This window comes from Amblyomma mixtum, chromosome 3 (assembly GCF_055824585.1).
Source record: "Amblyomma mixtum isolate Tamu chromosome 3, ASM5582458v1, whole genome shotgun sequence".
Classification (NCBI taxonomy): Eukaryota; Metazoa; Arthropoda; class Arachnida; order Ixodida; family Ixodidae; genus Amblyomma; species Amblyomma mixtum.
The window spans coordinates 56,304,845-56,376,933 of NC_143014.1; the positions used below are offsets into that span (position 1 = coordinate 56,304,845).

At 45.8% G+C, this 72,089-nt stretch overlaps 1 protein-coding gene across 1 annotated transcript; it reads right to left on the reverse strand.

Annotated features, from left to right (window-relative positions):
• Window positions 1-20,731: 20,731 nt before the first annotated feature.
• Window positions 20,732-49,616, reverse strand: LOC149350269 (CD63 antigen-like). Its single transcript, XM_089579265.1, has 7 exons — window positions 49,442-49,616; window positions 46,430-46,615; window positions 42,205-42,279; window positions 39,420-39,515; window positions 35,718-35,822; window positions 30,837-30,920; window positions 20,732-21,716 (listed from the first exon to the last, which is right to left on the reverse strand). Exons 1-7 carry the CDS (start codon window positions 49,505-49,507, stop codon window positions 21,654-21,656), a joined length of 675 nt encoding a protein of 224 aa, XP_089435391.1. The 5' UTR covers window positions 49,508-49,616; the 3' UTR covers window positions 20,732-21,653.
• Between the last annotated feature and the right edge of the window lie 22,473 nt (window positions 49,617-72,089).

The window sequence follows — 72,089 nt, forward strand, 5'->3', positions numbered from 1 at the left end:
AAACTTTACTACGCACACTATCTAGCGATTTTCTCAGAGAACCTGACTGCAAAAACAAGAGTCGAGCAATCCTGCTCCGACGATATGTGAATGCATGCAACATGGCATGCAAGCCAGCTATGGAGAACAAGGTGACAAAAATATTAAGGCGAAAGCCTTTAATGGCTCATACTGTCGTCCGTTAACAAAGCGTGTCACACGCGTTTAACTCGGGAACTAAAAACGATAGAAATAACCAATGGTTGCTTCAGATAGAGGAGGTAAAAATGAACCTATAAGCCAAGTTTGATGACGGTAGATTAATTATTTAATTAATTATAGGCAAAAATGTTCAAATTGCGTCGAAATAGCGTGGACGTCGGTATAGCCATGGGAACGATGTGACGTCACACCCACCAGAAGTCGTCACGGCATAGTGAAAATTATCACAGAATGGTAGGAAAAACGTCAGATTTCTGTCAGATTAGATGGAAAAATGTGTAATTAAACGTAATTAACACTTAAGATCCCCGAAAGATGTATAATTTGGGTATCAATATAACCACGGCAACGGTGTGACGTCACATCCACCGGAAGTCGTCACGGCATAGTGTCCTCGGGTTTCGCCTCTCAACACTTTAAAGGCCAAAGTGTCCTCGCAGTTTTTTCAAGAAGTGTTCACGTAATGTGATGCGATTATAATCGTCAACTGTTAATGGAATCATGCTGCGTGAGGACGTCATGGGGTAGTTTATGTGTAAGGGGCTCAGGGTAATGTGTGAGGGGTTTGACGAGTCACGTGTCGTGTTAATCAGTAGATCACGCGACAATTATTGGGTTACATCGCCCACTGCTGACGCTGTGAAGAAAAGTACGAGGTCTGTTAGAAAAGTATCCGACTTTATTTTTTTTGCGAACACCTGTTGGATATGAAACAAGCGCGCTTACAGCAGCCGACCTTGAACCCTCGTACGCATGCACGAATTTTTTCCCGCCTGCCGATAGCGTCAGTCGCTGGGAAGCAGCGTTTGAGTGAGGCAGTGCGCAGTGCTCTCGTCGGTTTTTTGTTGCAAGGAAAATGGCGGAGCGAGAGGAGCAGCGCTACTACCTCAAATTTTGCCAGAAACTTGGCGATAGCCAAGTGTAAACCATTCGAAATGTTCACACGGCTTTCGGTGATGATGCTGTGAGCAGCACACAGATTAAGCAGTGGTGCAACTGGTTTAAAGACGGCCGCACATCTGTGGAGAGAGAGCCACGCTCCGGTCGGCCATCAACATGCCGAAATGACGAGGTAATTGCCGAAGTGAACGCTGTGGTGATGCGGGACTGCTGTGTGACGATCCGAGAAATTGCGGAAGAGGTGGACATCAGCAATTTTTCTGCACATTCCATTATCACCAAAGATTTGGCCATGGAGAGAGTTGCGGCGAAATTCGTGCCGAAGCTGCTGACGGTGGAGAAAAAGCAGCTTCATGTTGAAGTCTCACAGGAGATGCTGGATTCCACAAACAGTTACCCTGACTTCACCGACGCCGTAATCACTAGTGACGAGTCTTGGGTGTACGGGTACGACCCGGAAACCAAATTCCAGTCGTCACAGAGGACGCATTCCACGTCATCAAGACCAAAGAAGGCCCGCCAAGTGCGCAGCAATGTCAAAGTGATGCTGACTGCTTTTTTGACTCCCTCTGTGTGGCACACCACGAGTACGTACCCCACAGGATCAAAGAATAACTAAAGAGTACTACAGGGATGTCCTCCATCGCCTACGTGGTGCTGTGCGGCGCAAGAGACCGGAATTGAGGTCAACAAGAAATTGGCGCATCCCTCGCGGCATTGCTCCTGCACATTCCTCGCATTTGATTCAGACTTTTCTGGCGAAAAACCAGACTACTGTAGTTCAACAGGCTCCTTACTCTCCTGATATGGCCCCCTGCGACTTCTGGCTGTTTCCTAAAATCAAGAGGCCATTGAAAGGAGCGCGATTTCAGAAAAGAGAGGACATTATGGCTGCAACGACAGCAGAGCTAAATTCCATTCCGAAAAGGGCCTTTTCGGAATACTTCCAACAATGGCAGCACCGCTGGGAGATGTATATGGAGTCCCAAGGAGACCACTTTGAAGATTATTAGGTTTCCAACGCTCCAGTTGTGCCAGTTTTGTTTCTTCGCCCAAAGGTCGGATACTTTTCTAACAGACCTCGTATATCTCGACGCGTTCGCCTACGCATTCCCTCGATTGGACGAACAACACAATCGCCTGGAAAAAAAAAGGGGGAGTCATTGAGAGCATACTCTGACCCCTTGCGCGACCGCTAGAACGAGTGTGACTGTCACGAGGCGGATTTCCGACGCGACCTCCAAAATTTGTTATTACTTCAAAAGTGGGCCTTTTTTTTATTTAGTGAAAAGGGTATGATAGGTCGCACGCTGTTCGCAACCCTGCAGTTAGCTAAAGTTTATGTACCCGACTGAAAGAATTGAAGTTTCCTTCAAATTATGTTGTTGTTTTTTCATCACTAAGGTTTGGGTCGGGGCTGATTGGTAAGCCATGTTTTTTCATAATGCGAGCAGAAAGACATGGACGAGTGAAAGCGACAAACAAGCGCTTGTATGTAGCGTTCATTCGTCCGTGTCTTTCTGCGCGCATTATTTAAAACGTTTTTTTTTTGTTTTGTTTTTTTTCACGCAGCCAGATATACTTCGCTCGCATGCTTTACGTTTCTGATGCTCTGTATCCAACCAGATGCTGTTTAGCAATGATATAAGCACTTCCTTTAAAAAAAAAAAATCTGGATTAAAAAAGAATAAGCGCGCACACGAGCTCAGCAAAATAAATAAAATTCAAAGCGAGGCTAAGTAGCGCTCGTTTTTGTAACTCCCCGTTTCGTATTTCTTTTTCAGCTTCAACGCAGGAGAGAGTTTTTTATTTTGTAACTCAAAAGCCGGTGAAAACCAATAAAGGATGAAACTGCTGACCCTCGCCGGTGCAACTTGAAGATCCATAAATTATTGAACGAGTAAGGATAACTTCAGCGGCAGCTAAAATGGAATTGTCGAACAGTCAACGAGCGCCGAAGGATATCACCGATTCGAGCAGTCAGCGTTCACCGGTCGATAAGGAACTTATGACGAATTATCCATCTTGAAGAGATCGTATTAGACCAAGAAAGCGAACAATACGCGTCAAGGCCGAAAAACTTCTTTTGAATGCAGAAGCTGCGCTGCGTCTTCCCGGGCATGCTTTCGATTCATGCTGATGCCTTTGACGTTCAAAGTGGCGCCACTGCAGGAAGTAAACCACCAAGCACCGCACGACAACGCTGCAAACGTTTTTGTTTGTTCTGTTTGCTCTTTTGTTGTTTGTGTTTAGTTGTGATGAAACGAAAACGTTCATTACTCGCACCATAATCGTCTACCAAAAACAACTGACAGCTGAACTGTCGGGCAACGCGATGGAAGCGAAGTGGGGAAGAAAGTAAATGAAGGGAAGGAATATGCAGAGGTAGAGGCCGATTTTCCCCTACTGGCTAAGCCCGCTTTACGAGGTGCAGCTAAGCTACGTACAGCCTTGGTCAAAAGTCCTAAGGCCACAGCGTTCCCCTGCAGCGAAATGTATGTCCCTAGAATGCTCCGTGTAGCTGATCATGTAAAACACAAGTCAAGCAGGAGGATTCTCTACCGCAAGAAGAAACCTTCTGCAAGCATTTCAAGGTCATTCGGTCTTTAACGGTGCCGTAATGGCTCTGTTATGCGGCTGAAGCGAAAGCCTTTATCTTAAGACTTCTGACCACGACTGTACATGTACGGCAAGAAGCAACGATGGGTCCAATTCGCTCATGCTCGGAGCCGTGGTGTCGCGACACACCATAGTCGCCTGCAGACTGCACACATCCGTGGGAGCAGTATACGCTGCAAGTTTGCCGACGCCGATATAGGGTGCCATTGCGTCACCTGACGCTCGGTCCGCCAGTAAAATGTGCACTTCGGTCCGTCCGTCGTGAGATTCACCGTAATTAAAGGACGGATGCCTTTATTAAGGCGACAGCCTTTATTGCCTCATCGTTGTCGACAGAAGGCTGTCAGCAGAGGTGTCACACTTTTGACGGGTGTCCACCGAGATATGTGAGACAGTTGCTGCGTAATTTCCTTTCCTCAAATACAATGTTCATTTTCTTCATTACGGCCCCTCTTTCTTCTTTCACTCCCATTTCCTCCCTTCCTGTACGGTGCGGTTCAGGTGTCCACCGAGATGACAGAGAATTACTGCGCCATTTCCTTTCCTCAAAAAGCGTTGCGTTCAAAGGGCAAGGCATCGCGCCGAACGGGTGGTAGCGTTCCGTGGACTCCTTGGCAGCACTTCAACACGCTGTCGCTTTCCACTCCTAAAGGCGAAGCTTAAGCGCCATTAATTAGCAGTTAACTAGAATTTCGTCACTAATCAGTAATTATTCATTAATTATTAATTCGTTATTACTTAGTAATTAGTACTTGATTATGTGTGACGTCATCCAGTGGTGACGTCACCAGTGCCACAGAGGCAGTCAAAGTGGTACGGAAAACGCTTTCGCCTCTACCCACTTAAGACAGCCAAAGTGCCCCCTGAATTTTTTGCTGCCCTTGCCTGTTTTCGTGCGCACCGTTCAATTTAGTATCAGGCCACATTTTCAACGATATGGTTCAGCAACTTGTCAACTTTAGCAAACCGCATTACTGCGGCCATCACCCCCACGAGCCGCAGATTCCCAGCTTGAGGTGACAAATACTAGCACATTTCACCGTGGACGGAAAGTAGGTCACGTTCAATGTATAGTTACGGTGGTCAGCCAACATCTGCACAGCGCCGATTTTATTTAAAATACGCTTTGCTCTCGCTTATTTCCATAACACGAACACTTTAAATATAAGGAGCGAAAACAGTGAAACCACCACATGTAGCCAACAATAACCTCAGCCTCTCTCTTCAACCTCGCATTTTGGCGCCAAGAATCGGCACCACTGCATCTCCAGCAACTGGCAAAAAAGTAATAAATTCAACACGGTCGACCTTATCACTCCTGTTCTCTTTCTATGTAACCATAAGGGCTCACCCATCTCCCTTTCTTAGTTTTAAATGCTACGTCCACACACGTCGCCGCTCACGACCTCCCCTCCTGCACTACAGCACTGACATCGCTGTTTTTCGAATTCATACATGTGGACTCCGTCAGAGATTTCACCGGGGTTATATGAACGACGTAAAAGTAAACGAAAACAATGAAAAGACAAACTCGAAAGCTCTCTGCTCCCTTGTTTGCTCAGCGAAAGCGCGAAACGATGGCTTCATCATAGCACCGCGAGAGCTGGGCCTGTACATCACACAGGCAACGCGCTGTACACTTTACTGACGACCACGAAACAAATGGCACGACCCACAAAGCTCTGTGTTTGTATAGCGCGTTGCTTGTGTGATATTATGGGGTCCACCTTATTCCATAGTTTCTTCGGCGACACTGACCCGACGAACATGTCCAAGCTGCTATTTTGGAGCTCAGGACTATGGCGTTCCAACTGCAACTTGAAAAGCGGAGAAACAGGCAATCTTTGCAGCTGTCGATACCCATGTCAGTTTTTTTTTTGTTATTTTTTTTCGATTTCCACCTCGTGTTTTCCAATCTCCTCCATAAGTTGGTTACACCACGCCGGGTGCTTGGCTGTGTGTTCAGGGATCAGACCTTCCAGGTACCGATCCACTCTGCGTTCTTCCACCCCAAACTGCGGACAGCAGGTTTGACCGGGTTCGATCACTCTTGTCGCAGACAAACGGAGTTTTTGAGAATCCTTTTCATGTTGGCTAACAACGCAATCCCAGCGAGTCCGGCTCAGTGCAGCCTCATAAAGTAGGGAAACATTTCTTTTGTGCTGTCGGTCATTCAAGACCGTTAACTTCAAATTCCTAAAACCGAGTGAGAATGAACGAAAACAAATGTTGCATATATTTCGCCATGTCTGCGCGTCGCCAGAAGTAGGGATGACCCACTGGGAAAGACCACAGCGGTTTCTCCCATCAAGATTACTTTGAGAAGTATACAGCGAGCGCAGTCGCTGTAGGGCGTCTGTTACGACGGATATGGACATACACCTAATGACCTTTCCTTGAGGTCTTCTATCATTTAGCATGCATACTTCCCGCAGATGACAGGCACAGCATAGAAAGGAATTATGCTTCGTTGCTTTTGAGAAAAAAACGGCGACTGTACAGCTGATATTTGCTTCAGTAAGGACGCGCCCTTTAGCGCTCAACATCCGCGCATAACAGGCGCAGTGGCAAAGACAGCTCTGCAACACTGTAGTGATCGCAGTTGAAGCCAATGGCGCGAATTATCGGTAAGAGAGGTGCATGGAAAACGAGCGCCGTGATCTGCGATAAGTGATAAGCAGGCCACCGACCACCAGTTCAGACGGAACTTCTATTGAGCCAAAACAAAAAAAAAGGAAGAAAAAGCAGAGAAGTCACGTATTTCAAGGCAGCCCTGTTTTTGCTTTTTTTTAATCATTTTGCAGTCCGTCGAACTGGGCGGTGCGGTGGCCGCTCAGCGCGCACGTTTCGTGCCTTCAAAACTCTGTTGGGAGCGCTGGAATTTGGTAGCGCATGAGCACAGTCACGAGGGTTTTTTTCATATTTCGCGGGCTATCTTTAAATGCCGAAAAAAAAGGACCACGTAGGAGGTACGTTGCCACAAAAAACTGGATCGGTTCTTTCTGAACCCCTTCTGCAACTCAAAGAAACGCACGTTGCCGTAAAGTTAATAACGGAAAATTTACATAATTAATATGAGCTCATTAATTGATGATGTGGAATAAAAAAAACGCGATACACGACGAGAAGCAATATGTAATCGCTTACGTCCACCTCCGATGAGTCACTTTTATAAAATCCTTGGTTCATGCTACGTGAACTATGTGAAACACCCTGTATATACATATACAGGGTGTTTCACCTAAGACTACACAGTTTTCAAAAATAAGCTTTTTGAGTTAGAAGAATGCTTTTTCCGGCGTAGTGTTGTCAGAGGTATAGAACATCAGAATACAGATAAGACGTGCTAACTAGCAGGCTGATTAATGTTGAATAGTTAATTTTTTAACTATTACTATTAGGCTTCTTAAAGGCGTGTAGCCCACCGCAAGTAATATCCATATCAGTTTTTAGAATCTCGAAAACGCGGTTACCCTGGGCGCTGTGGCCTAACAAATTTTGATTATTTCGACGAGTTACGTGCACTGGAGAGGTTGCTTTGCCTGCACGCTTCTCGAAGGCGCATGTATTGCTGCGAAAACATCACTACGCGAGTCGCCGAGCCATTTGGCGGAGCTGACGAAAGGCCATACTGCGCATGCGCGAGGAGCAGTGACGTCACAAAGCTCACAGCTGGCGCGCCGCCGCCGTCGCTGCACAGGTGGCTCAAAGGTGCCACCGCCGCGCTCGCCAGTTGCGCATGCGCAGTAGCGGTGCATAGATAGCGTGCCGGGGCCGCCGCCGCTGCCGCGCGCTCTCCACTGCCTCTCTCTCTCATCGTTGCTTTCGCAATCCTCCAGGTCCAACCAGAGCTAAACCACTGCCAATTTTTTTTTTTTGGCGTTGTGCAGCCAAGATTTGTTCAGCCACAGCACCGAGGGTAACTGCGTTTTCGAAATTCTAGTAACTGATATGGATGTTACTTACCGTGGGCTACACGCCTGTCAATAATTAAGGAGCGTAACAGTAATAGTTAAAAAGGTAACAACTGTTCAATATTAGTTAACCAACCTTCTGGTTAGACGCCTTAGCTGTATTCTGAAGTACTACACCGCTAACAATGCTCTGCCGAAAAAGCGCCATTCTAACTCAAAAAGCCGATTTTAAAAAAACTGAGTAAAGTCTTAGGCGAAACACCCTGTATATAGCGAGTATACGCTTCGTTAAAGGGCAACTGCAGCACTTTCTTAGGAATTTCGCGATATTCAAGGATTCAAATCTATATAGGCTGTAGGTAAAGCATGCCAAGTGTTTTTCACTGGCATTTAAAATAGTGACGTGATCGACGATTGAATTTTGCGTTTCTCCTCAGTGCACCAAAGGAGTGCAAGAAACCTCAGCGTGACGTCACGGAAGGTACGATTTCAAATTACCGCTGTCGTCAGCCACACCCTGCCCTAACTCGTTAGATGCTTCCAAACAACTTTCGGCAGGGTTTGCCTTCGGTGGCGTTGGTTTTTTTCTTCAAAGCAGGCGTTTGTGCGCTGGAAATGTACCGATACCTTCGATGACGTCATCATGCCCCCCCCCCCCCCACTTGGCGTTGTGCACTGCGGAGAAGCTCAAAGGGCGTCCAGATTTTAATCGGCGATTACTTCACTATTTCCAGTGATAGCCCAAAAAGACTTCCCATGCTTTACCTTCAAGTTTCACACATTCTACCCTCGCTCGTTGATTTCTAAAACCTATGCAGTTTCCCTTTAAAGGAAGCATTTTTATTTGACTCGACGTTTCGATCGTAGAATCGATCTTCGAAGCGTATACGAGGGGGTACCCAAAAGAAACCGGACTTATTTTTGTTTGAACTTATTTGTTTACATTTTAAGCACAGACCTTCAATATCCTTCAAAGTATTCCCCACTTGCAATGATACGCTTGTTGAATCTTTCATTACATTTTTCAAAACATTGTTTAAATTCATCTTTTGTGATGCTTGGCAGTGCCTCCGTCGTTTTTTTCTTTACCTCAGCAACATCAGCGAAACGCTTTCCATTCACCTATTTTTTCATTCTAGGAAACAAAGAAAGTAGCACGGGGCAAGGTCGGGAGAGTATGAGGGTTGAGGAATAGGGGTCATGCCATTTTTGGTCCAAAATTGTCGTAGAGACAGGGCTGTGTGAGCAGGGGCATTGCCATGATGGAAAAACCAGTCACCCGACAGCCACAAATCTGGCCGCTTCCACCGCACACTGTTGCCCAATCTTTTCAAAACATCCAAGTAGAAAGCCTGGCTAACTGTCTGGCCATGCGGAACAAATTCTCAATGGACGACTCCTCTCACGTCGAAAAAACAAATCAGCATTGTTTTGAGGTTTGGTTTCACCTGACGAGCTTTCTTGAGGCGAGGTGAATTTGAAGTTTTCCATTGGCATGATTGTTGTTTTTATTCAGGTTTCGATTCAGGAACACTTCAGTTGTCCCCATAGCATCAACCTTGTACGTCTTTCTTAATATTTCAAGAGTTTCCATTCAACTTTTTCCGAGCAAAAATCAGAATTTCACCGGTGCACGCTGTTCACGAAAATCAGCCATTGCAAAAACGACATTCACACAAAACAGTCGTCACTCTAAAACTCTGCCTAAAGTAGTCTGACCTCCTTCAACGACGGCACTCGGCTTACTGACTCTGGAATGTTCGTTCTATGCGCTCCTAGTGGCAAAACGCGGTACCACAGAAGCTTTGCCGCCCAAAAAATTTAGTCCGGTTTCTTTTGGGTACCCCCTCGTACTTCGCTATATAGTTTTTTAAGCGGTTAAGCACTTCATGCTCTCGCGCATATATACGAGGTCTGTTAGAAAAGTATCCGACCTTTGGCCGTAGAAAAAGAAACTTGCATAACTGGAACGTTGCAAACCTAGTCACCTTCAAAGTAGTCTACTTGGGACTCCACACACTTCTCCCAGCGGTGCTGCCATTGTGCGAAGTATTCCGAAAAGGCCCCTTTCAGAATGGAGTTTAGCTCAGCTGTCGTTGCAGCCATAATGTTCTTCCTTGTCTGAAATCGCGCTCCTTTCAATGGCCTTTTAATTTTGGGAACCAGCCAGAAGTCGCAGGGGCCATATCAGGACAGTAAGGAGTCTGTTGAACTACAGGAGTCTGGTTTTTCGCCAAAAAATCTGAATTGAGTGCGAGGAATGTGCGGGAGCATTGTCGCGATGGGTGCGCCAATTTCCTGTTGACCTCAGCTCCGGGTTCTTGCGCCTCACAGCATCACGTAGGCAACGGAGGACATCCCTGTAGTACTCTTTGGTTATTGTTTGACCCTGTGAAGTGCGTACTCGTGGTCTGCCACACAGAGGGTGTCAAAGAAAGCACTCAGCATCACTTTCACATTGGTGCGCACTTGGCGGGCCTTCTTAAGTCTTGGTGACGTGGAATGTTTCCACATTGACGACTGGGATCTGGTTTCCGGGTCGTACCTGTACACCCAAGACTCGTCAGCAGTGATTATGATGTTGATGAAGTCGGGGTCACTGTTTGCGGAATCCAGCATGTCCTGTGAGACTTCAACACGAAGCTGATTTTGCTCCACCTTGAGCAGCTTCGGCACGAATTTCCCCGCAACTCTCTCCATGGCCACATCTTCGGTGATAATGGAATGTTCGGAAAAATTGCTCATGTCCACCTCTTCCTCAATTTCTCGGATAGTCACGCGACGGTCCCGTATCACCAGAGCATTCACTTCGGCAATGATCTGGCCATTTCGGCATGTTGATGGCCGACCGGAGCGTGGCTCGCTCTCCACCGATGTGCGGCCATCTTTAAATCACTTGTACCACTGCTTAATCTGTGTCCTGCTCTAAGCATCGTCACCGAAACCCGTCTGAATATTTCCAATGGTATATATATATATATATATATATATATATATATATATATATACACGAGGTCCGTTAGAAAAGTATCCGACTTTTTTTTTTTTTGCGAACACCTGATGGATATGAAACAAGCGCGCTTGCATCAGGCGACCTTGAACCTTCATGCGCATGCACGAATTTTTTCCCGCCTGCCGATAGCGTCAGTCGCTGGGACGCAGCATCTGAGTGAGGTAGGGCGCAGTGCTCTCGTCGGTTTTTTATTGCAAGGAAAATGGCGGAGTGAAACAAGCAGCGCTACTGCATCAAATTTTGCCATAAACTGGGCGACAGCCAAGTGGAAACCATTCGAAATATTCAGACGGCTTTCGGTGACGATGCTATGAGCAGCACACAGATTAAGCAATAGTACAACTGGTTTAAAGATGGCCGCACACCGGTGGAGAGCGAGCCACGCTCCGGTCGGCCATCAACATGCCGAAATGGCCAGATCATTGCCGAAGTGAACGCTCTGGTGATACGGGACCGTCGTGTGACTATCCGAGAAATTGCGGAAGAGGTGGACATCAGTCGGTTTTCTGCACATTCCATTATCACCGAAGATTTGGCCATGAAGAGAGTTGCGGCGAAATTCGCGCCGAAGCTGCTCACGGTGGAGCAAAAGCAGCTTCGTGTTGAAGTCTCACAGGACACGCTGGATTCCACAAACAGTGGCCCCGACTTCATCAACACCATAATCACTGGTGATGAGTCTTGGGTGTGCGGGTACAACCCGGAAACCAAATCCCAGTCGTCACAGTAGAAGCATTCCACGTCCCCACGACCAATGAAGGCCTGCCAAATGGTCAGCAACGTCAAGGTGATGCTGACTGCTTTCTTGGACTCTCGCTGTGTGGCCCACAACGAGTACGCACGCCCCAGGGTCAAACAATGATTAAAGAGTACAACAGGGATGTCCTCCGTCGCCTACATGATGCTGTGCGGCGCAAGAGACCGGAGTTGCGGTCAACAGGAAATTGGCGCATCCATCACGACAATGCTCCTGAACATTCTTCGCACTCGATTCAGACTTCTTTGGCAAAAAACCAGACTCTTGTAGTTAAACACACTCCTTACTCTCCCGGTAAGGCCCCGTGCGACTTCTGGCTGTTTCTCAAAATCATAAGGCCATGGAAAGGAGCGCGATTTCAGACAAGAGAGGACATTATGGCTGCAACGACAGCTGAGCTAAACTCCATTCCGAATAAGGCCTTTTCGGAATACTTCTAACAGTGGCAGCACATCTGGGAGAAGTGTGTGAAGTCCCAAGGAGACTACTTTGAAGGTAATTAGGTTTCCAACGCTCCAGTTATGCCATTTTTCTTTCTACGGCCAAAGGTCGGATACTTTTCTAACAGACCTCGTATATATATATATATATATATATATATATATATATATAAAGCGAAGTATACGCTTCGTTAAAGGAAACATATTTATTCGACTCGACGTTTCGATCGGAAGACCGATCTTCTTCTTCACTCCTGAAGAAGATCGGTCTTGCGATCGAAACGTCGAGTCGAATAAATATGTTTGCTTTAACGAAGCGTATACTTCGCTATAAACTCTTGTAAGCAGTCAGGTACTTTATGCTCTCTCTCTCTCTATATATATATATATATATAGAGAGAGAGAGAGAAAGGGGGAGAGAGTTTTTAATGCTCTGTATTCTAAACAACTAAGAGCAAAATTTCTGACCTACATACTCTATAAGTAATCCCTGCTGGTTTGCGCCATGGTAATCTATTTTGCCATATCGCCACGTACTTTCCTGGGACTACATACGCTTTTTTTTACTTTTTGTAACGTACTGCACATTTTGTAATGCGTCATCGAGTGATTGCCACCCTTGGGTTGACGCTCTTCTGAGATTGCACCCTCCATCAACTTTGATACAGACATCACTACCCGTATATATGACGTTGCTAGCCCTTTCGCGCCATTTTCTGACGAAATCCGGCCCCACGGCCGAAGCGGTAATTGAACTCTCTTCTCACGTCTGAACCATTATCATTGTGTCTGCGTGTGCGCGCGCGCGTGTGTGTGCGTGCATGTGTCGCTTTGAAATTCTTTACCTTAAAAATTGGAGGGGGCACTAATGGTCCGCAATAGCATTAATGGGTCAATGCTTATATATGCGGAATTGGTCATTCTCTACAATCATACATCCCTGTGAGCTTTCATACCACTCCTGCAGCAGTGGTACAGCGGTGCACCACTGTCCCTGCAGGTAGCTTTTTCAAACACAGCCACCGGTGGGGCTTGCGAGACCCACGTTGCTCTTCCCGAGCAACCTCTCGCAACCAGTCATTAACTTCCACCTGCCGCGGTGGGCAGGTTGCGATGACGTCACAAGATGAAGTGACATAGGTGGCATGTGGGCCACCTGCTTCTCTGCGGATTTTTCGCCCACGCCGCCGCCGACGACGACGCCGGGTTTCCAGCTGACCGGAACCCTTCATGCAATCGCGTTAATATAATGCGAAATGAAAGTACCTCGACAGCTGTCGCCAAATCTCGCGTCACGCACTGGGAACCGTGGCATGGGGCAGTGCTGAGGCCCTATTTAAAAAAAATGGGTATGTGTTATTTCCAAACTAACATGCACAGTTCACATGCTTAGATTAGCTGAGACACGCGCTGCCAGTAATGAAAACGACGAAATCCCCCCCCCCCCCCCTTTTTTATTCAGCGTTACGCTTGCCGACTCAACCATAAAATTCCCGGCTCATTAGCTTCGTGAACGATCTGAGTGTTAATACCTTACTTCCATTCATACATTGGCTCCTTCATCGGTTTCTTAACTGCCTGCTGTAAATGTACAAAGCTCATTGAAAAATGTTGCAACTAGACTGCTATTAGCCAACGCGCATCGTTAAACCGTCAAGGTGTTCCGAGGACCTCATGTATAACCAGCAAATTTATCTCAGACATTTTTTATTTATAATCGGGACGCTGAAACAATCAAGCTGTTCAGAAGTTAACACGTCGCGTGATGAAGCGGCGGAGCCCGACAACCGGAATCACACCTCCTCTTGGCCCCTAGCTCGTTGACGAGTTGCTTGACCTACTTCCGTTTTGAATACGAGATCAGCTTCGTTTTCAACCAAAAGGAAAGCGGAAGGTCAAGGCGAGGCCTGCTGCATTTTGGCGGCAGACTAGCTACTTTCTCAAGGACACCCTTCCCCATTCTCGGCTCTTTCCTGTAGGTGCCAATTTCTGCAATGTGTCGAAACCTTGGCGCACTTAGATGGCTCCACGCCTGCAGGATGCTGCGCTGTGTGCACGGCTGCCTTGATCGTGGCTCAGTAAGTCAGCGTCGATGAAGAGTAGATCGTCTGCACTCTACTCTCCAGTACACAGTAGTTCTATAAATGTTGCACGTATACGTTTTATTCGCTCTGCAGCCTTTGCAAGTTAGCAGTGAAAAATAATGACAAAAAGGGACGAACTGTGCAAGAGCCCTGGCCCGCTTTTGCGTAGGAACAGAGGAGTTTCATTCTATCCGGCACGAGCGGGTCGGTCAGCGGTCCCAATACTGCGAGGCCAGGATGTTTGAAATCGTGCCCGAGACACCGCAACGACGGGAGCCCTGGCATCTCGCACGAATTCGTTGAGGGATCTCAATTCCACCGATGCATTTACGGAGATTGCTGATGCTGAATACATGTAGTACTATAACGACTGATTCTGTGTTACTAAAGACCTTAATTCGAAAGCAGTGTCTCTCTTTGCTATGTCCTGTCCATTTTGCTCTGAAAAAATGCATTCGAATTACCAAGACCAACTAGCCCGTCTTTCTACTCTACCAAAGACCTTAACCACGCGATGGCTTCCGTGTAATTTCAGCTCCGAGAGCGATGCCGCTTCCCCACGCCCTTTATGTCACGAGCATCCGTTCTTGCAATTCTGCAGACCTCCATGCAGGTATATGAACGCTCCGTCGAAGTGAAAGGGGTACGTGTTAAACCCGTTCACGTTAAGGCACATAGAAGAAAATTCCCTACACCATTGTCGACAGAGGTCATGCCTGTCCAGCTACATTGTTCTCGCGGCAACTGCAGGGGCCCAGTTACGAAGGACCAGTAGCCCCTCTCCAGTAGGTCGACATGTCTGCCAGTTCGTGTTGACCAATTCCAAGGAGCGGGGCTTTGTGACAGTTTTAACGCGACAACGTTAAGGGCTCCGTGCCGTAGAAAAGCCGCCGTCGTCGTCGGCCGTGAGAGAAAAATCCAGGAAAAATCGTCAGAGGAGCAACCTATAGTCCTAGGAAGGTGGGTTAACAAGGTCATGCACCCTTAAGACATCATCGGGATTGTGAGAAAACTGCAAACTGCGCCAGCTAAATTAAAGATTGGTCACGAGAGGTTGCTCGGGAAGTGCAACCTGTATCTCACGAGCCCCAGCAGTGGCAGCACCTGTCATCGCGGGGTTGCGGCACATCGCTTAACCGCTGCGCCAGGAGTGGCATGTGGGCTCCCAGGGATCTATGAACGCTCATCGCGTCATACCCTTAAGGCCAAGCTTGAGTCCACTCCAGTTTTTGTGACTGTTTTGAGATTGTGATCGTTCCGTAATTCCGCCCCTGGAGTGCACAGTTAGGCACCTTATTAACCTACCCATCTAATGATGCTGAGAAAGTTCTCTGCATGACAGGTAACAACGTTCAGTACCAGGCCTCCGCTCTGCTTCATAATGCGCCATAAATACGCACTCAACCATGTTAAAGAAAACATTGTACCTCCATGGGCACACAAAAGTTCGTGAAAAACTACACGCCTACTGGACCGCTTCCGGAGCTTTAGGTGCATAGACATGTTGAATGCTCGTGCGCCCCGCATTTGGTAAGAGCTGTAAGACAGCCGCTGTATTCGTGTGCCATTTATTGGACCACATTTCACGAACCAATTACCTAAGCAGGGCTGGCAAAGAAAGGTGCGGAAACAACAGCAGCGCTCTCATTACGCCTGGCAGGCGCCTCGGGGTAACTGGAACGACTTTCGACTGCAAACTCCGACTGCAAACTCCGGCTGCGCCTCAAGGAGGCTGGAGTAGCCCAGGGATTCAAAGCCCGGTTAAAGGACTGCGCCCATAGCCCCAGTTCACACTCCTGCGGATTGTTCTGCTACCGCCAATGGCTGGGCGCAACAATGGCCACCCAGGGACTACAAAACCTCGATTTGTTAGCTACATCATTGGAGGCGCTCTTGCACAGTGCCGGCCCATTTTAATGCGAGTGGATTACTTGGCTCATAGTGCGAAAACCCCGCCGCCATCAGAAACTCGTGGCCAAAACGCGGCACGCAAATGACGCCATCACCCCTCCGGGAACAATAGGCCGCCGGCGTCCCCACCGCCACGTACCTCAAAGCGCGAGTGAGGTGTCCACTGAGCCAGTTACACTTTGCTTTCGCATTTACACATAAGAATTGTTTAGGTACCCCCATAATTTTTGAATAAGTAGGACCTAAACCACCCTTGTCAACTTCTCCCTGCGTTCCTACCATCCTTCGCGGCATTAACTAATCGACAGTACCTGTAAATCACGCTGAATAAAATTTTGTGCTGTCACTGTAGTGCTACTGTATTGTATTCGTGGCGTCATACACAATGAAATGTCACCATTGGGCGGCTCTCTCCTCGTACAAGAACAGAACATATTTCAACAAAATATACAAAAGAGGTAGTACGGGGCATCGGTAGCACTGCACGTGCCGCGCACGCAGCGTTGCAGGTGTTGCAACGGGTGTCCATTTGTAGCTTTCAGTAGTAAGAACACCGGGAAAGCCTCGAAAAGGAAGAAAGGGCATGCATTTTTTCTCGACTGTCACTCTGAGGCAGGTCAATATGTAATACAGGCAAGTCAGCCAGAACTTGGCTTTATTCCAATTACTAAAACGAGAAGCAACCAAAGGGCGCTAGGTTCAACGATAGGAAAGGGAAAGTATGAGGAGCGGGGGGGGGGGGGGGGGAGAAGGAAGGAAAAGCCTAAAGAGGGCGCTAGGTTCAACGATAGGAAAGGGAAAGTATGGGGAGGGGGTGGCGCTTGGCCTCGGCGGGAAAAGTTTGATGGTCAAGGGCAGGCGAAACACGGCGACTGCACGTCATTATGCCACAGCAAAACTGCGCGCCGGTTCCAACAGAGCCACATACTCGTGCAAAGGATCTGTTGTGGTTTTATTCATTTTATGAGGTTTAACGTCCCAAAGCGACTCAGGCTATGAGGGACGCCGTAGTGAAGGGCTCCGGAAATTTCGAATACCTGGTGTTCTTTAACGTGCACCGACATCGCACAGTAGACGGGCCTCTGGAATTTCGCCTCCATCGAAATGAGCCACCGCAATACCATCTGTGCCAAAATGCTTTCTGTGCCACTGCGGCGACCATTAGAAATGGTGAACTGCGAACAGACTAAATGTTTTTCTTTTTTTGTGTGTGTGTTTTTCGCATCTATCGAAATGGGGTCACCCAGCCCAACTCGAGACCAGCAGCCGAATGCATAGTTGCCGATCCACAGCGGCCAGCCCAAACGATGAGAAACGGGAAGACAAAAAGTGTGGGCCCGATGAAGCAGCTATCAAAATAATGGAACAGCACCTCCCGTTTCCAACTGCTAGCTTTTTTTTTTTTTTTAACGGTGACAAAGTATGAAATACCGGTTTCCCTTCCGTGGCCGTGCAACTGGCAGGTGGGCTCGCTGAAACCGCGAGGCGCTATGGACACCAAGAAAAAAAATGTTGATAACATACCGACTAATTAAATCAGGCGTAACGTACGGAGAAGGCCGCTCACCTCTAAATGCAGATCACGTTCAAAAAATAAAGGTACAGGTGAAATAGAAAAAAAAAAATCAGCGCTATGACTGAACTTAGGTTTTCCCAGCCTGCGACCTAATTTGGGACCAGATAGGGGGCATTGCCTAAACTCAGCAGTCAAGGAGTACCACGCTACAACGCAGCACATATACTGCCTTTTTCCCAGTGGCCGTCGAGACTGTACCGCAGCACCTCTCTCCGCATATGGCAGTCAGCTATACCTGCACCACTTAATTGCTTACTGGCTGTGCATATGACCTGAGATTCAACAATAGCGATGCAGTGGCGGAATCGGGAAAACAGCAGAAATGTGTCTGCAATGAAGATCCAATGCAGCCAGCCTTTCTTTGTCTGATGCCCACGACTATAGCCCCTTTCAAATTGAACATGCCAACCATTTCCCAAGAGTGCCGCAGTAGAGATCGAGTAAATTTACCCTCGTGCACGCTTCACCCCATGTTTAATTCACCGCATCAGAACCCATCAAAACATACGGATACAATTAAGAGGCAGACACGCATTTCCGCTAAATGTTACACGAGTTCATCAAGAGCCGCATGTGACGGGAGAAGCGTGAAATTTGCAATTCCACAACACGGCTGCCGAGCTCTGCGCATCCGTCGCCTTCTGGACGCTGCTGCTCTGCCCAGTGTCGAGCTGCGCCGCTCTCAAAGCGGCTGTCGCCGCGGATATCTCCCCCGGTGACCTTTTCGTGCAGCGTCGTGGCCATGGCGGCGCCTTCAAGCCGTTTCTCGGTGCTCGGGTTTGCATCGTCGCTAGGCTCGGCCGTCGGTGCCTGCCATGCGCGCACGGGAACGACGACGCGCGGTGACCTTTCAGCGCTGCGCTCAGAGCTTGCTTGACGCAACGAGAATCGATCAAGGCTCGCATCATCTGTCAAGCGCGTCTCTAGCCAGGAACCGGACTGAACATTCCACACCGCGAAGGCTCCCCGATCCACGGGAGAGACGGGGCTGCAATCGCGGCCCATGTGCTGATTTGACGGACACGAACACCTTCGAAGACATGCCGAGAGTAGCACAAAACATCGCCCCGACTCGCGGGACCCGAAGCGCATGGGCGCGCAGGCCGAGTTGGTACCTTCGCTTCGTGCTTTCATCGTTCGCGCCCAACACAAACTGCAAACACCTTGGCACGATGCTAGCGCCTGCGGGCTCTGGACACGCTCATACTTTCGTGACCAATGCAGTCCATCAGAAGTGGCTCATGGCGATTGTGATCAGTGCAAACTTTAAAGGGACACTGATGTCTAATTGAAGTTTACCTATATCGATAAGTATATACCTCATTCTAACTGCAGAGTTCTGATTAGAGGAGACCACTCATCAAAAGTAGAGTTTTGAGAAGCTAAAAAGAGACACGAAAACAAAGTACACGGGTCGTTTTCACCGGCCAATACCGCAAGTAAAATGAGTGCGTCGCTGGATTTTTTATTTTTTTGCGCATATCCCAGAGGTTCTGAGCATTAACCACAGGCTACGTTGCACCGCCATTCACTTCGAAACGGTGGCAACCAGCCCTTATAAGTAAAGCCGCCACGAGTTTGAATCCACTAGCGAGATTTTAAATTCCATGTTATCGGCAACAGATGGCATTTTATTGCCGGACAAACGTCAACGTAGCCAGAGAATCAGCAGAAAACAATAATTCGAAGTGCACAACTAATTAGGGATTGACGTTAAACTAACCGGGAATCCTAGGCACACTCTGTCGACGCCTGTCGAGACAGAAAATAATTGCAAGCAGCATTCTGACCACGCCTGTTGTATTTCTTTTTTCTTAGTATTCTCGCCCAAGGACGTGCGTACCCGTAATCGCCGACGTCAAACTACGGGACAGTAAAACACGGAGTCATATTTTTGTCGCCCCATCAGCGGAGAGCAGCTTCCGCGGCTCGCGTGAACATTGTCGCCAGCATTTCGGTCTGCGGGAGGGCAGCCACGACGCTCGTGGATTCCACCCCGTTGCTTTTTTCTTACAGCTATTTAACCAGTCGGCAGGCAGCTGGTCGAGTTTGCTAGCGCTGACGTCATACCGCCCGCTATGACAACTGCCTGCGCGCGTTTGTCGCCACCTGCTCAGCCGTGCACCGTGAAATAACGCGTTGTGCATCATCACGGCGCTTCTCACGCGACGTGCAAGCCGTCTATATACTAGAAGTGCGTGCGCTCAGAACGACGGTATCGGTGTACAGAGGTACACGCAATGCGGGAAGAGGCATTCATTCGTACTTCCCATTAAATAACAGCCAAGGTTTGAGACGTTATAGACCCCGAAAACAAATTAAAGGAATTGCACCTCTACAGGAAAAAAACTTCATACTGTTTGAACCTTTACCTCTGGCACATGGCAGAATCTGGATGCCGTTATTTACACGTCCGCCACAATCCGGACTGCGCGCAAGGGCTAACCAGTCAGGAAATGGATGTTCTCGACCACTACCATGGGACTACACAGTCACGAAACTGCGCGTATCGATGCGTTTGCAGATTCTCACGCGGACCGCAGGTATCGTGCGTACCCGACCGATCGTCTGCGCACCTGACGCCTGGCGAACGCACCGGGAAAATGAAAACTATTTCCTTTGCCGTCAAGCATGTTCCTCCGCATATGTCGCACAATGTTTCCGGACGCGATTCCAGCGTCCGAATTATCCGCAACCGGAAGCCAGCGACCACTCAACACGCGACCCAATTAAGCTCGTCTTTAGCAAGATAACGCTTGGGATCTGTCGCACTGTCCGGGCGGTAACCCCGGGCGGCAGCAAGATCATGGCTGCCGCCGTCACCGCCGCCGCGGTTATCTGCGCGCCGCGCCGGCCGGGCGTACAGCTGGCCACGGAGCGGATTCCCGCGCTCGCCGTCATCCATCACGTCGTCAGCCGGCGCGCATGCAACGGCCGCCGCCCGGGTGACCAGCGTGCCCTTGGCGCTGCGCGCACCTGCGACGCCCAGCCGCCGGGAATCGCGGAGACGACCCTTTGTTTCGCTACCCTATCCTCAGTTGTCGACCGCTTCGGAGAACGACCACAATCCGGCATTGTTGTCCGAGGGGCAACGCACGTCACTCGCTGCCAGCGGCCCACGCGAAAGCCCACATGATTTATGGAAATCCGCAGAAGCGCACAATGTTGATCGATGCATCGCGAACGACGCCCGCACGACTACCCGACATGCAGGAACCATGTAGATGTGAGTAAGGAGCCGCACAGAGCAGTGTGCACTTGGCACAGTGCTTCCATCATTTGGTGCAGCCTCAACCAAGAACACATGAACAAAATGTCACAAACATTCAATGGCTTTACTCCACTTGAACAGCGCAAACATCATTCAATACAATGTTTTATTAGACACAGTTAAATAACGTATAGTATAGCAACAATACATACTACTTTCAACTACTAGTGGGTTTATGTAAAATGAAAGGTGATCACACAGATCAAACCTGTCAAAGCGTTGCAAAATATTGCAAAAAAAAACTTCACACCAATAACTACTTTGAGAGCACACATTCCAACAGGAATCTGAAGTAGCGTAACTAAAGTAAATTTCTGTACACAGAGGGTAATACATCATAATAAGTACAGAGCATTTGCGACAAGCAATAAGGGTAACTGGAACTACAACGCCACCTAACACTAACCCGCCACAAACAGTGGCAGAGCACAACACAAGTGTGGCATTTGAAATCCCAGGTAAAAAGCAGAAATGTCCATGTAGAAGCATCACGCTGCAACTAGTCCAAGAGAAGCACACCAAAAACCTACATTTTGCCTACACACAGGAAACACTAAGGTCATACCTGCCAAGTAAGTGTGGCTGCCTATAGTTTGGGCAATGAAAAGAATATTGACTGTGGTGAATGGGCACCCGTGGAGCCGGCCTTTGCCACACTGGGATGCCGGTATGCAGGATGCAAGCCAACAGCGCGTTTATGTACACTCTGCACATGGCGGTTTCCAAAATTTGTCCTGGCATGTAAGGCACGGAATGTATCCAAGTGGTTTTTGGGATTACGGGGGAGACTAATTTTCCAGCACTAGTGGACAACTCCGTTTTTGTTTTGGCACCTGCTACACAGAGCATATTTTACACCTTTAAGTGTGTATGCGTGCAGAAGATCAGCTTAACCAGGAAAGCATTGAACCTGATGACAGACTGGTAAACTAAAACATCACCAGAATCAAACTGTTGTGGAGTGACACTACACCACTTCGTACTTCCTGATAGCTTTGGCCAAGCAGCAACCAAAGACAATGCCAACAACCTGTAAAAAAAAAAAAAAAAGAGAATTCATAAGTACTCTGATGCTGACTAGTAATGTAGCACTACAGAGGAGTAGCAGAGCTTTCCTCAAACAGTGGATACACTGCCCCACACAAAACATTGAATGAGCTGCATTCATAACAGCTATAAAAATGCTGTGTTAAGGAAACTTCACACATGCTAACTAATGTGAACAATGAGTTCAAAAGAGCTTGGTCGAATAATTGAAGCAAAACCTGCACACACTTCTAGCAGAAACAACCGATGTATACCTAAAGACTCAAACTTCCTGCAACGGAAAAGTTAAAATTCCGCGAATTGAGAACAAAGGATCTGCAGAATTACATGAAAGAAATCAAATAATGCTTCAGAATGCACCTCTTGTTAAGTCCGAAGCAAGGTATGAACACAGTGCAATATTTTTTTTCTTTCTCCCAGAGCTTTTCAAAATTGCTTAAAGTGACCTCCACAATTAGGCTTGACAGCCACTAGGAGAAGCCAGTTTTTCAAAGGCCTTGGAGCAAACTGTGCAGTGTGCAAAAGGAGAAAGTGGCTATGGATATGGTAATAAGGTGGAGTAGGGAAAGCAAAGGAGGACAAATGGGTGCAGGATTGCCCAGCTCGAAACACTGAGCAGCAGCCGCACAGTGCAGCGACGGTGGCTGCAGCTGTGTGGAAGCCTGTGTGTACTAAAGTATCGGAGGCTTGGCTTTGCTCGATTGTAGTGAATGCATCTGAAGCAGTGCTTCTTAAATGTCAATGTATTCGCTGCTTCCATATTTTAATATGCCATCAGTGTTTTTTGCGGGGCCCTCTGCTATATCTGACCTGAACAGCCTTCTGACTGTTCTTTATGAATATTTCTTTTAAAGTTCAGAGTTCTCAAACTCTCTCTTAGCATTATATTGTGCAAATAAGGTACCAGTCATTTTTCCACCATACTATTGTTCCTACTAGTGTCTGTAACAACAATAGCATTAGATGAGATTGTGGTTGTCCACACAATTCTGCAAAATTGAATTCCAGGGGAAGCTAGTGGCCTTATATCACACCCAAATGCTGTGTCATAGGATTTGTTATGCAGGAGCATTTTGAACAACCTCACAGAAACCAGTATATCCCTAAATCAGTATTAGTATGCTGTACCCTACAATGCACCTCAGCTTACTTGTATCAACTAAAAATTGTCTTATACGCTGATCCAACTCTAGACTGAAGCAACGAATGCCCCTCAACGGAGAAATTCCAAACAATGGCATAGAACTATTGTCATGGCATCATGGCCAATTGCCTTGCACCTGCTAGCTACCTGTGATGCCACAATATACTAAGACAGTTTTTCTTGGTAATGAAGGGAAGGCTACAGAGGCGGAGCATCCGCAACTCATTCCACCCAAAATGGCTCAGCCACAGGATAATAGGCCTTGCAGCCTGGTATGCTGTTCTCCCTGCAGTAACTCCAGTCGCTCGAGCAGCTGGCACCATCTATTGAGGTTTCTAGTAACTAGACTTGCCTAGCAAATTTGTAATCAAGAAAATTTTTCCTTGGCTCTCAACACTGAAAGTTGGCAGCTGTGTTAGAAATGCGCCTTAAATAACAAATACTGGCAGGATAATATGTTTTGAGGGAAAGCTAATAACTGCAAGCAGGGACTACAGTCCGCTGCATACAAAGAGGAAGGTTTCGGCTCCACAGCTTCCGCACCACTGCCATAAGAAGTCCCGGAGTGTAGCAGGTGTAAGGCAGGTGATCACAACTTTATGACAACAGGACACCATTGGTTGGAGGCCTCCTACGAGGGACATCTGCCGATTCATTCTTAGGTATCCAACCGTTTAATACAGGACAAAACTCCAACAAGAAGGGTGCATACATAGCAAAGGGTTAATTAAAATAAACTGGCTGTTTGAATTAAGAGTTCAAATTGAAAGTTTGCTTCAACAGCTTTTACACTAAAGAAAGTATAGAAGTGCTAATGTGTCAAAGAAGTGGTACTTAAGGGGGGACATGGGTCTTAGAGCTTTTTTTTTTATTTACAGACCAAATGCAATGTATTCAGTTTTTTCAGCTGATTTCAAATATGCAACTTGTTTATTTCTAGGCCAATTAGTTCCTGAGATATTAATATATATCATGCCATTGTCTGCTCGAACAATAGAAAAAAAATGGGCCACCAGAAATTTAATTTTAATATGTGGGTAGATACTACAATGTGTGAGGAATGCAACTCTGGAAGCAGTTTTCAGTTTTTTGTCCGTGTGGACAAATGGGATTAATAGTTAGTTTCATGTGTGTCGTGTTTTCTGGCACTGTATGTCTGGTTAACTTACTTAAAACTAACTTACGCCCATTTGTCCACACGGACAAAAACTGAAAACTGCTTCCAGCGTTGCATTCCTCACATTGTAGTATCTACCCACATTGAAATTAAATTTCTGGAGGCCCATTTTTTTTCTATTGTTTGAGCAGACAATGGCAAGATATTATTAATATCTCAGGAACTAATCGGCCTAGAAATAAACAAATTTCATATTTGAAATCAGCGGAAAAACCTGAATAAGTCTACAGTTTCATTGCATTTGGTCAGTAAATAAAAAAAAATTATCTAAGACCCATGTCCCCCCTTAAAGCTCAAGCACACCGAACTTAGTTCAGCCTCAACTGAAAGCCCTTACACAAGTCATTACCAATCGCACTTCACTTATCGCTGCCTAGCTACAGTTGACACGGATTTGCAGAAACCCAACCGCAGTTCTTTTAGACAAGCCAAGGAGATTTTAAGGCATAACATTTAGAGTATCAACATTTATGTGTCAAAAAACAAAGGGCATCAAACAGATCGCCCAAGTGGCAAACGAACAGGATTGGTGCTCCTGATGGAGAATTCACACAAACCACTAAATACCGTAAACTGCCAGCACTACGCAGCTGCAGTTATACTGGCCAGTAGGTGAAAATGAAGCAACAGGTAAGAGAAGTATTTTCCAGCTGCAGTAATACCAGCACCAGGCACAAGCCTGAAGCTGCTGACCAAATAATTTATGAACATGAAGCAGAAACAGTACCATATAGCGTGCCTCATGCATTGTGCTATATGAAAATTCAAGTTATTCGTATGTATTCATTTTGAAAAGAAAACCACGCACTAACGGTTCAAAAAGAAGAGGCCCACAACAAAGCACACAACCAGCAACTGCAATTTTTATTGCAGAAAACAAGTTTATAAAGGCATTATTTGTGTTTGTCAAGTGGATTTGTTACACATAGCAACAGATAATCCGCAGTCAGTTGTTACCAATAAATGGATTGCACTCGTTTCAATATGATGGTTTATGGTTTATGGGAGTGTAACGTCCCAAAGTGACTTGGGCTATAAGGGACGCCGTAGTGAAAGGCTCCGAAAATTTCGACCACCTGGGGTTCTACACTGGCCTCAAGAATTCTGCCTCCATCGAAATTCAACTGCCACGGCCGGGATCGAACCAGTGTCTTTCGGGTCAGCAGCCGAGCGCCATAACCACTGAGCCACCGAGACAGCTTGCCTTCTCAAAATGAAACCACAAAACCAGTCAAAATAGCCGCTCTAGTATTCGTATGTCTTTCCTTGAAGCACAGTAGTGTTTCACACTGCCACTCTTAAGAGTGTCCTGCTACTGCCTGGCCACAACCAAAGTATTCTGTGCAGTCCCACCTCAGCACGAGAAACAACGTAGGAAAACTGCCCATTAGGTCACTTGAGCTGCTTGAGCCAAAATCCTCACAGTTCAAAGTAAGACTACACCAATTCACCCTGGATACTACTTTAATAAGGTTGTCCAGTGAGTCTAATGGATGTGTACACCAGAGTATGCAGAATGCATCGAACTTCAACATGCCACACGGCTTCAAAAGATAAACAAGATTTTTTGAAAGTTCGTCCCATCAGCACACAGTGCGCTAGACCCCAACAAGTTCATATGTTAGCCTAAGGGGACGAAATGCTCATTAGCAATCAAAAACATCCTCTAGCACAAGCCATTTAATTCAGAAAGCGCCAAAGCTGAAGAGGAGTACCGCCACAACTGCCACAAAGCAGAAAGAGGCCTACAAAGATGACAATGATACGGAAGAATACGAGGAACAAGGGTACTAGCACACATATGAAACAGTAGGGATACCTACTGCCATGAACCCTTGAACGACACGAAACTAGGTTGGCTAGCCACAAAGCACCACCATGCTAGGACTTAGGTCCATTCTTCTAGGCTCCCATTGGATGCCTTAGTGTTTTTTGTTTTTTTTCGGGGGGGGGGGGGGGGGGGGGTGTGACCTGCAAGACAATGGCTACATAATGCACTGCTCCTGGGATGGTCACCCTAGGCCTGGAGAAACATGCCATGAATAAAGCGAGTAACTTTGTTATGAAAGATGAAATATTTGAGGCTAAGAAAGTATCTCTGCATGGAATAATGCAGAACTGCGATACAGAAAGCCCACTTGCGACCAAAGTGGTGAAAGAGGTGCAGATAATGGATGCTTTCAAAGGCAAAAAGTTCCACCCTAAAAGAAAGCGACCACAGATGAGCAATCACCCACAGCTGGAAGCACTGACAATCATATCGATGCCTCAATGAAAGTTGCTAACAGGTGGAAGTGTAAATTTTGCTTCCGACAGCAAGTGAGTGTTGATCTCCTTTAGTTTATATCTTTGGTTCATCAAGTGCGTTATACAACAGCGTGTGCCTGTGTTCACCACGGGCAAGTTTTGCATCTGCTGGTACACTCATGTAACTTGCGATTTGGCCAGCAATGCAACTTGCAAGTGCGGCAAGGGCATCGTGTACATTGGCTGTCCCTTATGTTCTACACCTCAACGGCATTAGCAATTGCCGGAAGGGTCAAAAGAGCAAGAATTGGGAAAAGACAAAACGAGATCCACATGTTGGACTGGATTTAGTCAGTGAGCACATCAATGACAAGTGATTGAATCGCGGTGGAAGAAAGAGGCGATCCGACAGCAGCGCGAGGTGCGGCCAGTTAGTGCGACTAAAGCACTGTGCGGCCACAAGGGGCAGCACCAGTACAGGGGGCCTTACTTGCTCGTTTTGCTGCCGCTTCTATGGGCGCGCCCGGCACGGATGCTTCATTTCCATACATCACACTCGCCTACTTGAAATGACTGAATAGTTGGAGAGACATCCGTTTATATTTCTGCCCACATTCTCCCCATAATTCAACTCAGGGCTGCATGGGTGACCGCTGAACTGATAGTGCTAGCAGCTGCCTTCTCGGCGCATAGCTCCATTCGACTGCAACTTTCGAGGTTTAGAAGAAAAATTAATATAATAGTATTTATTGAAAACACCGAAGTGAGCACCATGTAACATGCACTGAGAAGGGTGCAACAGCACCAGATCAATAAAACTCTATACAGCTGCCAAAATAAGCAAGTTGTGCCGACAGTTAGCTGGAGCAAAGCACAAGTTGAAGGGTTTAATAGATTTCTGAATTGTATCCACAATGTAATAACCAGAGGAAACTTCGTAGTCACTTTATTTTTTACCATAAAAAAAAGTAATGTCAAACATTACAAGCAGGTCGCTGATATTGTATAAGACAACCAACATATTAAGACTAAAATTCAAACAGAAAAGAAGCAGAACAAAGAAACATAAACATCGCATATGTTTGGCTTCTCTGGCAGACTCGTGTACACACTGAGGCAAGTTTGGGTCCTATCAACTATCAATGAGCTCACACTCTGTGCCCTTTCGCCAAAGCTGCTGCGCAGCTGAACGGTTTTGCATTACTACACACTGCTGGACATATGAAGCCTCGTAGAAATCACTCAAGATGGGCCCTGCTTTGATTACTCGAAGGTCAGCTGTTTGAACATAAACCATCTTTCACATCTCACACCTCAGCTGAAAGCTTCGCGAGCATTTTTAAGTTGTGAGAGTTGCTGCTGACAGATCTTTGTTAGCTGAATGGTCGCATCCTCACTGCAAAATTTTAATTTAGGAAATAAGCTGTTAGATCCACCCTGTGCTCAGCGCGTGTAAACTCAATGTGATGCAAGCTTCTCAGGAGTGGTGAGGTTGTACATGTCAGGCTTTGCAGCATGTTTTTGAAAACTTCGACTCACGTAATCACTGTCGGAATGCAAATAAACAAAAGATTCAAGACAGCGGATGAAAGCACATCTCTACAGTCGTAGCAGAAGGGTATACGAAATGGTCTTGCCCATTGTTGTATCCCTGTAAACTAAGCTACTGGTCGCCCACTCAGGGATTGCTATTAGCAGCATGTCGTCATAAAACAGCTCTTCAAACTGCAAGACAGAGCAATAAATCACTGAGCGCCTGCGGTGCCCACTTTAAGGCATCTAGGTGGAGAGCACCACTGCCTAGCAGACGACGCGTCTCTCTGCAGTAGAAAATTGAAGTATCTGCGCAGCGAGCAGTATACAAGCTTCTACCTGCTCACAACTAGGTGGTTAAATAAAGAAAACAGGAATATATCAAGGTTAGGGTGTTTGAATGCTGACTGAGGCTGCAAATTTCCGCGTGTGTGCCGCTGCTCCATAGCAACGGCAGCAGAATATGCGAAGAGGATAAAGACAGCCCCTTGAGCACTTGCGGCCCCTAGCGGCGGTACTCAATTCCAGTCACACTAAGTGGCCTCTCTCTCATCACAGTGTGACCGCACCATCGGAGCACCTCTTTCTTCCACCGTGGACTCAATATATGCACAAAGCTGAGGATGTGCATTGTGTTTTTGTCTAAACCCCAAATGAACATGCGTTTCGTTACAGTGGCTTGATTTCGCACGTGTAGCACAACACTACTACTGCTGTGACAAATACAATGCTGGTGAGACAGCTGTTCATCAAAACTCTACCCAACCAAATGTTAATGTTGAAAGGATCGCAGCAACTGTAGAATAAGGATAAAAAGGAAAGTCACCACTTTCCATGTGGATACGACAGGCACCACCCTGCCCTTCAACTACAGTAGCAGACATTTTTCGGACTCCACTAATTCGGACTTGCACGACATTTAGGACTTCACTGAGGAACCGTCATGCACCTCATAGGAACCCGTAGATTTTCACAACTGATATTGTGGACACTGTAAAGTCCAAAAGTTTACTTCTTCAGACTAAAATAGATGCCGACAATACTGCGGAGATCACTTTTCAATTGAAAGTTCTTTTTTTTTTTTTGCCCGATAAAGATGCAAGAGGGCATCCCTAACAACCGAACTGTTCCCAGCTGCCGTGAAAGGAACCATCTTGGATTCGAACGGATTCAGCGAGTGCCATGGCAGGCGCTGACGCGAGTGAATCAGACTGACTGGCTTGGATAGGCTTTATTGGTTCTCTATTCTTGCCTTTAGAGATAATGGCATGGTCTGTGTTGCCATCGAGATGGCCGACAAAGAGCGCTCGATCGCGTTAAAAACGGGACAACGGGAAAGCTGCAGCACCCGTCACAGCTTGGACGATGTGCAGTGTGGGGCAGCAGATGTGGGAGGAGGGATGGGAGGGAGAGGAAGTGTGCCTTCAGAGGTGCTCACATCTTCCTGTGGGGTACCTATCAGTCTGTGAGCATTGTTGCCCATACAAACTCACTGTTCTTGCTTCACGCAGCGTGTGCATTCGTTGGCAGCAGACCTGCGGCCACGTCACACTGTCTGGTATTGTGATGCGATGTGGTACACACAGGCGTGAAAGCACGACTGTGGCTCAGATACAGTCTAATATCGCTTGCAAGCGGGACATGGGAAGAAGCGAATTTCGAGATTTTTGAAGTCTTATTTTCAAAGAAACGCATTTTTTTTTTACGTTCACGGATCTTCCGGATTTTCCGGGCCTTGCAGAGATCGAAAAATCTCTTACTGTACTGAACGAATCAGTGGGCATGGATGACAATGGATATTTTCAGTCATCTGTAGTAAGGTTCAGGTAACCAGCACGCTCTACCAAGCAGCGCAAGGTACTGTGTATTTCGCATAACTGTAAAATTATTTTCGCATTAATTAATTTCGCATAAGGGTAAAATTATCATCCTGGCTCTCATAGAACTTGAGTAATAGGGTACTGAAGCTGCCACTTCAGAAACAGGAATACACACTTTCCTTCTCATTTCTGAAGCGACAACTTCAAAACTCAAACTCAAGTTCTATGATAGGCAGGAAGACAATTTTACCCTAATTGTATTTCTTGGTGTCAAGAGAACCCAATGGCATACATTTCAGCGAGTTTCACGCATCAAATTTCTTCAAAACTCTCCGCAAAATACTAGCATGAAAAGTGCACAAGTGCTCAAGGAATTGTTTTACATGAAATTAAATGACTTTTAGAATCAGCACACAAAAATACATACTCCCTGAAGATTTCGTAACTGTGACTTCATTAATATTTTTTTTTTCAAGACCAGTGTCCCCCTTAAGTGTAACCAAGGGCCTTCAACCAGAAATTCAGCCTGCTCAGCAAGTACAGGGCAACGTTTTGGTGCTCGAAAGAATGAGTCCCAGTACGACACAGAATGAGAAATTTTTGAGAATTTGAAAAGGCTAAGAATGAGTAGATGCTTTTGTGCAGGCATAAAGGATTTTTGGGAACAAATGAAGAATGGGTCCTATTCTACACAATGCCCTCGACATACACAGTGCACAAACATCAAGCATGCATTCCTAAGAGGACAAATGCGTTTTGGACGCATCACTGACTACCTGATTGTATCCAAATACGATACCTATGTTTGATAGTTCCACATGGATACAGCAAAAAAAATCGGGCAAAGAACGAACCACATCATAATATCTAGATATCTCTACTAAGTCTCTACATTAGGCTAATCGACCAGCATAAAATCTCTTTTACCAAAACTATTCCCACAGCTGCATCATGCTTAGTGTTCCACGGAGAACTACGAAACAGACAAGGAGAAAAACACAGACTACCTCCAATGTCTTGCTTGCGTTTGCCCCTTTCTTTCCCATGTCTTGTCTGTTTTGCTCAGTTTTTCTTGAAATGATCACTCACCAAACGGCCCAACTAAACTGTTTTCATAGCCGTTCCACCTTAAGTTTGGAGGTTACACTACAGCAATTCTGAAGGGGATTACCCAGTTCTTACCTCAATAAAGCAAATGACAATGCCAGCCACCCCAACGTAGACAATCTTTCCATTGAACTTCTCCAGAAGCACGTCAATGCAATTCTGAAAAATAAGAACAGATTTCAACATAAGAAATTGCTCACAAATTCTCAGTGCTACTCAGTTGCAACAAAAAAAAAAATGCAACTACAAGCCATGTTTTCAAGTGAACTGTTGATCAAAGTTTCTTTCCCTGTAACTGAAATAATGGGAATGCACCTTGCAGCTTGCTACATATTTGGATGTCCCCCTTCCCTGATGCTATCTCTGATGCTAGGGGGGATCACTTTAACATGAAAAAAGTAATAAGAGCATCACAAAACTCCTTGGCTCCACCTTTACACGGCAACAGGTGGTAGACCACTGATTCATCAGGTAGGTGGTGGAGCAAAACCTCAACGAAGTAGCTAACGTACAAAAATTTATATTTCCCCTGGAAGTTACAAGACCCTGAATATTCACAGGTTGCTCTGAATTAATATAAGACTACTTGGCTCGAAAAACAACTTTCACAGAAAGTAAAAAAAAAAATTCAAAGCGAATGGCACAGGAACGAGATGGCATTACCCCTGGCCCATAGTCTGCACACAGTAATCAAGACTACCCGGGAAGTATCTGCTTTCACAATGCTTAAGATCTTAATCCATTTTAACATGCAAAGCTAAATCTTCACTACAAGCTATGTCACACTGGAGGCCTCGAAATTAGCTTAAACCACACAGGATTCTTTAACAGGCATCAAACTTTGCATCCAACAAAATCTGCCAGCCACAGCCAGGAACTACACTCCATCTAGTGCTTAGCCACAAAGCACAGCTGCTTGGCAAGCACTGCAGGTGTGCATGCCTGGCACAAATATGGCCACTGTGGATTTTACATTCTTTCAAGCTGCGCTCTTCACGGTGATCACAAAACAGACTGGAAAGCGCTGCAGTCCACTATAAAATGTACAGCATCCCACTTTATTACGGAATATAAACTTCAATTTCACAATGGAAATAGATCTCAAAGTAGGAAATCCTAAAAAAAACCTCTTGCAGTACAACTAAGTTACCACCAATTAGACATTTGGGCATGGAAAGCCTCCCATAACACCTTGTACAGCAACAACAAAAATATGGCAACAATAGTTACAGCTCCTCTTTAATACATTTCTGTGCAGCCCTTCAGTAGCACTTACAGGCACCACGGTCTTGTACCACAGTCTTACAATCACCACAGAGCCTTTTCACTGGATATAAGCAGAGCAGACAGAGTTCATGTTTAACTTCTGACCATGGGCCTGTTCAACATACAAAGGGCTCATTTAAAACTGACTGACGCATTAAAACTGTTTGGCCAAAAATTTAGAAAGTATTTCTCATTTCAACACTTTCTAATGACTCACATTACAAGGCCAAAAAGAATGGTTAGTTCACCTGTTGCTGCAGCGGCATCGCAGTTAAAGGTGCACTGAAGAGGATTCTGAACATGTCTTTTTGCCACGGGAACTCGATCCACACGTTCCTAGCATTCTTAGAAACAGTGGCTTATTGCCCTGTGTGGCCGATTTCCCCAATTAAAACGAATTAACGTCCGGCTCCCGCCTTTATTTTTTAATTCTGCCTCATACGGTGGGCGGAGTCAACCAACGAGTGGAGTGCCTTTCACCCAGCTCCGTGGAGGCTTTGCTTTCGCTTTATTATGTTTTTTAGGTTTCCACGAGTAAATAGTTTTATTCGCAGATAATATAGCCGCAAAATAAGCCCGAATAAATAAAAGTATGCGCGGACTATTTGCTACTACGGACTACTACGTATTACTCCGCCGATGGCAGAGCAGCAAGCCGCCACGGGACTGGGTGAAAGGCGCTCCACGCGTAGGTCGAGTCCGCCCACCGTACGAGGCAGAATTAAAAAAAAAAGGCGGGAGCCGGACGTTAATTCGATTTAATTGGGGAAATCGGCCACACAGGGCAGTAAATCGCAGTTTCTAAGAAAGCTCGGAACGTGTAGATCGAGTTCCCACGGCAAAAAGACAAGTTCAGATTCCTCTTCAGTGCACCTTTAATAATGGTGGCACTGAACACAGCTCATACCCAAAACTGGCTTGTTCATGACATTTTAACTCATGCATCAGCAACGGCCGCAGCAAGAAAAAAGACCAGTTTCATAGCCAGCTAATCAATTATTTTGCAGCTAAAATGGAACACCCCAGATGCAAATTTCTGGTTTCGGTTTTGTGAGATCTGCAGGGGGGTTACAAATTTGGCTGTAGCTTTGTAACAGAGTTATTCTTATAGTTCATGCAGGAGTGAATTGGCAGTTCAATGAAACAAAGTGGGAAGAGTTGAATTTCATCAAAAGGTTGAGTTTTAAAAGTGGCCTCATACCTTAAGTACCGAAGAACAAAAAAAACTTCCCTCATTCACATTCCTGACGTTCTTTTCCATCTCCAGGCAAAGCTTGCGAACTCAGGTTTGTGCAGTTTTTAACTCGTAATAGTGCATAAAATATGCCATTTAGAGGCGAGCACATTTCAGAGCTAGGCCAAGGATCACAGCTGGTTTGGACTTGTCTGAAGGTGCAGCTCTCCAGCTTTCCCATCAAGTCAATCATTTGTGTTGCTTCAGAAATAAAAAATTCTAGAGCAGAAATGGGACATCGCCTCGCTACTAGCCACCTTGTGTCAGGTAATGAAACCAGCATCAACTTCCATAGCTCGTTAAATGTGTTGCCATGCTAAAAATCCCCCAGGATGCGGATTTCCCACTAACTTCATTCACCTCAGTGTTTTTGGCAAGCTTATCTCAATGCCCACATACTGTTTAGAAGTGGGTGACATGTGAAGTGAAATTTCAGCTTTAATTTAATTCGAACATGAGAGTAAGTGATATCCAACACCGGAAATACAGAGCTCAAAAGGAAACAAACTTTCTACACAAAAGACGCTCACTTATTTCCTTTTCTGCAAGTTATTCATAACACCAAACACTGCAACCAAGATCGAAAAAGGACAACCATAGTTCTCGACAGAAGAACAAGAGAATACTGATCAGAAGGGACGTCAGGCATGGAGACAGTCTCTCCACTGTTCACTGCATGCTTACAAGAGGTATACAGAGGGTTCAAATGGAAAGAGCAGAAGAGCTAGGTATAAGAGTTAATAAAGATAATCTCTAAACTCAGATTTGCTAATTGCTAATTGTTGTGCTAATTCCCGTGAAAAATAAAACTGAACGGCCGCAGCAGCATCAGCCGGAGAAAATGGCGCCCGCATCGCCGCGCGCTCCTCAAAAGCGAAAGCTGGCACCAACGCTTCGGCCAGTTTCGGTTTCGTTTTTTGCGACAAAAGCAGCAGTTATGAGTCTGACAACGATGTACAAACATCTGATTTCAGTTTCAACAGCGAGACTTCGTCTCAGGGGCATGGAACATCAGCACATACTTGCATAGAAGTTTTATTTACGTTCGCTCTGTTTCCTGCGGTGCATGCGGTTTGTAATTGATGAAAGTGGTTTATTTTTCTGCTTCAGGGTCTTCACAACGTATGGCGAAGACAGTTTGCCAAATGCTCAAGGTTGCATCGAGTTTTTCAACAGACGAAAGCCAGGTGTCCATATCGGCGCATCGCTGCAGAGTGCCACTCAGATTTGCTCAACCTGTCAATTTTTTTTTTTGTTCTTCACGGCGGAAGTGATGAAGACTGTGTGCGAAAACACTAATAAGTATGCATGGACGAAGATTTTGGATAGGCAAACATACGCTCGACGTGACGGCTCATGGGAAGAGGAATCCGTTGGAGAGGCTGAAGTTCATTGAAATCATCGTATACATTGAAATTGCTGACCTGCTGCAACTGTCACTATTGAAATACAAGAAAAATCTATTCTGGCCTTCTGTCATCAATAATCATTTCCTGAAATTGGTTTTTGCTTTGTTTCTTTTTTTGCACGTAGCGGACCCGGAGGATTCAGTGGTGGCAGCATCTACTGGCAAGACTTGGAAAGTGACCTGGCTTTTGAACCACATCAATAAAAAACTTCATCCATCCTGATGTTCTAGAGCTTGCCTAAAATGCCAAATTTAATCAGCTGGCTTTCAGGGAGCAGCTCATTCAACAAACCTTTGGGTATGATCAGGTAAAAAGTCCACGCCTCTGATCCTCCCATAGAATCCATTCGTCCCCAATTAAAAAACAATGGAAAAAAGGAACTGCAAGCTCAGCTATCAGAACAAAACCGGAACAAAGATGAAACGCCATGTGAAGCACCTGTCAAGTCTGCCTCTGCTTCCCATCTTCAACTGATTGCTTTTCACAGTGGCACCAGTCATGACCCCTGACTTGACCGGCCATGGAAAGAGCAACAATTTTTCCTTACAGCTGAAACTAGGAAGAATGACAGCTATAAGCATATGCAACAGTTTGTATATTCCAGTTTTCCTCTAATCAAGTTCTGGCTTAGTGCAGACGGTAATTTTGCTTTGCTACAGTCATTCACCATGCATTTTGCACTAGCTCTAGGTCCATAACTGCCGACAACAGACGAGAGAGAAGATAAGCAATGGTCTAAGTATGTGCAGGAAGACCAGGAATTAGACTCGCGGGGAGAAAATGGGAGCAATAACCAAAGAGTCAACCAATGAAGTTTTCATGGGCGGGGGCAGCAGGGAGAGGAGGAGCGCCATTTTTAATCGCCAATATCTTCAGTTTTGATGACGCTAGCTCAAAAATCCTTGCAGTAGGGTAACATCTGATGGAATGCCTATCGCTCACTTTCTTTACTTAGCCTCTGAAAATGTCATTTCCTAGTCCCTTCAATGAATGGCTTTTATGCACCCACAAGAGACCGCAGTTAGTGTCTTGAACTAGTTCACATACCTCTTTGTAAGCCTTGTCCTTTGTGCAGTCCTGTGGCTTCTCGGGGCAGCAGGATGGTGGCAGGACATCATAGTCCGCAGTGCTGTTGGCACCACAGCAATGCAGCTGTAAAAAGCAGCACGCAATGAGATCACTTCAAATGAACACATTTATTCCAAAACAACAACCAGTTCACTGCAAAGCCTGGAAGCATGACAGGACACATGCTCCATGCGCTGAAACAAACAGCAAAATTTTGTTCCCAGCTGTACAAGCCTAAAGCAAGCGCTGTACACTTCAGCAACAGAAACCACACTCTACGAAGGTCACGGATACACATTAAGGGTTGCAAACTACACAACCACAGTTTTTTCAGCCGCTCAAAACTAATGCCATTGTCGACTGACAAATTGTAAATTACAAATTATTGCAAATTATAAAAGCAACAGAAGAGCTATGAGAGACACACAGTGAAGGGCTCTGGATTAATTTAGACCACCTGGGGTCCTTTTGTGCATTAACATTACACATAGAAAAATTTCAGTATTTCTCCTCCATCGAAATATGGCTGCCGTGCCCAAGATCAAACCCGCAACCTTTGGATCAGCAGACGAACATCAAAGGCACTGAGCCTCTGCGGCAAGTAATGTTGACTAACAGTTCAGCCATGCACAAAAAGCTGTTTAAGCACACCAAAAGAAGGCGAAAGGACAGATTTTCCATTTAGTGGCCCAGTGTCTCAGCTCTTCAAACGAAAACTTCAGCGACCCATCATTGTTCTGCGACCCATCATTGTTCCAAGTGTAGCGTGCAACTTGCCAGGTAAAATTACGCTCCAAGCATTAATTCACAAACCATTTCCACGACATGCTTTAACTTGCAATTCTGCTGAAAAACATGAGAAGTTAATATGATTGCTTTCAACCTGTATAGAACTTATTTCATAAATCTTGTAAAATATGCTACCCCATGTGTACTGAAACTGGTGGCCAAATGCACAGTGAGAAGCCACAAGGTGACTACACTGCTCACATTAAACAGCCACTAAATGAGAATTACATTAAAACCTCATTAATTCGGACGTCAAAGAAAAGGAAAAAACATCCAAATTCTCCAAATAAGAAATTATGGAATGGCCCCCCAAGAAACAGCCAAAAACCATTCGCGTGAAAGTAACTTATGTGAAAACCTGGGAAAAGGTCACTTTCTTTTCAGACTAAAACAGCGTGACAGTGACGATTTCTAGTAGCTCCGCCAAATGCTTTAATTAATGCATGCTATTATCGTGAGTGCCAGAAGCAGAACTGCTCCAAAACAGCAAGGTTATCGATGGCTTGTTTCAGTGTATGATGTGCTGCAGACTGATATACAACTGAATAACGAAGCAGCTTTTCTCCGACAAAGGACCACCCTTCCAGCCAGTCGCACCGGCCAATTCTCACGACCCTGCTACTGTGGCAATGCAGGGAGCGGCGCGACAATGCAGGGAGGGGACTATCCCCTTTTATCTGCAACTCCCTGAATTGTCATGCCAGCAGGCTCATGAGAATTGTACAACGTCATCGACTAGAACGGGTTCCTTTGACAGGGAAAAGCCGCTTCGTTTTCGAGTTGTATCCAACTGCAGTGCTGGAGCTCTTCTGCAGATGGTGTAGCACTTGAGGAGGCTTCACCGGATGAACGAACGACAGCTCATGATGAGCAGCGTTTTGGCCCCCTCCAGAAAGGAAATACCACGCGGACAGAAGCACGGCAAGTGCACACTGACGCAGGAGTGGCAAGACTCCTTCAAAAACAAAACAAAAAAAAGAGATCAGCAATAAGACATTGGTGTGCAGCCATAGGCTTGGCTGGCTGATATGCGCAATAGCCGCAGTGAAGCTCTGAAAACAAAACTACACGGTCAGACTGCCTATCAACGTTGGCCTACAGATCGCCAACATGCCTGCCTTTGCACACACATCAGAGAAGCGTGCGGAACAATGAAATATGCAGTTCAGGCCCGACAAATATTTAGGCAATCACTTGCCAAGGCAGTCGTATGTGGACACTGTGCCAATTCGAAAGAGCCCATCCAAATTAATAGATGCCAGCACAGAGCTGCTCTAATAAACGAATTCTCGATGCCATAGACTTGCATGGTTGTTCCGCTAGACTGACAGCAGAGCCAATTTGAATTTCTGAATTAACAAGGTTTTAGTGTACCAAGTCCAACTAGATTGAGAGTTCAGTGTCCCAAGATGAAAGACCATTTTTATTGAGAAAAGATCATCGATAGACCAAAAAATTACATTAAAGCAAAAGAAACTATAGTCGACGCAACAAGTCAAGAAAAAAGTGGCTTTCCTTTATCAGAGGACCCCCTTCCAGCCATTGGCTTCGGCCAATTCTCATGAACCTGCTAGCGTGGCAATGCAGAGAGTGGCAGATAAAAAGAGATAGTCTCCTCCCTGCATTGTTGGGGACAGTCCCCCTCCTGCATTGTAAGGCCACTCCCTGCACTGCCACGCAACTCAGGCTAACAGGCTCATGAAAATCTGCTGACGCCATTGGCTGGAAGCGGGTCCTTTGATGGGGAAAAGCCACTTTTTTCTCGATTTGCATTAGACTGTAGCAACACCCCTTGACAACTGCACTAACTGCGCCCAGTCAGGTGAGTTTTTTGGTGGCAGCATGGCAAACTCTGCCGTGATACCAGAATGCAGAGCAACGCTCGCTACACATGCTGCCGGTCGACCTGCATGGGCCACTGTGCACAGAAACTTCAGAAGTGCAAGCCAAGCTCAACCTCTCAGGGTCATTTGTGCCGTTGCCAAATGCGGAGGCTACCATTTTTCAAGAGGACAGCACTGTATAGTGTGTGCGTGTAGTATGGTCACGCCATCTATAGAAAAATGTCAGAATTAAGAGTCATCTGGCAGGTGAACCAAGCGGTTTCATTTGCGTTCATTTTCTCTAATTTCCAGCCAGCTCAAAAAGTTGCATGCATAAAAATTATACAACTCCACTCACAATGCAAGGGAGGGTAAATAGGGTTGATATCTCAAGACTATTTTTACATTAACACGAATCTTTCCATGCAGACATAATCCTGGTAGTGTTCCCCAAGTGTAATCTATCAGCCTAATGTAGTTTGTTTCAATTTCTTTTTAGTGTCCCTTGCAGGCAGCCATAAATGTGCTCCCCGATTATGAATGCTGCTAATACAAATGCCTAGTACGGGGAGTGAAGTTGTTCAAACCACTTAATAGTTTTTTTAGCAACAACTTCTCGGACAGCACGCTCTGCCAATACCCCATGAACAAAATGCCATGGAATAGCCACCACAAAGGGACTTTCTGCTATTGAACAAATGATAACAAGATGAAATTTGTAATCGCTTGTTAAAGGCTACCCTTAAAAGTAGCAACAAACCACTTTGACCTCTGCATCACTGGTAATGACCTCTGATGGCACAAAATGCCTATGTCAACTGCCCAATGACAGATCACATTAAAAATTTCGCCCAGTAGGCAACTCCACAAGAAGTCTCTCTCCATACAGAGCACTTGCAGCTCTGATAAAACGTGTTTCAGGACCTCTAAATATGTTATATTTGTCAAACTGGACCAGAAGGTCCAACAAAACTACAGCAACGAATACAGGTCCCTATATGTGCCTAGCCGTTCTTTTATAATCAAGTACACACAAATAATAAGTCAGCTTGAAAGAACCAAGCCTTACGCTGCTTTGGATGTCATCCCACAGGCGCTGCACATCAGTGTCGTTTCGGTAGTTACCGATGGACTTGGTGGCCTCTTCTCGGATGGCATGCGCAATCTGAAATGAACCAGTTTCATGATTACATCACCAACTTAAGGCCCTAAAGTGACTTGGCATCTCGCTTCAGCAACAAGCAACTTCCTTATACTCTGCATATTTTCCATTAAAACAATGCACAACCAGTACCTTGCAAAAAATGATCACTGCACCAAACATCTTTGGCAAAGCAATTTCTGTTCATTGCAGGGCACAAAACTTTAAAAGCAGCTTTCAGAATAGTTCTACATTTTAATGCCTGAACACTTGGGACCACTCTGCAATTAAGTTGAAGCTAAACACAACACAAGATAATAAATTCAGTAATGTATTATTTAATGGGTGTACACTCGGCGTCAAAAGTAAATGGAAGGTGACTTTGTCAAAACAATTTAATTTCTTTAAATCTAACGCATAATGGTCCATGTTTTTTGATGCACAGTGCAATTCGCAAAATCACAATTAGGCTGTACATATGTATTCAAGGATGCATGAATTGGCGGGACAACGATTAATTTTTTTCGTTAATATTTCCTTCCATTTACTTTTGAAGGCACCTACATAACTTCCAAATAGCTGTTTACTAGTCTATTGCGCATAACAAAAAAAAAAATTTAGCCCCTATACTCCAAGTGCCACAGCAAACTACTATTTACACATCCGCCAGAATGCATGCCTCAAAAACTGTTCCAAATTTCATTTTAGCATGTACTATACATGAAAGTTCTAGTATGAAGAGTGCCTCTAAAGGACAGATGTGTAGAACACAACTTTCACCATCACTCACTATCACCATTTTCACAACCTTTACATTACATATTTTGAGCACCATTAACTCCTCTTTGATACCGCTACTAAGCAAGTTTTACAAGCTGCAGAACCTCTACTTTGCCCTATTACAACAGCTAATAGCGGTCAGGCTACATTAAAGAAGCATAGGCAGCAAATATCTGGTTGAGTGTTTTCTTTGTAATGGTGCATACGACATTAGTATACATTGGTCACCACGTGGTATTCACCTATTACCACTGAATAATTTATAACCAGATTTTTTCGCTCGCCTTTTCAGTTTCAAGAACCAAGCAATGGCTATGATGTCAAAGGTTAGTATAAGTCACGTGAGGAGTGAAAAAAACTTGCAGTATAATCGCTGCTTCACTCGTGATTCAAGCTCTTGAGGCAGACTGGCTTTAGCACTGTAGCGAATTAAAATGACAAAGCAGCAATTATATCAGTTTTTTTTTTTTCATGCCTCACGTGACCTATACTGACCTTCAATGCCATAGCCATCGCTCGGCTCTAGAAACCAAAACTGAAATAGGTTTAGATTTCTGGAGTTTAACACCCCAAAGCAACTCTGGCTATGAGGGACACAGTATTGAAGGGCTCCGGATAATTTCGACCACTAGGAGTTCTTTACAGTACACCTCTGCCTCCATCGAAATGCTACCGCCTCGGCCGGGATCAAACCCGCCCCTTTAGGGTCAACAGCCAAGCACCATAATAACAGCCACCATGGCAGCCCCAAAACCAAAATAGGCGAGAAGTAATTGTCAAATCATTGCGGATCATTACAAAGAAAACCAAAAATTTTGGCATCTGATATATTTGACTTTGCATGGAAATGCAGCTAAATAGCAAAGTCCATGTCATGCAAAAATGAGTTATCAAGAAATAAGCTTGAACAGATTAACATCCACGACCAGTTCAGATGTGACAGTTCCCGGAAATGCCTTACAATCTTCAAACTGCCAATTTCTGGCACTTTGGCTACTGTTTCCAAACCTAACTGCCCGTTGATCAACAGCATTAGAATTGAATGAGTGACAGGACAAACAGTCTCAACGCTCTGAATCAAAGCAGGATGTTATTAGCAAGAAACCCGACAGCTCAGTGCCGGGTAATACAGCACTGATCACATTGTGTGGCTAGTTCAATCAAGATGGCTGCAACAAAGGCTCTCGGCCACATCACAGACTTCATTTCATAGAAATCTAACACTACAGAGGCTGCTAATGACAACTTGATCTTTATCTCATTCTGCTGTGCGTGCATGACAACACGGTAGTCGAACTGATGCTGATCTCATCACTATACTTCTGATAGAGGCATGCCTAGCCATCCATCATTCAGGCTAACACAATGTAGCAATTAAGTACTGCATACATGATACAGGGCACAAATATGCATCATGAAGTGCACATTCTGGTCTGCAACCAATTAAAGGTTGCTTGAACACAATTAGCCATATATTTTACACTTGGCAGTTGCCACACGCACCTTGCTCCACTATTTCACATGAGCTAATCACTGCATACTACAAACATTCGAAAGCCTGAACTAAGTTGCTTGTCATTTTTTCTGAGCAGAAAAAGCATTTGTGCATCCAGCCACTTACACCAAGGAAAAGCTAAATTTGCCATACTGTTAGCGCTGTGTCTTGTACCAATTTGCTGTTCCTGTCTTCATGTGCCAACAGTACAGCAAGCTATGTACCAATTAGCCTGAAAGAATGTTCTCACAAAAGGCTAAATTGTGCCAGATGGCGTTAAAGCAAACCTTCCAATGTAACCATGTACTCCTCGGGTAATATACACCCCATCAAAGGGGCATTTTAGGCATTACAAATCAGGATTCTTCTCAAAATAACCTTTCTGATAAAACAAACACGCCACAGGTGTTAAGACAACAAAGAACACAACAGTCGTACCTTTGATCGGTAGGCATAGGCAGCAATGGCAGCTCCCAGCTCGCAGATCAGAATGATAGTCAGCAGAACACTGAACTGAAATGTAAAAGAAAAGTATCAAACCAACCATTATTAGGGGTGCCAGTGGCCAGCAAAATGAGTGACAAAGTGCCGAAATGCACTCTCTGGATTCAAGCATAACGTTAACTATCGCATCTCTCACTCCAAGCTGTGCCCACATTTAGCACACAAAAGCAAGAAGGAAACGAAAGGTAATCATGGAAGTCTATGCTGATAGGAATTCCTATCGAACTAATACTACAATGGCAGCAGGCTACAATATTTTGTAGACTCCAATAAATAGCAGATTCCAGTTACACAAAGGGCAGAAGTAGGTATGATAAAATGAACCTGCTGTCAGCACAATGCAAATGAAAAGTGCTTCCTTGACCATATTCTAGCTGGCCCAGCTAGCACACTTAGACAACACTGGAGGCATCTGGAATCTCCGCAAATCAGCAGAGGCAAACAGTGAGCAAAGAACAATTGCCTATGCAACATGCACAACTAATATCTGAAGCCTTATTGTGATAGAGACAGGACATGCAGTAGATGCACGAGTGGAAGCATGTATATACCGCAGCATCCACAGGTCCCCAAGTGAAGCACGCATCCCTTACAGCAAATACCAAGTGTACCTATCCCGATAAACAACACAAAATTCTGAACAGAACAGACTTGCGCATAGACCAAACCAAGTTTGTACCTGAGACTGGCGAGCTGAACAAACTATATAGCCAAGCCTGTGATGCAGCTCCAAAATAAGCAAGACAGCTTTCTGCGGCACTCATGTATTGTGTGCATAACTGGGCGCACGCTTAAAAGGGAGATTACTAAGCACACATGCCACCTATAAGAACAGGTTCGGTCAAACTCAATATGAAGTGCAACGTGCCAGTGGTCACTGCAATTTAAGCACTGGAGCAATTTAGTGTGCCATGAAAAACCCGACCAAAGATAGAGGTAACTGCAGGCAAGCCTGTTCCTTTGATTGGCTGTACAATGCTGTGCTCTCAAACTGCTGCCACTGAGACCACATATTGCATTTCACAATGAGCACAATAGTACTACCCTCCATCAAAAGCTTTCAAGCCACAGCATTCATTCGTAATGGAATGAATATTGCTTGAATGCTCCACACAGCGGGGCATTACAGGTACACGTCAAGCAGCAAGCTTCTCTACCGCAAGAAGAAACCTAGCATTTCAAGGCCTTCTAGTCTTTAATGGTGCCATGACTGCTCCATTATGCGGCTCAAGCAAAAAGCTCTTGGCCAGAAAACTTTCGACCAAGACTGTACACTGCTTAAACGTCCTTATTCCACTATCCAACGATCACTGGTGATTAACACATTCAAAGCACAATTTCAGTCGTACTGGGGCCACCGCGACCTTGGTGCACCATCTAGTGGCTTGTTTACACATACTTTTGTTTCCTGCACAGTTTATTGTTCTCACAAGGTGAGAATTTTTTAAACACCGTGAAATCTGTTTTTTCACAGTGTGCTCACAGCACGCCATTAGCCTCAGGGATGGCGCATGATCGAAAAAATTCTGCTGCATCTACACCAGATTCTTTCGAAGCATTACGCAGCAGCAACTGATGTTGCAACGCCAAATTTTAATTCCGACAATAAAACTGCACAACTTCAGCCAGAACATTGGCAGCTGTCCACCCAGATCATTTTCTGTTTCTTGTCTGTTCGTTCTTGGAGCCAGTTCATTCATCACGCTGATGTTATGAATGATATTTCTGTTATCTCTCATGTCTTGACGTCATATGGGCAAGATGTATTTCCACTAGCCCGAACAATAGAGCTCCACGCCAGTAAACATCCGGGCATTGACCAAGGACTGGCACTCCAGCAAGGAACTGTTTTGCCTTGTGGCATACAGATCAAGTACACAATTTTTTTTTTCAGATTTCATAAGCTCTTGAACATAGTGATGCTTATACAAATAGGCTCTCGTAAATCTAAAGCATTCTGCAGCTTTTAGAAGTATTTTATTACTTTTATAAATTTCCATGTGGGTAGATCACCACAAATGTTATGGCAGATATATTTTTTATGTTTCTACAATTGTGTTTTCCAAAACATTCTTAGTTAAAACTTCCAATGTTGAAAAGTACATTTATCAAGCTATATTTTTGTATATCACATTGTACTTAGTAGTAAATTCTTTGCTTTCCGTGAAAAATTTACATAAAGGACAGCTTGAAAACAGCCTTTTTACATGTACTAGAGTCAGAAAAAGTCTTTTAGCTCAAAATGTTTAAGTTATAATGTCAAAATTTTAATGGCTACTTTCTAAACAAATCTGAATCACTTTATGTTCTAGAATTTAAATTTTTTGCCTGTAGACATCTCAATACAATTTTTAAAGAATTAAATTTCAATTTAAACTGTGTTCAGCAATTTTTTTCACAAATTCACATCGGGTATTTGCATTGAAATTGAAGTCTTCAGAAAGCACATTCTATTGCCAGCATTTCCATGCATTTCATGTTTTTATACCTCACACATTTTTTTGGAAAAAATTCTGCCTGAGACCTATCAAAAACAGTCACTTTTGCCATGGTAAGGAAAGAGTTTAATGCACTTTTGTTGACAGTGCACACTAACTCGTGCTGTCCACTGTACACCAAATAATGCAAAAAGATAGCAGTATGACAAATTACTTTTTCCTGATCACTACTGCTATAATGGTGCTGAAAAACTCCTTGATCACAGTCACAAAGGGCTTTAAAAATTTCAGTGCTTGCTCACCGCACAACTCCCTCCATTTTATGCAATCTTTTAGCGAGATATTCTACAGCTTGAGATGTTTTTGCTGTAGAACCACAAGTACTGCAAATAAGTTGTAGCTGTTCTGCCTTCTTTGTTTTGAGACAGCAAGCTTCAGTCAGGTGTGAGTAATACCTTTTTCGCCTGTATTTTCACAGGGTTGATTGAAAAAAAAAAAGATCAACAGAAATAAGCTTGAAAAACAACTGGCTCATTAATTCATTATTCGAATACAGTACTGAGCTGGTAATGAGTTTAATTGGTGCACCACACAACTACAATAAAAGGTGTCCTCTTGTCTTACAAGTTTCCTGCTCAATCCTTTGTACCCTGCTGACATTAGAGAAATATACATTGGTTTGGTTTGGTTTATGGGGGTTTAACGTCCCAAAGCAACTCAGGCTATGAGGGACGCCATAGTGAAGGGCTCCAGAAATTTCGACCACCTGGGTTCTCTAATGTGCACTGGCATCGCACAGTACACGGGCCTCTAGAATTTCTCCTCCAAAGAAATTCAACCGCCGCGGCCGGGATCGAACCCACGTCTTTCGGGTCAGGAGCCGAGCACCATAACCACTGAGCCACCACGGCGGCGTTAGAAATATGCATTATTTTTGGAACCCTGCCAGAGCTCAGGTGAAACTTATACAATGCCTCAAAGAGAACTATAGCAGCTCACAAGCAAGGATGAACTCTTTCTGAAGCCATGGTCATATTATACTCACATTCATACACGTTATGATTACCACAATTCCTGCGTGCAATTTAAAACTAGGATGTCAAACGCATACTAAAAGTACCTGGAAAACTAAAAATGCATAATCAGCAACTTGCTCACTACATCTTTACCCTCAAACGTAGGTTTTTGAAAATGGTACCAAAATGCTTATCTAGTACCCATGCTGCCATCTGTCGCCAGACCAAAAGAACACTTTGGACGAGCCCTACTTGCCTTAAACGGGACAGAGTGTCAGAAAACCCGCCAGCTGGACCAGTCATGAGCCAGAAATGAGAGTTAGCTTATGACAAGCCTGGATCATCCAAGTCTGCTAAGGCGGTTAATGTTTGAACCTTGGTACCACAGTCCCAAGGCACCAATTGCGACATGCTATGCATCAAAAATGGGGCCTCAAATTCGAAATTGCAGGCCTAACGGCCTCAGGCAACAATTTACAGGTTTACACTGCATTTTTAAACACTTAAAGTTCACTTTGAACAGAACACTGTCAAACTAGCTGGTCCTCAATACCAAACCAGTGCAAAATTCAGCTTCAACTTCTGCAAATGCAGGCAACAGGCTGAAATAAACCACAGCTGAACCGCTATCCAATATACAGGGAAATGTGTCAGAGACTGCGAGATTAGGAAAGAAAATGACCCCTAGGCTCCACAATGACATACCGCCATGATCATGTGGTAGTTCTCCCGAATGGCACCACAGCATCCCAGGAAGGCAAGCACGAAGACAAACACACCCAAGACCACAATGGCCACGGGTGCACCCAGGTAACCCTCATAGAAGGGCTTCTGTGGGTTCAGGGCTGACAGCACCACTCCGCCAACAGCTATCAAGGCAATGCCACACAGCTGCCGGAGCAAGAAAAACAAGATTAGGCAAATATACACGCAAAGATCCCATACAAACAAGTTACTCCGAAGTAAAATTTGTAACCAGACAAACATATCCAAGCGGTGCTTAGCTAGCAACTATGTACACCCAGAACACAACAATGCATTGAGACTCCTCCAACATTGATCTTACCTGCCGTTATTCCCAAAGACAATATTAACTACTTTTCAAACCTGAAACGTCTGTTTGCTGAAAAAGCAAATGTAGTATATATATATCACTATAGACAAAGTTAAGATAGCTGAAGAAGCTGGTTGACCTCTCTGTGGACAAGCAATGCTGCGCAGTGCTTCAGCAAGTAAACAATAGTAAGCAATTCTCTACAAACAGTAATACCACTGCTTTTGGGAACAATCCTGCATGCACATTTCTTAGCAAATGTATATGAACAGCATAAGAAAAAAACATTGTGTGATAGGCTCAGGCCACTCAAGACTATGTCGTCCCATATCTGACAATCACCTGATATACTGCCCTTAATTAACATGGATAAGACTATGGTACACAGAAAATTATCTGTAAAGTAGTCACCCTCGTGGCTCATGAGATGCTTTAGAAATAACAATTTAGTCCACAGTGGATAAAAAAGAATCAAGCTTTCCTCACCGTTCTTGCTTTTTCCTTAAACAATTCTCAATTTTCACAAGGGTAATGCTCTAATACACTTCTATATAAAAGATATTAATCTATTGGGCTTCAGTAACAAATTAAAGCTCTCTGTGCCTTCTTAAAGCAACTACTTTGAAACATCCACCTACAAAAAAACGTCAACAGAGCTTGCCACACTGTAAGGCTAACTTGCAGAAGTGACTGAAAAAAATATTTGGTTAGCTTTTGGACGTAGCTTGAACCTTTACCTAGCATGTCCAGTTTCTATTCTTTGTACCAATACATTTCTTGCCTTGGCACCCTTTCCACACAATGGCCTATACAAGTGTTGTAAGGGGCCTTGTTGGAGGCTTTGTTACGCAGCACAAACGGAGTTTTGGACAGCACAGATGCTCATGCATCTGCTTTCTTCCCCAAACACTTCTCATCAGAAACTAAAGCTTTTATTGCTTTGAAAATAAGAGACCGCAACAGCTGTGTTTTCATGAATGAAAAATTTATCAATGGGGTGCATACCTAGAACTTCTGGTTAGGACAATTGTACGGTGAGTGACTGCAGCAAATATACAGGTTGGTACGAATAGTTACAAAGGCATTGGGCAATTGCAAAGAACTTGTTATGGGCTAGTTGATGCTGAGCAACTATTTCAACATAAATAGCTAAAAAAAGTCCTGTTTTGGACATTTCCTTTTTTCTTGAGAGCTGTCCTGACACTAACCATTAAATGCCTCAGCACCCAACAAAGTTAGCCAAGATAATTCAAATGCGACAGCCAGGCAGTTTGCGCACAAATAACTGCCTTGAGAACCCTATGAATTACTGGAATACAGACTACTTGCGAGCTGAACGCATTATAAGTAAAGCAAGCTGGAATGATGAAGCTCGGAGACCGTACTTAATAATTTAAGGTAAACGCTTCAACACCTCACAAAAACCAATTATATTTAAATGGCTGTGAAAAGCCAGCATATCAGTACACGTGCAATGTCAACGCATGACGCATTTATTTCAAGTGGCTTAAACAAGCTACGGAGAGTCTTGAATAGCCTGAAATTAACATGAAGTCATGCTCGTTTCGCACAAATAAACTTTTGGAACTATCAATGCGCCAGCCATGCTTTGAACAAATGCGGCTGCAGTGCAATGTCAGACGATTATGTAAAGCCGCACGACCTCAAAGCTTGGATGCCGCCAAAGATCCTCGCTGCAAACACCCTACAGAGCATCGCCGCGACGGAATGTGCGCATAGTTAGCTCCTTCTGGCCACAGGCGAAACATGCAAAAATATCGGTCAGTTTTATTTTTTTCTTTCTTCCAGCATGAACTGTACGCCGGTATTTGGTGAGGTGCCGGGCGAAATAGTACAATAGGCTAGCGCGTCACACAAGCGGAGAACACGAGTACGATGGATGACGCGGGATGCAAAACAAAATACTGCGACGGCCATAACGCGCACGCGCCAAGCGAAAGTCAAGATGAAAATCGAGCGCTCGACCCTCGACTTGTCCCAGCTTTGTGTCCAGTTTTGGCTTTCTCCGACGGTCCAAATGCAACGCCACTGGATGTGACAGACGTCGAACGCCATTTCAACCTATTGCAACATTTCCCACAGCATGTGGCGGAGGTAATACGCCCCTATAATGGCGTCCTTGACCGTTGCTTGTGACAAAGTGACACACGCGTAACTGGATATTATCATAGGACGGCACAGAGGTGAAGATTCGCGCAGAGCAGCGATTAGGTCAAAGCCACTAATTAGCTCTTGTGACATGCTATACCTACGACAGTCGCCGTCAGCGTTTACGCTTAATAATTCGCACGCTCAACGAGCTTAGAAACACGTACGAGTGCGCAATATCATGGACTTGCATGAATAAGTAATATTACTCTAAACGCGCAGTTCTACGGAAACCGGATAGACCAAACGGGGAGCTCGAGATGCGTACGGACTTTGAACTGACAAAACGTCCTTGAACGTGCAAGAAATATCACGCACGGAAACAGTTTTATCAAATGCACGAATGCTGTGCAACGCAGAAAGTTGGCGTTTTCGGTCACCTGTCAAGTGAAGTCACAAAACCTTAACAGGCCGCACTTGGGTCGCCAAGGCGCTCCCTACCACTGAAGCAACCCAAGAAAATGGCACACGAAACGCTAGATAATTGTACTTACGACAAATATGGCATTAAAAGCGAAGAGAAGGTACTTCACAAATCCCATCTTCGATGAATTCACCATGGTGAAGCCAAGTAGTTAAGCGAAGCCGCAGCGGAAACAAAAACAGAACGACAAAAGTTGCCACCCAACTTGATGCCTACTGCGGACGGAGCGTTAATGGCCTTTGCCTCCGCGCGCGAGTACCTTTGTGTTCCTCCGCGCGGCGCAGCTGCAGCGAGCGGAAAATAGGGCGCAATGATCGATAAACAGCGTACAATAAGTGCAGCGCCTATCTATGATTTTGTTTTTATTATATATACGTAATACTGGCTACAGTTATTTCAGGATGAAGTAATGAATATATACATTGTAGTGCTTGAACGAGAAAAACAAAACGCAACAACGCTACGAACTATTTTCTGTGACGCGAACAGACGCCGGGGACGCTCGCGTACCCGCCTCACGCGCTCTGACGTAGGCTGCGCGAAAAGTTTCAAGCCAGCGCTGATTCACTCCGTGCTTTTATCTCCTATCGCAGGTCCGCGTGGGTATGAAGTGTCGCGGAGGCGTCACCAGTTCCGCAAAGAGACGGATTTTGTACTCGTTGAAACCGTAGTGTTCGATGGATTGTTGATACAATTTCGTTATAACGCTAACTTGTTTTTATTCTTCTTTCCTGAAGTAAACCGGTCACGACATGAGAATTGTGTACGTTCGGTGCACGTCATTCTGACGAAAGACGCTAGTGCTGCGATCACATCGTACCTAAAATTATTGTCTTCTCGACACGGAATCAGGCAAATTGAGTGGAAATAACGAGTGCTGCCTGAATGTGACTGCTGGGATTATAATGTTCCGCTCGCTTTTGAACACTGAAAGCCAGTGCCCGAGAGGGATACGTGTCAATGCGGAATCACTGTGTCAGTACGTTTCGACAGGTCTGCCACTGTTGTTGTATTCGAGGGTATTGTGATGAGCAGTACGTGGCAGGTGTTTGATGTGTGTTGCCCACATGCGTCGATGATTAAGAGGTGGTTGTAAGCATGTGGCGTAAAGTTATTGCACCTGGCTAGACTGCGAGTCTCGCTTGGAAGCTTGTTTCATTGCTAACGTAACTGAAGAACCGACTCCCTTCTTTTTAATTTTTAATCGTTCAGTCTGTTGTACATGCGCGGACAAAAGTAAACGGAGCACGCAACTGCCTTCGAATATTTTTCACGCGTCGCCTAATTGAAATTTCCAGCAGTGGTACGCGCATGCTGGTAGCGGAGGTTGGTGGGCTTTTTTGGAGACAAACAACACTTGCTCCGTTTACTTATGGCCGCGCCTGTACGTTTGGTGACCAATTTTCTAGCGAACTTACTGAGCATCAAACATAGAAGAGGTTACCAAAAGCTGAGTGTTGTACTTATATTTGCTCGAAAGAAATTGCTTACGTCGAGACATAAACTTGAACCTAGTCGAGCTCGGGAGCAAAAATACAGAAGTCGCCGCCTTCGCGGTGGCTCAGCGCTTGTGGCGCTCGGCTGCTGATCCGATACAAGCGCGTTCGATCCCGGCCGCGGCTGTCGAATTTCGATGGAGGCGAAATTCTAGAGGCCCGTGTATACTGTGCGATGCCAGTGCACGTTAAAGAACACCATCATCAGCCTAAGCCCACTGCAGGGCAAAGGTCTCTCCGATGTCTCTCCAATTAACCCTGTCCTTTGCCAGTTGCGGCCACCGTATCCCCGCAAACTTCTTAATCTCATCCGCCCTAACTTTCTGCTGCCCCTGCTATGTTTGCCTTCTCCACTCCGTTACCCTTTAGCACCAGCGGTTATCTTGCCTTCGCATTACATGCCCTGCCCAAGCCCATTTCTTCCTCTTGATTTCAACTAGGATGCCATTAATCAGCGTTTGTTCCCTCACCCACTCCGCCCGCTTCCGATCTCTTAACGTTACACCTATCATTTTTCTTTCCATAGCTCGCTGCGTTGCCCTTAACTTAAGCTGAACCCTCTTTGTTAGCCTCCACGTTTCTGCCCCATAGGCGAGTACTGCTAAGATACAGCTGTTGTATACTTTTCTCTTGAGGGGTATTGGTAAACTGCCATTCATAGAGAACCTGCCATATACGCTCCACCCTATTCTTATTCTTCTAGTTATTTCCCTCTCATGATCCGGACCAGCGGTCACTACCTGCCCTTAGTAAACATATTCTCTTACTACTTCCAGCACCTCGCTACCAATTGCGAACTGCTGCTCCCTTGCTAGGCTGTTGAACATTACATTGGTTTTCTGCATGTTAATTTTTAGCCCCCCCCCCTCCCCCCCCCCTCCTGTTCTGCTCTGCCTGTCTAACTTATTGATCATGCTTTGAAGTTTATGTCCTGAATGGCTTCGCAAGGCAATGCCATCAGCGAATCGCAAATTACTCAGGTATTCTCCATTAACTTTTATCCCCAGCTCTTCCCATTTCAGGCCCCGGAATACCTCCTGTAAGCAGGCGGTGAATAGCATTGGCGAGATCGTGCCTCTCTGCCTGACACCTTTCCGTAATGGAATTTTATTGCTGACTTTATGGCTGTGCAATCGTTATAAATATCTTCCAATATTTTTACATAACACTCTTCCACACCCTGATTCCGCAATGCCTGCATGACAGCTGAGGTTTCCACTGAGTCAAATGTTTTCTCGTAATCAGTGAAGGCTGTATATAGGGGTTGGTTATATTCTGCGCATTTCTCTATCACCTGATTGATAGTGTGAATATGGTCTATTGTCGAGTATCCTTTACGAAAGCCTGCCTGATCATTTGTTTGATTGAAGTCTAAGGTTGTCCTGACTCTATTGGCGATTACCTTAGTAAATACCTTGTAGGCAACGGACAGTAAGCTGATCGGTCTGTAATTCATCAAGTCCTTGACGTCTCCTTTCTTATGAATTAAGATAATGTTAGCGTTCTTCTATGCTTTTGGTACTCTCGAGGTCACAAGGCATTGCGTATAGAGGGTGCCTAGTTTTTCTAGCACAATCTCTCCTCCGTCCTTCAACAAATCTGCTGTTACCTGATCCTCACCAGCTGCTTTTCCTCTTTTGCATTGCTCCTAAGGCTTTCTTTACTTCCTCCTTCGTTACTGGCGGGATGTCCCACTGCTGTGCTTGACTGCCTCTCTCAGTAACTCGATGATTACATTCGCTACTGTATAGATTTGTCTAGAACTCTTCGGCTACTTTAACTATCTTATCCATATTGCCAATGACATTGCCCTTTTTGTCTCTTAGCGCATACATCTGGTTTTTACCTATGCCCAGTTTTCCCTTCACTGCGTTTAGGCTATCTCCATTCTTTAGAGCATGCTCGATTTTCTCCATGTTAAACTTTCTTATGTCGGCTACCTTGCGCTCATTTATTAACTTCGATAGCTCTGCTAGTTCTAAGAACCCCACGTGGTCGAAATTTCCGGAGGCCTTCACTACGGCGTCCCTCATAGCCTGAGTCGCTTTGGGAGATTAAAACCTCCATGAACCATAAAAATACAACTTTGGTTCTGTTTTCTTCGCAAACTAACACAATGGCGTCAACGAGCAAAAGGGGTACAGCGGCACGACATCAGTATGATGTATGTAGTTCACCAACACTCAGCCAGCTCACGAGTTCATATAATTCCTTGTTCTGTTAATATACCAAGCTCTTTCATCTTTCCTTCACCGCGGCCAGTTTAACACAAGCGTAAAGTGCACTGCTCTGAGTCCGCAGTCAAGAAACACGCTTCGCTTATTTATTTTGCAAAATTTTTTTTCACGTTTCTTATTCTGTCTTGCATGACGGGTCCATGGTAGTGAGAGGTTGGTCATATAGTCCTTGACAATCACAAAGGGAACAAGGGAGGGAAAGCCTCAGGGTGCTTGACAACGTTTCGACAAGAGGACTTGTCTTCATCTGGGAAGACGACAACTACTCTTGTCGAAACGTCGGCAAGCACCCTGAGGTTTTCCCTACCTTGTTCACTATGCATAACGTGTGTATGACGTCTTCAAATTCTATACTATCTTCATGTAATCACTTCCCCGGGGTAACTAAGAATAGGCATCCGCGGTCACTTAATCAACCTCCATCGAAGAAAGCCTTCGCAGTTAAACCAATTTATTAATTTATCTGTGCTCTGTCACTTGCCCAACACAACCTTACTTAGTCGGAGGACTTGGCAGACACGGAACGCAGTGACCGGCTGTTCGGGAGCGCCTGGATTTATTGATGACACACAGCACGTTCTTTGGACGTCTCGGGCTTCAGAGACCACCTACAGCGCGCGTCACGACCTGCATGGTTTGTTAAGGGGATCTCGAAACATGGAACCACAGATCGGTACACAGTAACCTTAACTGCATATACGCGCGAGTGAGGCTGGGCCGACCACCATCCTACTGGTGGTGGGTTCTGACATCATCTCACTTCAACGTGCATGTTTTCCAAGTATGGCGTTCGGTTGCATGAAACCCAACAGCGCGCTGGCCATAGTGGCTGGCTGCCTCTGCAAATACGAGGCGCCCCCTTTGCTCGACATTGTTTGCAGGCAGTGTCGCCTCGTGTGCTCGTGCAGGCGCGCGGTCGCCTCGAGTGGCCCTTTTACTGGCCCGCTCCCTATCAACCTTCCGCCGCTGCGTGCTGTTCTCGCGCGAAAACCTTGTCGGAGGCGGCGGCGCTCGCTGCACACACTTCGCAGGATGGCCGTTCACAGACAGGACCAGAAGCACCGCGCGCCCTGGCAAGCTCTACTGCGTGCGGCAGGCGAGACGGAAATCCGCTCCGGATTTTATTTATTGTGAAGGCGCTCGCTCCGCGGTGGCGCGTTTCTTTTATCTTCCGCTCCTCTTCTCTCTTTGTTGCTCCTTTCTTTCTTTCTTTCCCTTTTCCACCGACGTACAAAGGAAAGCTCGAAAAGGACAGGATAAGGTGGTGCTGAAAAGAAAAGTGAGCAGCTTTCCGAGAGAGCCGCTGTAGAGAGCGCATTGAACCACATTTTTCCATGCGAGCATGGTCGTAGCACAGGGTGACCTTGTTTCACCTCTATTTTGTTCCTTTTGTCATCTTTCGGGAAAGCGTGTTTCACCTGCAGCATGCGACCGGACACAGACAGCGGCCCCGGACGACCTAGACACAACAGTCTTGGGCAGGCAAAAAAAAAGGAGTGGTGGCAGGAACTTCCACTGCTATTGGGCGTTTCCCCCCTCTTCTCGAAAAGCACAGCACGCTCTGTTCTCTTCCCGTTGCCCTGTAGATGAATAAAGTGCGCGCAGTCGCCGACGATGCGCGCCGATCTGTGTTCAGCTCTTGCTGCGCACGCAATCTACGTGATGGCGTTCCGCGAAACTTTTTATGCGACAGAGCCCACATCTTATGGGCTTGCCCCGCTGATCCCCCTAAACCAGAGCTGCAGTTCAGTACTTTTGAACAGTGGCAGGCAGCGCTGCTCAGCTCGGACCTGGCTGTCCAACGCCGGGCCCTCGAGCGAGCCACCTAACATCCACGATGTAACGGTATATGTTACATTGAAAACATTAGTTTAAAGATCACCTAACATCCACGATGTAACGTTATATGTTACACATATGTTATATGTCATATGTTATTATTATAGTGCTGACTTTTAAATGTCATTACAATGTTAAAGGTTAACAAATAATGTTACATGTTGTACCAGAAACGTTTCTTTAACGTTCAAAATAAATGTAGTCTTAATATAATTTCCTAAATATTATTATAATGTTTGAATAGTAACTATAAACGAACATTACAAGTATATTTCAAGCACTGGATCCCAGAACTTTTCCCGCTATTCTCAAAGCGAAGATGTTTTTCAACCAGCAGTACTTCGCAACTATACCTGAAGTTCTGCCCGCCATAGATTGCATGCGCAGCTTAAATTGTTAGAAAACTTTGCTTGTTACCTGTTCGCGAATACCGCTCATGGAACGCCCCTCAGTAATGGGTATATAAACTTGACTGCATGGTAGCCATTCGGAGGTGAGTGTACTATACGAGTTGCATGTTGTAATGATGGTGGAGCTCAAGTGTAGACCTCGTTGTTGGTTCTTGCAAAGCGTGGTAAGTAAGTTGTGTACCGTCACAACCAGCGGGCCTGCATGCTCGTGCAGGATTGCTTCATTATTTTCGAGAATGTTACATTTATATTGTTTAAATGCTTAATTAATGTTAGTAAAAGGTTATTCGAAAATTTATACGTAACATTACAGAAACGCTAGGCAAAACGACTTTAAGAACACTGAATTAACGTTTGATCAAAACAAAAATGCAACATTGTAATGATATCGGTGCTACCTTCAGGGGAGCCGCATCTGCGCTTGTGCGTGCGTGTATTTTGCAGACTTGCAGGCTCATGCGCCAATACTTGCGTGTATGTGCGTGGTCGTATTGCGAAAAGCAAACGGTGACGCCACTCTGCTTGTTTCTAATCTTCTGATCGGGCTTTGATGAGGGTGGTCTGTCTGTACCGCTTCCGAAACAACCCTTGCGTGCCTTTTATTTTTCGAGAGAAGCCAACAGCCACAGAAACCAAGGAGCATAGGGGATTTTTTAATTAATTTTTTTTTGTGGTGTTGATCAAGTAAGAATATTACTGAATATGTTGTCGCTTAAAGCTAATTGATTAGAAAAGCAGAAGAAAAAACAACCACATGCCGCCGGTGGGATCCGAACCCACGACCTCCGAACCCACGAGCCCCTCATTCCCCTTCCTTTATTTTTCGAGGCAGCTACTGCAGGTTTAAATTCCTCAAAAGCAATGTGTGTGTGTGTGTGTGTGTGTGTGTGTGTGTGTGTGTGTGTGTGTGTGTGTGTGTGTGTGTGTGTGTGTGTGTGTGTGTGTGTGTGTGTGTGTGTGTGTGTGTGTGTGTGTGTGTGCGGGCGGGCGGGCGTGCGCGCGCGCGCGCACACACACACACACACACACACACACACACACGCATCGTCTTTTCGTCAACAACCCCACACGGACGCATTAGTATGCTAATTGTCTGCAGTGGTGGTGTCGTCAGCGCGTATAACAAGCTTGCCCTGCGTTATTCTGTCAAATTATTCAAATTTGTGCACAAAGCAAAAAACGCATCTCCAGTCGCCACCTAAGAGTATCTCAATATAAAGTTAAAAGCGTACTTTGCGCGCCGGTGCGTACGTGGAAATGTTAGCATGCACGTTCTTCTCGAATGTGCTTATATTTGTTTACTCTCATGTGGTTTCATGAGCCCTGAAATAAAGCATTTAGATTCCTGGAACCTGATTGGCTCCGGCGCCTCTCGCTCTCGGCTGAACCTGCAACCAAGTTCACCACATCTATAAAGGCCTAAAAAATGCTTGGGGAATTAATTCCCTCTAATCAACCATCGGCTTGCATTCAGCTGCTCTCCGAACTGACCTGACAACAACGCTGCGGATTTTCCAGTAAGTTAAAAAAGGAACTTCAGAGGGTCGGCAGAAACAAACTACTCTCGTCATTCTGAACTTTCACTGTTCTTCCTTGAAAACGCAACGTCCTCGAAACACTGAACATTGTGTCTGCTATGATGAACTTGTATGCTACGTCAGCATCAAATGTCTTATTTTCCTATATGTCTGCCGGTATGCATAAAAACAAACAATGTTGCTTGCTATCTTACAGTGGATATCTTACAATATCCCTTCCCGTCCCAATACAGAATAGATCAGAAAGCCAGTCAGGACGTAGCCTATGCCCTCTCAAAAAAATTAAGTCTGGTACAAAGGTACTTTAGCCGGTTCTATTTAATAATTTTTCATGGGTGTTACTACAAGCTGTCGCGAGCTGATTAGTAGCAGAGAAACCATTAAAGTATAGGCTTTCGTGTCTCTGCAGGAGACCTATGCTCATAGTAGCAGAGAAACTATTAAAGTATAGGCTTTCGTGTCTCTGCAGGAGATCTATGCTCATAGTTACTGCTATTGTTTGGGCATTAATGTAATGTCAGAGGACATTAATGTATTTTCATGCATGCTTGACGTTTTAAAGCTGTAGTTAACGCGTTAAAGATGAACAGTAGTCTTGCTAAGGCCATGAAGCACTGCTCGGGTAACCCATAGCATTTTTGCTATTAATAAATAATCAAGTAGGATTGGGATCGTGCCTGATTACAAAGTTTAATTTAGACTGAGTGGGAGCGAGCAATTTTTGAATATATGAATAGTTACGTTGTAAACTTGAGAAAGGCGCCTAGAATGCACTCTTATAAAAAGGCGGCAAAACGTAGTGCCTGTAGCTGTTTGCTGTCTGAGAACTTGTAAGTAGCTTGTAACTAACTCTTAGTGCTACGATTAAAAATATTCTAAAACGTTAACGTCATCACTTTTATAGGGTGAAATAATGTTTTTTTAAGCGCATTCACAGCTTTATGCGCGCAGCTTATGTGACAGTTTATAATGAAATGAAATAACCACGCGAAAGAGAAAGCGCACCTAACTCTAAGTGACTTGACATGTACTTGAGGCTTATGACCTCGTAGAAAGTGTGCGTCTTGTGGGTGCATGCTGGGCGTACTGGTGCTGGCTTTGGTTGATGTGATGTCTTTTTTTTTTTTGTATAGTGCTATTGCGGCTTTGTATGCATCGCAGAGGCTTTGTACACGTCTGTGCACTTCTGTCCGAATAGGATTGTTCGCGGTTTGCTCACCTCGAAGGTGTAGCTGTTAGTAACCGCTTCAACCTTTATTAACCATTTTTAGTTAAGCAGAACACTTTTTCCTCCGAGCTCATTTGTGTCGGAAACTCACAATTTTAATCTGAATTACGAGTAAGAGGCGAGGTCAATAGCACATCTTTGCGATTGATTGTAATGATTCTCTTCTAAGCTCCTTTAGGCAAGGAGATAAAGCACGGGGAGTAGGTAGTTTCAAAGCGCGGAGTGTAGGAGGGTAGCTTGTGCTAAGCTTCTGGGACGCCTTCATGGAACTGGCAAGGATGCTTACACAAAAGTAGACAAAAAATCAGTAACTCACTGCGTCAACAAGAGTTGAAATATGTTTTTGAACAGAATATTTAAGTGCTTGTGAACACCCTGATCGTCAGAAATTTTGCACAAGTGGTGACCTTGACAGGTCGCTTTTGCCAGATTAGTGTGCCCTTTGTGAGCAGAGTTAACGCCTTGCTATCAAGAGGAGTTACCATAAATGCTGTCACAACGGTAAGCAAGCCTGTAGAGAAGGTGTGCTTGGGAGTGTGGCCGCCACTGTATGCGCGTTTGACGCGCCCTTCACATCCCACCAATGCACCACACTCGCACATGCTGCCGTGCCCTTATCCCTTTCGGCTCACGACCGTCCGCCGGCGTGATCGATGTGCCGCACGGCGCCTTTGCGCGCTATTTGGCTACTGACCCGAAGTTCCCGCTTTCAGCTGTAAACCAGGGCGGCCGCATTTCGCTGACGTCGACACGCTGCGAAGCACGTTTGCATCGATTCAACTCCTAAACAAAAGACCTCGCGGCAAATCGTAATTTAAAAAGCAATGACGACTTTGCATGTTCCGTATGGTTTAAATATTTCGGGGCTCGATCCAAGCCCCCCCCCCCCCCCCCCCTTTTCTTTTTTGTTTAGTGCGAGTACGCGCATCGTTTTCTCGGTGGCTCAGAAATATGGCATTCTGCTGTTGGCTACGAAGACAAGGGTCTGCTGCCGGGACGGCCGTACTTCGGTGGCGGGGAAATGCAAAGGCACTCGTATGTACGCTGAATGGCCCAAGGTGGCCAAATCTAAAGGGCCCCAGCTGCACTCCGCTACGAAGTCCTTCACAACCTACAGTTTTCCTTTCAATCGGCATAACGTCTCATTCAACTCGTATACTGGTCATCACTCAATACTATGGGAGAACAGACATCATGGTGCCTTAATCGAAAGTTCCTGCCGAAGCTACACCCTGGAAATGAAGAACGGAGCAGTGGGAAGGGTCGTCTTTGGCCGCCTGGGGTTCTTTATCAAGCACAAAAAGCTTGATGAAGGGGTGTTTTCGCCATTCCCCTCTATCGAAAGGCGGCCGCTGCGGTCGGCCGGGTAACGAACCCCGCGACTTAAGGCATGTGCTCAAGCCTCCGCACTGAGTCAGCGACCACACATGGCGAGTAGAGAAAATCAACACTGAATTCCAGAGTCAAAATCCAACAGAAACATAACAGCGTGCGGATGCGAAAGACCTTTGCCTGCCTGTCCATGTCCACGCTCCGATGTCAGTTTTGTTTTCCCTGTTAGTATTTTCTCCGCTTATATGTGCACCATTTTCGCTCTTCAAAATGGCGTAAGGCTGTGCACAGCTGAAGACAAAGTATGGCAGCCTTATTACGCAGTTAATTCAGTTATCTAAGCATCGAGGTTGCCACCTTTTCTTTTCTTTTTTTTTTTTTTTACCTTGCCCAGACAAAATGCTTTTCTACGGTTTGCGGTACTGATTACCGCAAAGCTCGTACACTCTAAACACGAAATGAGTGAAAAGGGGGCAAGCCGTCCTCCAGAGCAGAGAGCCCTTTACGAAGCAGAGTACGCTGCCCAATCCCTGGGGTAGATTTCCATCACTAAACATACGGAATACTTACGGTAGGCAACGGAAACAAATCCCCTCTTCAGCAGTTCTAGCAGTTACGAAGATTTTCCCCGAGGTCTCAATCTCCTCTATTTGGTACCATCAAGACCTCCGGTGCTGCGTTTTAAAGCCTCCTCCCATTTGCTAAGTGCATCATGTTACTATGCATTCCAGTGGGAATATACCTTCGTTGCCAAGAATAGGCACTCCGTGTATTAAGTGATGGAAGTCTACTCTGTTAATTGGGCAGCATACCCTGTACCGCAAAAGGGAGCGCGCTAAAGGACAGATTACTCCCCTTCTTGCTCCCGTATAGGCTTATTCGTGTTCAGGGTGTACCAGAGCGCGTCACATTCTCACATTTCTGTGAAGTTCATGCATGTGCACAATGTTCTATACTGGCTGCCTGCAAAGGTTGCTTTTTAAGAGACACGGTATGTGCTTTTGTTTTCATATCAAGCACTTTTTTTTTTTTACCACGCGTCAAATTAACGAACGGTTGAAAGGGGAGCGCGGGAGTTCCTGTGCCAGGCTTGTGTATCCTCAGGCGCATTCCGCTGAGTTGCGTCTGGCGCAGGCCGCATGGGTTATTGCGCAAAGCTAAACGCGAGCAGCCATTCTTTAAACCACGCACTCAGCAGTTTCGTCAGCTCGACGCTCGGTTATAGACTGGCTGCTGAAACGGCACTGGGATTCTTTATGTACAGAGCAACTTCGCTTCAACTACCAAGAGTTAGGTGTGAAGCGAGAAACCAGCAGGAAGCAGTCTAAAAAAGAAAGAGAAGACATGGAAAAAGAAGGGGGAATGAATGGTGGCTCTTGGAAACAGCATGCAGCGCACAGAGGCGGATGAAAGACGACTCAACCAGAAGCGCTTGTGGTTGCGTCCCTCTTTTATCCACGTGCGCGTACGTGCGCCTTTTTCAAGTGTGCCGCGCCAGCTATATCCTGCCAGTATGTGTAAAACGGTGTAGTCTAAACCGAGCAAAAATATCACCAGCGCCCGTAATTTTGTTCTAAAATAAATTAGGCAATGCAATGCCTTCGTCAAAAGAAAATGTTTTCATTGTAGTCTTTAGTGATGCTGTTGAGCTACTGTTTGGAACCAAGCGATGCAAAACCGTCGATACAAAATACGACGTACAGATTTTATTTTATTTATTTTAATTTTTTTATTGCCCTCAAGGTAGAAACATCACAGAGAGGGAGTGGGTTTAATACAAAAATATAAATATGCACTGCAAGAACCTAATCATACAAGTCACATGTAAGTAACAGGTTAGGTCAGCATTATACAGTGCAATACTTGTCATTGAGCACGTATGAATTCATATAACATAATATAACAAGATACGCAGGCACTAAATCTGCGGTACGATTTCGGAATACAGTGTGGTGAAATTAAATATATTTATGGAGAGACATAAAAGTCAGGCAGCTTTAACGCAGCATTAAGGAATGTTTGCGTGATCTGTATTGCGTATGGCAGAATGAAATAATAAAGATTTATTGAGTGTTGCAATAGGAAAGGGAAGGTGATTTCAGTATTTCGATATGCGGTGTATGAACGAATCGCAGAATGTTGGACTATTGCATGGAATGATGCCAACTTTATGAATGTGGTCTATGCGCGATGATGCATATGAAGGCGGAATGATCAATTCATCGTGTAAATCATCATGGTAAAATATCTCATGAAAGAGGCACAACCAAGCGAGCTTTGGACGTGATGCGAGAGGTTAGATTTTAGATTTCATCGTAGATACTCTAGTAGAGCAATGATGATGACACGAGCGGCATTGTTTTGAATAATTTCTAGCTGGTTGATCAATAGTGCCTGGGTCCCAAACTGACGATGCGTATTCAAGTTAGGAACGAGCTATTGTTTTGTAAAAGAGAAGCTTGGTGTCAGCAGGGGCTGAGAGGAAGTTTCGTTTTGCGTACCCTAGCATGCGGTTAGCTTTGTTGATATGACATTTTTCGAAGCGCTAAAACAACAAGGACGCAGAGGGAACAGGCAGGGACGAGCGCTACTTCCAACTGTTTATTTCGTAAAACCGCAAGTGCTTTAAACAGTTCTCGAACGCTTTTATAATTCGACGTGAGTTTTCCAGCTAAGGTTAGAATTGAGAGGAATTCCTAGGTACTTGTATGACGCAAAAGATTCGAGAGCGATGTTGTTAAGGCGATACTATGTAGGTAAATCGCTAGAAGACCTTGATACATGCAGAAATTTACACTTATTAACGTTTCGGGTCATTTGCCATGATTTGCACCAAGAGAAAATATTGTTATATCAGTTTGAATTGACAGAAGCCAACAGCCACAGGAACCAAGGGGCACAGGGGATTTTTTAACTTATTTATTTATTTTGTGCTATTGATAAATTTAGAATATTACTGAATATGTTATCGCTTAAAGCTAATTGATTAGAAAAGCAGAAGAAAAAACAACCACATGCCGCCGGTGGGATCCGAACCCACGACCTCCGAATTACGCGTCCGGTGCTCTACCTCTGAGCTACGGCGACGGCTGTCAAATCTTCTGCTTTCGGGAGTATTTACGTTTACAAGTAACCTAACCTTGAGAGTGTTCATCAGCGCCACCCACGTTCATAAGCGGCGGACGTAAAACGTCCTGAGTTACCGCAGGTGTGGCGTAGAACGTCATCGAACGGAGAGGATGGAAGCTGCGTGAGAACCCTCTTATGCTACCTATGGTTGTTTTTTCTTCTGCTTTTCTAATAAATTAGCTTTAGCGATAACATATTCAGTAATATTCTAAATTTATCAATAGCACAAAATAAATAAATTAATTAAAAAATCCCCTGTGCCCCTTGGTTTCTGTGGCTGTTGGCTTCTGTCATATTTATAACGAGCCCCTCATTCCCCTTCCCTTGTTTGCTTAATTGCTTAGCGAGGGCCTCGGTTCTGGCAGCCTTGACGCCATAGGTAGCATAAGAGGGTTCTCACGCAGCTTCCACCCTCTCCGTTCGATGACGTTCTACGTCACACCTGCGGTAACTCAGGACGTTCTACGTCCGCCGCTTATGAACGTGGGTGGCGCTGATGAACACTCTCAAGGTTAGGTTACTTGTAAACATAAATACTCCCGAAAGCAGAAGATTTGACAGCCGTCGCCGTAGCTCAGAGGTAGAGCACCGGACGCGTAATTCGGAGGTCGTGGGCTCGGATCCCACCGGCGGCATGTGGTTGTTTTTTCTTCTGCTTTTCTAATCAGTTTGAATTGAGTGTATGTTGCCATCGGTAACTATTTCACGGATAAGGATGCAATAATCTGCAAATGAGTGAATTGATGAAGTAATAGAATACAAGTCATTAATGAATAATAAGAAAAGTAATGGCCCAAGGACGGCACCTTGCGGAAAACCGGAAAGAACGGGGTGTAAACGTGAGTTAGTACCCTACGCTACTACGAACTGGAGACATGCTGTTAGAAAACACTCAAGCCATTTTTTAGTACGTTAGTATCAAACCCTATCATGCGCAGTTTGATTAGCAAAGGGTGGTGACAGACATAATCAAAAGCCTTGGCGAAGTCTAAAAAGATGCAATCTGCAGCGGAACGATGATTTGGAATAGCAAGCAACCTATGAGTAAAAAGAAAAAGTTGTGTTTCGCATGAATATGACTTACTAAAACCATGTTGCGCACTATGAAAAACGAGTTTGAGTCTACGAAATTTACTGTATGCGAAAAAAGGGCACGTTCGAGAACCTCGCAGGCGATGCTGGTGATTGAAATAGGGCGATAGTTATGAGGTGAGTGCTTGGTTCCAGATTTTTGTACTAGAATCACCTTTCCTCTCTTCCAGTCTGCCGGCACCGTGCATTTTCGAGGGATTGTTGAAAAACTTTTGACAGAGTAATAAAAGAATATACTTTAGTGCTTCTTAAAAAAACTTTCAGTTGATGCAGTCGATGCGCCAGCTGAAAATGGTTTCGAACAATCAATAATTTCCGCGATTCCATCCGAGTTGACCATAACAGGATACATTTGTAGATAATTATGGGCTTTTTCGCCCATAATTATCCACAAATGTATCCTGTTATGGTCCGGTAACTCGTTTGAGATGGTTGTGGTGAAAATAATGGAGAAAATATCATTTAATACTGATGCGCATTCTTTGTCAGCAATAGGTTTATCATTACACCTTGTTAGAAAAAATGTAGACAGTCTGCCGGATTAATAATTTTCAAAACTTTTCTAGGATTTTCTAGCCACATACCAGGTAAAGCCTTTGTAATGCACATTTTTTAGCACCTTTAATGGCTGAAATATAAGCATTATTTGCAGAGCGATATGCATGTCCAAAATTCTTGGACAAAAATTTTGAATATTGGAATTTTGTAAGGTACTGTTACTGCAATACTGAAGGTAATGGTCCATTCCTCCGAGGCATAGCGATTTTTTTCTTTTAGAGTTTACCCATCGATCGCATTGAGCAGTTAAGACTGCCATAGAAAACCAAAGGGGAATATTTTTGACAACAGAATAAACGTGTATATAAAAAAATGCAAGCCTGGTCATGAGCACCGGAGATCTCCGAATATATTGGCTTTTATAGTGAAAGCTTACAGTATGTGAAAAAATTGCGTTCATAAACTCTTTCCTGTTCAAGAATGCTTTTGTCCAGAACTGACGGGTATGTGGCTACGTGAGGTTTTAACAAGCAGGTGTAAGCGTTTCTTTCGGTTGGGTAAGCGCCTGATACACGAGATATACCATCGTGTCTTTGGATTATACGCTACATTTCGGATAGGAATAAAACGGTTAGTAAGCTCGATAACCTTATTCTTGAATAATGTCCAGTTAGTTTCAACGGAGTGTAGCTCGAGGCTTTCTAAGAGCTTTGGTTAACGATGAGAGCGCTACGTTGCCAGCACCCGTGATGTCATTTTGCTTTCTAACTCCAGTACCTAATATATTGACATTTAAGGACTGGTGGGCATACTTCACCGCAAAGATGAGCACATAGGAGGCAACAGCACAACTTCCTATGCGCTTGGCGTAGTTCGCGGTAAAATATGTGCCCAACAGTAACCAGCGACCAGAGCAGCAGCCGGTTCGTTTTATTGGAGAACTATTTTTTTTTATATATACAAAGAGAGTACGAAAACCTAACACTATTTTAATTACTTTAGAAGGTTCCCACTATTTGTACGATATGACAAAGGGTTGTTAGGAATTGGTGGAGTGCAGCTGCAGGGTGTTGTGTTTCTGCACCCCCCCCCCCCCCTAACTCTCTTTGTGTGTTCCCGTCACACCTGTGTCCACTTAGGCCATGCCCAGAGGCAGTGGTCTTCATGAAGCACGTGCTCCCATGCAACCTCATGACAGGTGGAAAACGAACAAGAGGGAGGTATTCAGCTCCTGGATTCCTGGTACCACCACTTCGGACCACGTGGGCCCGATCATGCAGCTACCGTGAACATTCATCGAGGCCGACAACCCCGCGACGGCGGTGGGAAGTGGGATGCTTGGAATGCCCCTCCGAGCCTCAGCGGATTAGTGTAGCAAGAATGCCAGGTGCCATTGTCGGCAATGACCCCAGCGAAATTCCTATGCCGGAGGTATTGTTCGAGCGACCACAGAGGAGGCGACGGGCTGGCGCCGGTCACGCTGGCGGATAATTGAAGAATTCTGTGGCCCTGACTCGCGTTCTGGGCATTCGGCGGGGAAGCAAGTTTATTCACCTGCTGGAGGACTTCGGGAGATTCCTATCCCGCAGCGCTGGATGGGTCAGCATCTCCTCCTCTCATCAACCAGCTGCGATAGAGTGAAAAAACCCGCACCTGCCCAGCCGTGGGCGGTAACAAGAACGTCCCCTTCGGTCCATCCGATTGGACAGTGCTCGTCGACCATTATTCCCCAGCCAGGGATCTGGGGAAACCGAACGATATTTAACTCGGCCGTGAGTGTGGCCGAGAGAAGCCTGCTAGCTCCAGTCGACTACGGTTGACGAAGACGTTCCCCTTCCACTGAGAGCCATTCTCAGTCCCGCTCTATGTAAATAATGTAAATATGTGAATACAGTTTTTCCTTCACTTCCCCTACTCCCCGTCTCCGGCCCACGTTTCCTTCCTCCTTCGGCACTGCGGCGGTGCTCCTGGACCCGATGCCTGGTGGGACACGCTTCTAGCATCGACAAATATATCAACTGGTTGGCAGCGGCGGGATCTTCCACGCTTGGTCCTGGCTTCAGCAGTGGTGAGCGCTTGACTTTCTTTAAGAATCTGCCAGGCTTGATAACTCTGGAAATTTATCACTTCCTGTAGATTGTTTTTCTGCACGTGCTCGCTTATGCATTTCACGTAGCAGCTTGTATTGAAAGTCCTCGTTCGGAAGTTGCCATGGGTTTGAGCAAGCTAAAGAAGCCAGAGTTGATGTTGCTGTGTGAAAAGCTGGGTATTGAGGCCAGGAAGAGTCACAGAAAGCCGCAGCTGATTGAGGCTATTAAGGAATGTGGTGCTAAGGAGAAAGACAAAATTTTGGAGACCTGGGAAGTCATTCAGGAGGGAATCAGGAACGCTAAGGAGGAGGCCGACAGGGTTGAAAAAGAGCGCAAGGAGGAGTCCGACAGGGTTGAAAAAGAACGCCTTTACCGCAAGGAAGCCGCTAAGAAGGAGGCCGACAGGGTTAAAAAGGAACGCAAGGAGGAGTCCGACAGGGTTGAAAAAGAACGCCTTTACCGCAAGGAAGCCGCTAAGAAGGAGGCTGACAGGATTGAAAAAGAGCGCAAGGAGAAGGCCGACAGGGTTGAAATGGAATGGCAGGAGCAATGCCGTAAGAGACGCGCTGAGCTCGAGGAACTACGTAAACGAGAGCAGCAGGAGCTCATACGTACGACTCAATTTCTCAGACGGAGAAGGGCCCGAGATCGGTTGCGGACTTTTCAGAGAGGCGAGAGCTTCAGAACGTTCCTCGCGAATTTTGAACAAGTATGTGCGGAGGAGGAACTAGATCAGGGCGAATGGTCAATGATGTTGCTGGCCATCCTTCCTTGCGATGTCAGCGCCGTATTAGCGCGACTGTCCGATGAGGATGCCAGAAACTACGACAAAGCCAAAAGTGCCCTCTTCCGATACTTCGGAATTCGCGTACAGACCGAGTCTAAAAGCGGAAGTGATAGCAGCGGGCCGCGCTCCCGTCAGTGCGTCAGTGACCAGCCAAAGAGCCTCGCTTGGTCAGCTACGCACATTGTAGTTGCTCAGAAGAACAGTGGCAGTCGGGAAGCTGATGTGATAATCTGCGGCACGGAGCGTCGTTGTCAGTCACCTGACAGCGACTGTGGAGCTCCAAGCCAGAGCGCGGCGTTAGCTGAAAAGCGCGATGCCGCAGAGATTGCCCTTGCAACCCAGATAGGCGTAGGCGCAGCGCAAAAAGGTAGTCCTCCAGAAAGCAGTCGCGCGCTGAAAGCGGCAACTGTAAGTTCTATTGTAAGCGAGGAATGCGCCTCAGCGCTGCCTCGAAACAATGATCAGTTCAACGATCAGGGAACGACAGCCGCTCGCGACCAAACACCCGAAATTGAGTTATGCGTCAATGAAAACTGCGTGTCTTTGCCAATTGTCCGCGTCGCGATCGAGAGCCCGCTCGAGGTGCGTCTGACCGAAGCAGCCGTCTCCCAAAACCTGCCTAAGCAGCATCCCTCGATTTTCCCTAATCGCTTGGATATGCTGCCCCAAGAAAAAGGCCTTTGTTTTGGAGATAACGCTGCGAAGGTCCTTACCATTTCGAAGGCTCGTGAGGTCGCGGCGCCAGCAGAGCACGTGGTTGAAGAGGGCAAACCTGAACCTGTAAGCCCGAAGCCTATAAATTCACACAGTGGTGAGCCAGAGCCGGCTCTAGTAAAGACTGGCGATGAAACGGACGCCGGCGACTTAAACTGTGACGGCTCCGCGTTACCTAACGGCGAGCCAGCCCAGGACTTACTCACTTCTAGCACAGGGGTTAAGAGCACCGAAAGTAGTGCAAGCTATAGTGAGTCTTCCGAATCAGGCGCAAGTGATGACCTGGAGCTAGGTGAGGAATTGAATTCCAATCTTGTGTTACCCCACTCGGATGGCTTCCTCGAACTCCTTCGTGTGGACAGAGAAACGTTCACCGCTGAGCAAGAGAAAGACCAATCTCTACGCAACTTGAGTCCCCAAAGTGACATAGGTGTGTCACGGAAGAACATACCTTTCCAGCTCCGTTCTGGCCTGCTGTACCGCCAGTATAAGGATAGGAAAGGTATCGAACACGACCAACTTACAGCCCGCGTCGCGATCGAGAGCCCCCTCGAGCTGCGTCTGACCAAGGCAGCCGTCTCCCAAAACCTGCCTTTGCAGTATCCCTCGATTTTCTCAAATCGCTTGGATATGCTGCCCAAAGAAAAAGGCCTTTGTTTTGGAGATGATGCTGCGCAGGTCCTTACCATTTCGAAGGCTCCAGGATTCGCAGCGCCAGCAGAGCACGCGGGTGAAGAGGGCAAACGTGGCCCTGAAGGCCTTATAAACTCTCACGGTAGTGAGCCAGAGCAGGCTGGATCACAAACGGACAAAGAGGCGAACGCCGACGACTTAACCTGTGACGGTTCCGCAATGGCTAGTGACGCGCCCCGCAAACCAACAGCGAGGGTTTCCACAGAGCGGCAGCGTATAGAGGTGGCCAAACGGGGAATGTTAATGAAGGGGAAAGTGCGCCTCATGTTGACTGCTGCACAGAAAACCGGACAACCGGTTACCCGCCCCAATTTGGCACCTCAGCGCTCAAGAGTTCGCACGCGCCGCTTGAAGGGAACACAAGCTAAGGGGACGCAACGCGCGAACCCAATCCGAGAAAGGCAGATTCGCTGGCACGGCATTCGCACTCGTTCGCTCCCTTCTCGCATTCTGCTTTCTGAGAGTCAGCTAAACTTCAGAACCGCGAGACTTGGACGAAGAACAGTGCAGGGTCCCAAGCGGAAGTTTCTAGCCTTGTGTTATTTTGCACCTGCTAGAGTAGCTATCGGACCGCGGCCGCGCAGAGGGCGGCTGAAGAATAGGAACCAGTAAATTCCTCTAATCGTAACGCTGTTTCTGGACGGTTTCGAGGAATAATCCTGTTCAGTTTATTGCTTGTTTCTTTTTGTTCATTTAACTCTCTTGTACAGAAATGCAAGCTGAAATTCCTAGCATTATGCAATGTCTCATCTGCTAAAGCGGCTGTCGGACCGCGGCCGCGCAAGGGGCAGATATGACGCATAATCTCATATTGAGTTTAATGCTTGTTTTTTGTCTTTTGTTCATATCACTCTCCTATGCGAAATGAGAGCGAAAATTTGGAGATTGGCATTGCCGGACTCAGTTTACATGCGTTGCAGTAAAGTGCGAGGTAATGGAAACGCTGATGGCCTCAGCCGAAGCTTTCCCGTGTAATGCCCTTTCCTGACTCCCCAGACGTTATTCCGCTATGCAAATTTGTATTTTGTTTTTGCTTTAGCGGGAATCATTTTTGTCTGTTTTGTATGTGTGTTCAGCAGCTCCACCTTCCCTTTGTGCTCTCACGGGCGGTGGCTTTCTGTGACATACACCGTGCTACGGCACCCCCCAAAATTTTAGGAAATTTTCCTCCCTTTTGGCTAAACAAGCTCTGTGTATTCTGGTTTGGTCAAACATGTCAACTTTCGGAGGAGGACGTAAATTTCACGCTACAGCTCATTTTCTCTAAACAGACTTTGTCGACCGAAAACAGCTTGGCAGTTCTTAAAGTCGGTTTGGCGCTTTCTGCTTGTTGGGCTGTGTACCTTGCTGGTTGAGCTCGTTACAGTTGTCAACGAAGCAAGAAGTACCTTTGGGCCCAGCTGTGACCAAAAGCCGAACGGACACAACTCTAGGTCTCTGCGCGCAGCAGCGTTGGCTGCAACCACTACGAGACCTCTTCGGGCGGCGGACGTGCTGTTGTGTTTCTGCACCCCCCCCCCCCCCCCCTAACTCTCTTTGTGTGTTCCCGTCACACCTGTGTCCACTTAGGCCATGCCCAGAGGCAGTGGTCTTCATGAAGCACGTGCTCCCATGCAACCTCATGACAGGTGGAAAACGAACAAGAGGGAGGTATTCAGCTCCTGGATTCCTGGTACCACCACTTCGGACCACGTGGGCCCGATCATGCAGCTACCGTGAACATTCATCGAGGCCGACAACCCCGCGACGGCGGTGGGAAGTGGGATGCTTGGAATGCCCCTCCGAGCCTCAGCGGATTAGTGTAGCAAGAATGCCAGGTGCCATTGTCGGCAATGACCCCAGCGAAATTCCTATGCCGGAGGTATTGTTCGAGCGACCACAGAGGAGGCGACGGGCCGGCGCCGGTCACGCTGGCGGATAATTGAAGAATTCTGTGGCCCTGACTCGCGTTCTGGGCATTCGGCGGGGAAGCAAGTTTATTCACCTGCTGGAGGACTTCGGGAGATTCCTATCCCGCAGCGCTGGATGGGTCAGCATCTCCTCCTCTCATCAACCAGCTGCGATAGAGTGAAAAAACCCGCACCTGCCCAGCCGTGGGCGGTAACAAGAACGTCCCCTTCGGTCCATCCGATTGGACAGTGCTCGTCGACCATTATTCCCCAGCCAGGGATCTGGGGAAACCGAACGATATTTAACTCGGCCGTGAGTGTGGCCGAGAGAAGCCTGCTAGCTCCAGTCGACTACGGTTGACGAAGACGTTCCCCTTCCACTGAGAGCCATTCTCAGTCCCGCTCTATGTAAATAATGTAAATATGTGAATACAGTTTTTCCTTCACTTCCCCTACTCCCCGTCTCCGGCCCACGTTTCCTTCCTCCTTCGGCACTGCGGCGGTGCTCCTGGACCCGATGCCTGGTGGGACACGCTTCTAGCATCGACAAATATATCAAGGGGTATTTAAGGGGCGTTAAGGAACAGTGAGAAGAAACTTCACAATGAGTGAGGCATAACGTTTGTCCTCGAAACCTGTTATGCGCCCAGTAACTAAGCCTTGTTTGTCATCCCACAGTGAAGTTAGCAGTCTTCGCCTGTTCCAGGTAGCATGTGCCTCCCTTCGACCATAAACTTCCTATTTGATCATGCCACAGCGGTTAACCAACTAGCCTCAGCCGGAGTTTTGTTGCGATGAGTGGTCTACCTTTCCAGACTTCGATCATCGAAGCTGCATGATGTGTAACTCACGATCTCTGACGGCGACCCAGATATCGGCACTAAGTAAAAAAAAAAAAAAGAAAGAAAACTGGACAGTTGTCGGTCCGCAGTTGCTACGGCAAATTATGTTTACATCGTACTCAAGGGAAGAAACCCTGACTCAATGTTGCCATGAAAGCGCGGAAAAATCGAGAAAAGTTGCAAAACGCGGGCATGCACGTAAAATCCAAACAGTCAAATTGACAATTTATACCATCACTCAAGCGATGCTGCGGGAAGAAAACGGCCTCAATTCTGGACGCATACTGGACACCAAGGCCGTCACAAAGTTCCCAATGTTAAAAGAAAATTGTCCTGTTCGAGCATTTTTTTTCTGTTACAAGTGAAAAAAAGGCAGTGCAATTTATTGCGCCTCTCTCGCCGCCAGCTGCACAGGCCTGTCCCGCCCGCTGTGACGATTCCATTAGTGTTCCTTGCTTCATATATGCCCTTTCGTGCTGTGCAGTGGCGGACGATTCAGGGTTACAGTCCTTTAAATGAATGAATTGAACTTTCTCAACAGGTCGCATAAATGTAGATGCCATCTTGTTGACAGATAAGATGGTTGAAGCATTCCCCTGTGTGTGCCATCATGTCACGAAACCTGCCGCTCTTGTCTTTTAGCTGGCTTGCAAGCAAACTGCTTTGCCCGCCATGTGGTCACCTCGCAATAGCGGTATGCGTTAATAACTCTTTCTTTTCATCACTCTACAGCTGTAACCCATAAGCGCTCGGCGTAGTTGTTAAACTTGAATTAGAAATGTTATAGCGCAAACAAAGACACGGACAAAAAGAGAGGAAACACACACACAAGCGCTAACTGAGATGATGAACTACCAACTCAAGATGAACTACCAACTCGCCCAACAGGAAGTTTTAATGTAGT

Excerpts from the sequence above, each read along its gene's own strand:
- LOC149350269 (XM_089579265.1), bottom strand. The coding sequence starts at position 49,507 with ATGGTGAATTCATCGAAGATGGGATTTGTGAAGTACCTTCTCTTCGCT. Across the intron at positions 46,616-49,441 it reads CTTTTAATGCCATATTTGTC|CTGTGTGGCATTGCCTTGAT; the intron begins GTAAGTACAATT and ends TTGCTCCGGCAG. Across the intron at positions 35,823-39,419 it reads GGGATGACATCCAAAGCAGC|CTGCATTGCTGTGGTGCCAA; the intron begins GTAAGGCTTGGT and ends TGCTTTTTACAG.